At 39.2% G+C, this 68,509-nt stretch overlaps 8 protein-coding genes, 1 long non-coding RNA gene, 1 other non-coding gene and 1 pseudogene across 14 annotated transcripts in view; 9 read left to right on the forward strand and 2 right to left on the reverse strand.

Annotated features, from left to right (window-relative positions):
• Positions 1 to 9,582: 9,582 nt before the first annotated feature.
• LOC133736699 (mitochondrial Rho GTPase 2) lies at positions 9,583 to 14,572 on the reverse strand. Its single transcript, XM_062164293.1, has 15 exons — positions 14,237 to 14,572; positions 14,013 to 14,145; positions 13,773 to 13,922; positions 13,511 to 13,687; positions 13,167 to 13,418; positions 12,987 to 13,055; positions 12,827 to 12,882; positions 12,172 to 12,253; positions 11,803 to 12,014; positions 11,383 to 11,452; positions 11,115 to 11,227; positions 10,687 to 10,840; positions 10,345 to 10,531; positions 10,157 to 10,230; positions 9,583 to 9,866 (listed from the first exon to the last, which is right to left on the reverse strand). Exons 1-14 carry the CDS (start codon positions 14,443 to 14,445, stop codon positions 10,157 to 10,159), a joined length of 1,938 nt encoding a protein of 645 aa, XP_062020277.1. The 5' UTR covers positions 14,446 to 14,572; the 3' UTR covers positions 9,583 to 9,866.
• Positions 14,573 to 14,702: 130 nt separating this feature from the next.
• LOC133736700 (pentatricopeptide repeat-containing protein At4g02820, mitochondrial) lies at positions 14,703 to 16,814 on the forward strand. The gene is made up of 2 exons (XM_062164294.1): positions 14,703 to 15,009; positions 15,339 to 16,814. The coding sequence occupies exons 1-2, from the start codon at positions 14,743 to 14,745 to the stop codon at positions 16,593 to 16,595; spliced, it is 1,524 nt and encodes a 507-aa protein (XP_062020278.1). The 5' UTR covers positions 14,703 to 14,742; the 3' UTR covers positions 16,596 to 16,814.
• A 1,397-nt stretch (positions 16,815 to 18,211) lies between these two features.
• LOC133741162 (uncharacterized) lies at positions 18,212 to 20,333 on the forward strand. The gene is made up of 4 exons (XM_062169110.1): positions 18,212 to 18,405; positions 18,635 to 18,697; positions 19,406 to 19,601; positions 19,807 to 20,333. Exons 1-4 carry the CDS (start codon positions 18,304 to 18,306, stop codon positions 20,061 to 20,063), a joined length of 618 nt encoding a protein of 205 aa, XP_062025094.1. The 5' UTR covers positions 18,212 to 18,303; the 3' UTR covers positions 20,064 to 20,333.
• Positions 20,334 to 21,384: 1,051 nt separating this feature from the next.
• LOC133741562 (small nucleolar RNA Z247) lies at positions 21,385 to 21,521 on the forward strand. The gene has a single exon (XR_009862007.1). It is a non-coding gene; the product is annotated as a small nucleolar RNA Z247 (small nucleolar RNA).
• A 940-nt stretch (positions 21,522 to 22,461) lies between these two features.
• Positions 22,462 to 33,025, forward strand: LOC133735214 (kinesin-like protein KIN-14B). 4 transcript variants are annotated; one of them, XR_009858843.1, is made up of 9 exons: positions 22,462 to 22,824; positions 23,140 to 23,318; positions 23,440 to 23,526; positions 30,766 to 30,891; positions 31,355 to 31,410; positions 31,533 to 31,743; positions 32,065 to 32,256; positions 32,371 to 32,526; positions 32,682 to 33,025. XR_009858843.1 is itself a non-coding variant. In XM_062162620.1 (8 exons), the coding sequence occupies exons 2-8, from the start codon at positions 23,265 to 23,267 to the stop codon at positions 32,458 to 32,460; spliced, it is 816 nt and encodes a 271-aa protein (XP_062018604.1). In that variant the 5' UTR covers positions 22,462 to 22,851; positions 23,140 to 23,264; the 3' UTR covers positions 32,461 to 33,025. The 4 variants fall into 4 exon arrangements, 3 of the variants coding, with proteins under 3 accessions (XP_062018604.1, XP_062018603.1, XP_062018605.1); XM_062162620.1 differs by having other exon boundaries at positions 22,462 to 22,851; positions 32,371 to 33,025; XM_062162619.1 differs by having other exon boundaries at positions 32,371 to 33,025.
• Positions 33,026 to 41,267: 8,242 nt separating this feature from the next.
• On the forward strand, positions 41,268 to 41,613 carry LOC133737796 (small ribosomal subunit protein eS28-like; annotated as a pseudogene).
• Positions 41,614 to 41,644: 31 nt separating this feature from the next.
• Positions 41,645 to 42,997, forward strand: LOC133735255 (uncharacterized). Its single transcript, XR_009858866.1, has 4 exons — positions 41,645 to 41,714; positions 41,950 to 42,008; positions 42,528 to 42,626; positions 42,770 to 42,997. It is a non-coding gene; the product is annotated as an uncharacterized LOC133735255 (long non-coding RNA).
• Positions 42,998 to 44,974: 1,977 nt separating this feature from the next.
• LOC133739241 (preprotein translocase subunit SCY2, chloroplastic) lies at positions 44,975 to 50,852 on the forward strand. Its single transcript, XM_062166987.1, has 14 exons — positions 44,975 to 45,131; positions 45,341 to 45,859; positions 46,031 to 46,119; positions 46,536 to 46,615; positions 46,743 to 46,832; positions 47,157 to 47,248; positions 47,992 to 48,075; positions 48,209 to 48,350; positions 48,637 to 48,753; positions 48,998 to 49,127; positions 49,453 to 49,576; positions 49,670 to 49,776; positions 50,324 to 50,446; positions 50,553 to 50,852. Exons 1-13 carry the CDS (start codon positions 45,068 to 45,070, stop codon positions 50,411 to 50,413), a joined length of 1,728 nt encoding a protein of 575 aa, XP_062022971.1. The 5' UTR covers positions 44,975 to 45,067; the 3' UTR covers positions 50,414 to 50,446; positions 50,553 to 50,852.
• A 129-nt stretch (positions 50,853 to 50,981) lies between these two features.
• On the forward strand, positions 50,982 to 52,494 carry LOC133739242 (uncharacterized). The gene is made up of 5 exons (XM_062166988.1): positions 50,982 to 51,329; positions 51,404 to 51,461; positions 51,544 to 51,996; positions 52,082 to 52,203; positions 52,312 to 52,494. The coding sequence occupies exons 1-5, from the start codon at positions 51,232 to 51,234 to the stop codon at positions 52,370 to 52,372; spliced, it is 792 nt and encodes a 263-aa protein (XP_062022972.1). The 5' UTR covers positions 50,982 to 51,231; the 3' UTR covers positions 52,373 to 52,494.
• Positions 52,495 to 53,306: 812 nt separating this feature from the next.
• On the forward strand, positions 53,307 to 58,428 carry LOC133739780 (general transcription and DNA repair factor IIH helicase subunit XPD). Its single transcript, XM_062167584.1, has 12 exons — positions 53,307 to 53,884; positions 53,974 to 54,254; positions 54,797 to 54,879; positions 54,988 to 55,391; positions 55,757 to 55,950; positions 56,132 to 56,312; positions 56,436 to 56,560; positions 56,760 to 56,849; positions 56,986 to 57,064; positions 57,186 to 57,262; positions 57,387 to 57,495; positions 58,162 to 58,428. The coding sequence occupies exons 1-12, from the start codon at positions 53,351 to 53,353 to the stop codon at positions 58,282 to 58,284; spliced, it is 2,280 nt and encodes a 759-aa protein (XP_062023568.1). The 5' UTR covers positions 53,307 to 53,350; the 3' UTR covers positions 58,285 to 58,428.
• A 7,809-nt stretch (positions 58,429 to 66,237) lies between these two features.
• LOC133736366 (transcription factor BHLH42) overlaps positions 66,238 to 68,509 on the reverse strand; it is a 5,465-nt gene continuing 3,193 nt past the window's right edge. For both annotated transcript variants that reach the window (XM_062163825.1, XM_062163824.1), the window contains exons 4-6: positions 68,007 to 68,509; positions 66,603 to 67,540; positions 66,238 to 66,491 (exon numbers count right to left, since the gene is read on the reverse strand). The exon at positions 68,007 to 68,509 is cut by the window's right edge and continues 134 nt beyond it. In XM_062163825.1, coding sequence (XP_062019809.1) covers positions 66,420 to 66,491; positions 66,603 to 67,540; positions 68,007 to 68,509 — 1,513 coding nt within the window. In that variant the 3' untranslated portion in view covers positions 66,238 to 66,419. The remainder of the gene's footprint in view (positions 66,492 to 66,602; positions 67,541 to 68,006) is intronic.

Below are 68,509 nucleotides of genomic sequence, written 5' to 3' on the forward strand. Positions count from 1 at the left end.
CTCATAGTGTGTTTCTACAAAAACCGTTGGCACAAATATATTTGAAACTTAACAAGGTTCGATTAGCTCTTGGTGCATATAGAGCGTCTGTGACTTTAAATATTGTGCCATTAGGCAGCAAAAATTTGGCAGTTCCTCGCCCTTTTATTACTTGTGATGATCCAATCATCGTAGTCACAGAAGAATTATAGGCTATTAATTCAATTAATAATTGCCTATTCCTTAATATGGTGTGGGTAGTCCCACTATCAACTAAGCACTCAAGTTCTCCTCAATTCATTCCTACAAATAAATGGGAGGTATTGTTAATTAATTTGAAAATATATCTCATATTCTTTAGAGTATTTCTATTTGCGTAGAATGGTATTCTTTTCATTCTAATAATTTTTTTTCTAGATGTATTGCTTTACATCTTTATAGTGCTATTTCGAACCATGTAAATCTGTGTAGTAAATAAAAGTCGAACGACTATTGCTTCAAAATAAAATCCGAAATTTATTAATAAGCCAACGATAATCAAATCAAGATCTTGTTCAGAAATCTAATTTATCAACTCTTTTCTGTTTGACTGAAGGGTTTTTCGGTGCCCTTTGCACCTTGTTTCCATGACCACTAGGGCCAGCACCACCATCTCTGCGCCATACATTAGGAGGGCCTCCATGACCCATACCACGACCCCCACGTCCCTTGCCACGTGGTGCATTTTTGCCACATGGGTAGGGATCAACACGTCCAACCCCCTTTGCATTGGGGTTCTTTCCACCTTTCACTTCGCCATAATTAGCCTCGGGAATTTTCTTTGTCCCAACGGGCCTGGCATTGTTGTTCAAAAGAACCTCATTATGCCTCTCAGCCACTTCCAGTAGGTTGATCAGCTTATTGAATGTTATGATTCTTTTGTTGTCATACTCCAGCCTATACTGGTTCGCTAGTATAAGTGCTGAAGTAGGAAAAGTGAAAAGAGTCTTCTGGATCATATCATCTTCTGTGAGTTCCTTTCCACATAAATTTAGACGTACCTTTAGGCGCAACATGTCCTTGTTGAAGTCATTGACCCTTTTGTAGTTAAGCAAGTGGATTTCATTCCACTAAACGGTCAGTTCTGGGAGTAAAGTGTCATGAATGTTCCCAAAACATCCCTTAAGGGCATCCCACAGTTCTTTGGGTGTCTTCAACTGAAGGTACTCTCAGCGTAAGCTAGTATCAATATGTCGCCTCAGAAACATTAAGGCATTTGGTTTCACCTTGTCAGACGGTCCATTGTCTTTGGGGTCAGTGGGAGTTTTGATGGTGGCAGTGTAGTCTTTTGCCACAAAGGCAGTTTCTACATCGGAAACCCAACGGTGGTACTCAAGTCCTTCTGAGTCCAAAATGTCAAATTCAAATCGAGTTGGATCAGCCATCTACATAAACAAGAGGGAAGAAATAAATTACGCAGTCTTAAAGACATCCACGTGAATTATTTTCCAAAAATATGAATTAGATTTCAAGACCAAGATTCGTAATGGTCACATTTTTTTCTTCGATGCTATGTGAAAATGCTTTATCATGGTAATTATGTATATAATGCGCATGAATTTTCATTATCATGGCAAAACGCAATTTATATGTATCATACTAAATAAGGAATAACTATTGCACATTTAATAATGAATAAAACATAGCATATAAAGGTATGCATCGGAAAAATTATGTAAGCGTAAATGAAATAAAACATGCTCATAAACAATATATAACAAAATATATATGGCATGCTCAAAATAAAATATAAACAATAACATAATATAAAGGCATGCGTAGGCATAATTATATAAGCATAAATAAAATTCACAAAATATGCTCAAAATTTCATGATAAAAACATAAACAATAAAATATTTAAAGCATGCTAAAAAAGATCAATATTATCTAACTAAACATGCTCAAAAGTTCTAATTATAAACAATAATATACCGGAGTATGAAATTAAATAAATAAAAGAGAACATACTTGGTTTCGGGAAAAACAAAACGATCCTAGCGCACGCGCGTGTTGATGCAGGCGTGCGTAGCGATGTTTTTGGGCTTGAGAAAAACTGGGCCGCTTCCTTTCTCTTTTCAGCAGTGGGCCACGGGGCCTTTGTTTCTTTTCTTTTTGTTTTTTCTTGGCCGCAGGGCCTGTTTCCCTTTTTTTTTTGGAAAGAAACTAGAAAATTAGGATTTCTTACTTAGCTATTGGCTCTGAGCGTGATGATAACGTGTAAAAGTAAAATGAAATTGGAATTGGTCTACTCATTTCATTTCATAGCCCCTTTATATAGAGATAGAATTACAATTGAAAACATCGATTAACATCAATTACAATAATGATAGTAAATGCTGATTGTGATGTGATTGCAATTCCTTGATTCCCTCTTCGTCAGTTTCTTTGACGAAGGCACATAATGTGTTTTTCCTTTAACAGTTCAATAGTTTTTTTTTATTTCTGGATCATCTCCAGCAAATTTAAAGGGTGATGCGGTGATGGGTGTTTGTAGGTGATCAATGACTATAGTTTCAACAGGGGGATGACTGGAAGAAATAATGGAGTTAGTGGGTGTTTTCCATTTTGCTTTTGTGAGGGTTTGAATATTTTTTTGGCTTTGCTGGTCAATGAAATCAAGAAAAAATATTTCAGATTGGGTTTCAAGCATAAAAGCTTACCAATTTTTAAATAATTGTTTTCGTTGTTCGATTAAGGGATATTGTTTTCTATAAAGGTTGCGTCTATGAATATTTTTTGCAGATTCAAGATCTTTATCTAATTTTGAATAATTAATTGTAAATGGTCGACTAAGTGTACTTAATTGAGGATGAGGAACGACTTCAAAGTCAATAGCTGTGGGAGATGTTTGTTCCTCATATATATATACCCAGCAAAAATCTCAAAACACCCAGCAGCGAAATTTTTGACTCCAATCTTCCGATACTACCCATTTACTTTAATAAATTGAAGTTTTAGAAAATAATAATTTTTATTCGTTAAAAAAAAACAATTCTACGCCATACAATTCTTCTTCTTCAATCCCTCTTCTTTCTTTCTTCCACTTCCATCTGTTCTTCTTCAACCCCACCCCCACCCCCCTCAAGCTTCATTATCATAATTGTCTATTTAATTAATCCTCTATAACATACTACGACTGATTGGATGATCATGAGGAGGAACCACTTAACCATGGCTTGTTAGAGAGGTTTCTGGTTTTTGTTCTCTTTGAAGGACCGGTTACATCCATATGAAATTTTAATGATCTCATGTATCTAGTAAGAGGATGAATTATATCTATTCATGATTGATGAGTCATTCCTTAAATTGATGAAATAACAACATGGTGGTGGAGGTCCTACGGAACAATTCAATTTGGGATTCTGGGTAAAATGAATTGACATAGAAATCTGAGAAAAAGAAAGAGATTAGGTCATAGAGAGACGAAGAAAAGAGGACCAGGGCAACGTCGAAGTACAGTGTTTATTTAGAATAAAGATATGGGTTTGTGTGATATGTAATTTCGAATTTTTCGTAAAAAAAAAAAATTGTTTATACAAGTTAACGGATAAAAGCAGGTTACCATTATTAAATATTTTAGACCGTTAGATATATTCACATTTTAATTATATCCAACGACCTAAAATATTTAAAAAAGTTAATGTATAAACTAGAATTTTCCTATATAAAGGATACTAGTTGAAGACAATGATACACCGGTGGGGGCAGTAGCACCACCCACGGCTTTGGCTGTCATGCGGGAACAACCTGTACCGAACCCTAATTCTAATAGGGTGGTGATCAATAACCAAACCCTAATATTCAAAGCTTAGGTGCCAAGGAGTATACCAGAAGCTCTTCTTCCTCAATAGGTGATGCATATGCGACGCCACAAGAGGCAGGTACAGATTCGGGAACTGCCTGAACCAAGACTTAATGAGAACCAAATCACCGGACTACGTAGGATTCGGGAAGATGATGAGGTAACAATCTCTCCTAAAAAACTCCGTTTGAGTCTTGCCATTGGAAAGAAAAATCTGGATGCAGTGAACATGGGATTACTAGAGGGACCTTCCAAAATTAACGAACAGCTTAACAGGAAGAGGGGACGCCCAATTGGCAGCGTAAACAAACTACCATATGGGACAGCAGGAAAAGGGAAGAATGCAAGAAAGATGGAGAATCTGACAAGACGAAGAGCAAGAAGACCAACCTGATGCCGAGGTTGTTGGCTGCTGATGAGTCTGAGGTAAGTACTAGCTCTAACCCTAAGGGGCAAGAGCAGGTGCTTGCTTAAGATATCAAAAATTTCAAGTCATTCTGAACTTCAAGCCTTCTCAAGTGGGAGTGATTTCTATATGCTTCTATAAGATGTTTCTAGTTGATATGTGTACCACAATTGAGTGCTGACAGATTAGACTAGATGATTTTGCCTTAGGAAGTGAGATTATTCTTGCTTAGTTTGCTGGCTTGCTGTTTCAGCGAGCGATCATTTAGACTTTAATGAGTTTAGGTGTGACTTAGATAGGACATCCGGTTTATTCCGGCTCTTCTTATATAAGTTCTGTTAGACTCTGGCCTGTTTACTCATGGCTTTGATATTTAATAAAATCAAATCCTTTCAAAAAAAAGTACAACGGTTTTAGTGCTTTGGATAATTTAATATGACAATTACGGAAAAAAAAAAAACTGCATTCATCTAACTACATTAGTGCGCCTCATGATCACGGTCACATGGATTATAAGTACAAGTAACCATATTGAAGGTGCAGAAAAATGTCTTCAGCAATTTTTTTTTTTGAATCGAAGGAGGTCAGCCATTTATTGAAAGTGAAAGATTACAACGATACGATGCCAAAAGACATCAAGAAAGGAATAAAACAGCCCGAAAAGAAAAATACATATGAAATATAAAAACTTAATAACTCAAGGAGCAGCAACGTCGAGACGCAACGCTGATTTTACACTACGGATTGCAGCCGTGTAGTGAATTGAGTAGTCAGTGGTTTGACTACCCATCGAACTCCAACGCACAAATTGACAAAAATCAACTTGGCTTCGGAATGAAGGCACTCTCCCATCTAAAGATCGAAGCTGGCCAAGGGTGTCAGAACATGGCCATGTTGGCAAACGATCTTTCACGAACAAATACCATAGAATTGGGTCCTGGATCCAATACCAATAAGGCACAGGAGCCCCAATCCATTCTAGCAAATCATAAAAAGCCCAACAAAGATTGTGGGCCGTAGGCCAAAACCAAACTCCACCCAGATCCCAGATCCGGATCCTGATGCCAACGAGCTGGACAGCAGCACTGGCGGACTCGTCCCGAGGGCCTGCAATGGAGGATGCCAAACTGCAATAGCAATCGCTGACGAACAGAACACCGCCATCGAAGTCCCAACAAACCGACCCCATCGCTCGGCCATCACCACCAGAACCCCATCCCCTCACCTCGCACCAAAATCCGACGTTCTTCAGCCTAGCGTCGTAGTCCCACGCAGATGAAGATCCAAAGCCACCAGCAGAAGAAGAAACCAGATCCCCTCCGCCCTTATAATACAATATGTCTTCAGCAATATTCAAACTACTCTATTCAACTCACTTGAGAATCTTATTTCTCTTAAGAAAAAAGAAGAAGAAGAATTCTGTAGCTAATTACGTGAGTTGTCGTTAATTGTAAATTAGAACTTGCATGTCCAAACAAGGTCTTTATATCTGCAGTTGTCATTATGATTTGTGCATCATATTGTATTATATTATATATCATTATATGATTAAGCAGGATGTCAAATTCGAAATAATTAAAAGGAAACTAGGAAAGTATTAATTCAAATGGAAGCAGATAATTTTAAGGAACAACCAAATAATATGGCAGTGTAGTCTAGGGAGTAGGGCCCACATATAGAGAGAGAGAGAGAGAGGTGCATTGTGGCTTTGAACCAAACCAATCAAGGCCACCACAGCCCCTTGGTGCTTATGGATGGTATTTGATATTTTCTTTGGTTGGTGGTGTTGTGATAAAAAGTGGTGTTGTGATAAAAAACAGAAAACATTTGTTTCTATAGACATCTTTATCGCCATGCACCAGGCTCTAATTTACATGCATACTCAGCGATTTATTGGATTTTACGACCAGAGACAGAAAAGGGAGAAAGAGCGATGGATGTGTGTGTGGGGGGGGGGGGGGGGGGGGGAGGGAGAGCGATGTCCATTTCCAATTATCAAAAGTACATAAAAGGGAAAACAAATTTCAACCCTTCAATTGAGTAGAAATGCTACACTCCACAAATTAATTAAGCCGAAATTTTATTTTACACTGCATGAACATGAACGTGCTTCATTTGTTCAAATATGATTTACCATCACTCGATCTTACTTTCTAAAATAAAAAAAATAAAAAAAGTTATCGTCTTATCTTAAATTTATATAAATCGTTAAAATTTTGTCATCTTATAAGTTTTCTTTATAGCGGAAAGTTTAGCTACTCAACGACTATTTGGTTATTTGTGATTATGAGGGATGATGCTTGAAGGAGAAACAAAAGAAAACGGTTTTAGTACATAGATAGCAAGTTACTAGTCGTGTTGAGGGTAGCCTACTATCCTTAATTGATGGAAAAGAACATGCATTTCACCTCTGGTAAAAGCAATATTAGTGGTTAATCCGCTAGTGCTCAGTTAGTTAATCACCCTTGATGTATTATACTTTTGAGATGTTGATTTAACTAGCTAGCTACCTTTCTCCTATAAATTTTCAAGTATTTCATATCCATGAGGGTTGCGAAGCCGATCGAGCAAGTGGTTTGTTAATGGTTGGGAAATGATGATTCGGAGCAGAGGATCCAATAAGGAGAGGACCCACGATACGCATTTCGGATTCTGGATATCTTAGATTCTCTCTGCTCTTGGGTATCATTAGATTCTCTGTCTCCTCCCAATTATTCATTTCTCACCCGAAAATAAACCAGAGACGTCACTTTTAACTACATGTGTCGGTCTTTGAGTGGCTGCCCCCCCCCCCCCCCCCACTAAACCCTAACCAGCTAGAAACCCTAACCGATGGATAGTGGGAAATCCTAGCTAGCCGTCCTTGAGTGGACAATGCACAGTACAGATTCAAATCTGGGACTTTTCACCGTTCATGCAATGTACATGTATGTTCATGTTGAGGAAGTCCTCATTCCTCACACGCAGATATTTTTTTAAACATGAGCCAAAGAAAGTAAGGAAAATCCCAAGTCTGTGAATAGATCTGTTTGTTTGTTTCTTTCTCAACGGAATAATGTGGAGACAGGGAGATCTTAGGTAGGTGGATAGAAATATATAGGTAGTCAATGGCGTAGCTACAGTAGGGTGAGAAGGGTTAACCGACTCTTCTCAATTTTTGATACTAAGCTATGATTGGTTAATACATGTGGTACTGACATACATATATTATACTATAATCTCATATTTGACCCTTTTGAGTTTTGACAGGATAGAGAAAAAGTTTGTTTTAAATATTATAATTATCAATTTGGACAGAATTCTTAGACTACTAGTCTCCCACAATCTCTTAATTTTTTTAATGTATTTTCCTAATCAATGATCGATTGTTTTCTCTCATTTATGTCTATATATATTTAGGCTTACGTTCGCCGGTATCTAATTAATTAAGATTTCTGGCTGCGCCAAAGTAGTCCTGCAGGTGTGCGTGAAGAAAACAAAGTCATAAGCATGAAACAGATAAAGGCGATCGACTGGAGATCTTTGTGTGATGGAATAAAATTGCTCCTTCATGTCAGGCAGAGACAGAGGGATAGAGACTTGACCATGAGAGGTGCTTCTTGGGAGTGAAGAAAATCAGTGAAAGAAGATCTTGTTTACCTCCTTCTTGACCAAGGTGATCTTAATCGATCTCCCGCAATCCGATCCTTTCAAATCAGCTTCCCTCTTTTAGTTTTCCTTTTTTTGGAACAATTGAAAATTTGACCTATCAATAGTCGTGACACTGTGGAGAAGAAATAGCGAGTTATTTCTATGAGCATTCTGAATAGTAGGTACTAACCTTGAAGAGTAAGGTTAGGCAGCCTTGAGTAAGACCTAAAATTTCAATCTCATGTGGCATATGTCATTATATACTGACAACTCACAAATTTGTATAACCTTCCTATATTATACAGTACTACCATCTTGACACGCGTTATGCGCTTGCTAATTTGTTTTTTTTTTATTTCCTTTGAATTTTTAAATTAGACTTAAAAGGAATTATAGAAGCAATTTCTATACTAATTGCTATGCAAATATGGGGTTGTTTATTTTTTTTTTAATTTACTTTTTGTTGATAACCAAAAAAACAGATTTTTTTTAATGGTTTACTGATTCTTTATAATATTATATTGAATGAGGTACAAAGTTACAATATGGATTCAAGAGTTGAGTTCCATGATCCATTGACTTCATCGGCATTTTCTTTGGTTGAATTATTCATAAATTTCATGATAGCTTCCTATCTGTACAGGTTGAAACGAAATCAAAATCAAAGTCTGTACTCCCTTGCTTGATCAAACATAGTAATGAGCCAAATAGCCACCAACAGAACTGGAATTCCATATGGGATCAGGTCGACGGGCGCCAATATTGAGCCAGACAAAACTTGTTGCCCAATTTACATCACCACACAGCTATGACCAACAAATTATAAAGACAATATGAGAGACCTCGTGTCAATGCCGACACTCTCAATACATTCAGCACACTAATTGATTCGAAAATCGAAATTATCGCCTCCAGCTAAAGAATAGGCTTAGTGATCACTCTCAAGTGGGATCACCCAACAAGCAGACAACTTTCCAAGCATCAGGCAAAATCCCTCAGCGCTATGGAGTCCCCCACCACAGTTACCACAATTGCTTGTCGTCTCCCTCCACTTCAGGAAAAGAAACAACAGTAGCGGAAATAGCTCCAAGTTCCAAACTTAAGCCATCTCTAGGTTATATAGCCTTATAGGGGGCTAATTCTTATAATTTGGTCCTAATTTCAACTCCAATAAGGGCCCACAAGAGGGCTTAAAGGCTAATTTGAGGGTCAGGTGGCATTCTCTGGTGGAGGGAAAGCAAAGAATGTCACATGACCCTCAAATAGCAGAGAATGCCACGTGCATGTGTTACACAATTTGAAGGCTAAAAATTTATGCTAATCGCATAAGGGATTCAAATTTGCTCACCATTTAATCACCACCCAATTAAAACTTGCCACGTTATGTAGAATTAATTTAATATTTAAAATTTATTTGTTTAACAAAACATAATGATTAACTATAATTATATTTAATATTGAGTGGTGGTATCACTACCAATACCAAAGTATTGGTGGTGAGCAAATTTGAATCCTCACATAAGTAGTGTCATATGAATAATTATAGAGATAATTAAGGTTCAGTAATTATGATTAGTATTGTTCTTAACCGTTGTAATTTTTTTGTCAAAAACTGTTACCTAAAAAAATTGTTTAATATTTTTATCTTATAATTTTACAACAAAACCTCTATACCTTTGTTGAAAAAAATTGTTTTGGTCCCAAAATTAATTGCACTTAGAATATGAATACAATTATAATTAATATTAATAAACATAATTTAAATAACAAAATATTTGAAGGGCAAAAATTTAACTCTTGATTGTTAGAGATGATTTAACAAAATATATTATTTGGAAGGTTAAAATTTAAAACTGAGCCCTCCTTCACTGGAGATGGTGCTCACCAGTCGGATACCAATACAAACCAGCACATAGCCTAAAATAGCCAAAACTAGAATAATGAGATGATCGGTCGAACGAAATTCTAGATAAATGCCCAGCTTCTCCACATCAAATCAAACTTAGGTCTGCAAAAACTCAAATCACTTTGTAAGGCAAAACTAATCATCTTCAAAAGCAAACAATGATGATAACCTTGTGCAACTGTTAAAATTACAAGAAATTATAGTTTAAACTAGCAGAATATCGTTCCTCAGGAAAAAAAAATATTGCAGCCATTTCTATACATGTGTGTTCTGAGAATACCCACTAGGACTATCAGAAAATCTTGGGTTGAGCTACATAGAGCTAACCATAATTTTAAGAAACTACTGCAACAGACAGCAACATCAATTGATTTGAGGGTCAAGTCTTGCACCTAAGCAGAAGCGCTTTTCCTTGCTGCATAGGCACGGTAGGCTACAAGTCCAACTACAGCAGCAGCAGTCCCAACTGTATTTTGATGACAGATATATAGTAAAGAGCATGCACATAAACTAGTGCAATATTAACTTGGAAGTGACGCGTGACCTCAACCTTGAAGGAGAGAGGGCGAGTACAACATACCTGAGACAAAGGTAAGAGATCGATTGAAAAGCTGGCGGTACTTCTTGCGGTTCTTCCTAGTCTCAGTTTCAGGAATGCTCAAATGAGGGTGCTCAGCTGCATATACAATTCTACCAAATACATTATTCAAATTGCTCTGCTTCATGCTCACACGGATAGGTGCCTCTATGCCTAATTCTTGACTAATCTGAACAAAAGAGTGAAAAACATAAATTATCAGCTAAAACTCTCTCGAATAAATACTAGAAAATAAAATTGCAAATTTGTGGAGTGTGTGATTATTCATTGACAAATATGAGCAACTATGTGAATAATGATAGATAAACAATGAAATTTGTATACCCCAAGAGAATCTCGCACTGCCATTGGATATGGATCCAGATCATCCTTGGCAGCAATAAGGAGACAAGGTACAAGATAGTCTTCACTTTCATCTCCTTTCCTAGCAACCTCTGCAAGGAGTTCTTTTGATCTTTTCCATGAACGTTCATCTGAACTGGAATGTGAAAGAAAAACGTCAGAACATGATATTATCAGACACCAACAGAATTTGGAATTCTTCAAGCATATCTAAGTTCAAACAAGTCAGATAGAAAAGTATTGATAAGCTTAATATAAAGCAAAGAAAACCAAGAAGATAACCTTTTTCAAAGTTATAAACATTTAAGGATATAGCATGCCAAATGGTTGACATTTGACAATTATAATTAATGATCTCACAAAACGAAAACATGACAGCGATTTCATCAAACAAAAGAAAATTCAACTACCTGTCATAGACAAAGACAGCTACATCACAGGCTGCCAAAGAGTTCTTTTTGGACAAGAGTTTTTTAACTTCATCTTCTGGTATCTCTCTCAATACAAGAGTCTTCTTATTCCCCTTTAACAGAAATAAAGACAGGAATTAAGAAAGCAGTCAATGCACATAGACAGTCATGTTTGCTATTTATTTTGTTTTTGACATTTAGATTAAATTACTGAACTTGCTATGTTCTCTTCAGAAACATTTAATATGTATATACTGATGACACTTACCCCAATCTCGTCAACAGCATTCACTGCCCAACGCTCACCAGTTGTGGTAGTGCCACTCTTTGAAAAAGGCCTGAAGTTGAAAATGGCAACAATAAAGTAATAAGATAATATAAAGTCACTGACTCACAAGCTTATAAGAATTAGCTCTAGCCGTGGTAGTATGCCTTCAGGACTATAGGCCACCAAGATGTGGTGGTACCAATAAATAACTAATGAAAAATAAATTGTTTTTTCTGTTTTTGTTTTTTCCAATGGGGAGTAATGGATGAAGAAGATTTCAATTGTGCGGGTACTTTATACCAGTTACTTGGGAGTTAAGGGAGGTTATACCCGACAGAAATTTGTGTTTCGCAAACGGTTGAGAAAGATGGGAGATACATTATTAACTAGAATATTTACAGTAATTTGGGAGATCAATACCTTTCTATGAATGAATTGATAATAGCAGACTTTCCTGCATTTTTAGGACCAAAGACAAAGCAATTGAAAACATTTCTTTCAGTCTTTTGCTTTTTACGATCAACTTTTCTTCTTCTAGTAAGATGGAGGGCAGAAGCAGGATCACCGCGGTATCCAATGTATATCAAATTAGCCATACTTTTCTTTGGATCTATTAGTGTCATAAGGGCCCACTGCACCACCCACCATCCATAGTTACGGTTAGTCGCATGTCACCCAAAATGGATAAAGTGGAATACTGAAAACGAATATGAGCAACTACTCCTCAACATGGTAGAAATGAGAGAGGAGATCAACAAAATTTGTTTGGAAAGTGATGAGCATACACACCTCGGATAGAAATCCATTGAGCGTTAAATCACCCAATGCTGTTCTCTCTGCAGCATCCAGATAAGGAATCTCACTCCAAGGACTGAAAATTCAGATATGAAAAGAATGCTAAGAACCTTATTCAGAATAGAAAATATCATGGACAGAATGCTAGTGAAATGTATGTGAAGAAACTCAACATCTAGCTCAGGACACTCTCAGAATCATAACTTATGATATATTCTACTGTATCAGAGAAAAGACAGAGACTGTTAACTGTGTAATATTCTCACTGAAATGTCCTGGCTATACAAACTCCGCGTTTTCAAACTTAATATCATCATGATGTCGTTTCTTTTTTGTTACGAAAATCAAAAGATTGGATTAGAGAGGGCTCCATGTTACACATAACAGCTCATAACGCTGATATGCCAGGATGCCATTTGAACAATCAAGAGATTGGCTGTATTTGAGGAGGGTAAATCTTAATGCTCATTAAACAGGAAATGTACGTATGTGCCCTCTACCAATTATCCATTATCATCTAGCACAAGCTGCATTATATGCTGGTAAACATTCATTGAATTTTTTCGGGGGGTCTGGAAGACAACAGAACTACCTATGAAATCCAACACAATGTATAACACATCAAACTAAGTGTAATTAATGAATTTACCTTTCTGGAGCAGTAGCAAATAGCATATCAAGCTCAGTAGGTCGTACAGCTCCATCCTAGTGTTGTCACAGCATATTCATTAGATCCATAAACAAAGACTGAATATAAATTGCATAATAAAGGCATAAAAGTATGGTTGAGATAAGATATTAGAGCATACATTATCAGTGTCATGTAATCTGAATATCCCCCTCAGGAATTCCAAAGCTTCAGTTGTTAGCTCCACACTCTAATATATGACATGTAAGAGTTAAGTAGTTGGTAATAGAACTGGCAGCCAAAAACAGAGTTAAGTATTACAATGCTAAACTACTTGTGATAGAAAAAAACTGAGCAATACCTGATCCGGAGCCGCCTTGAAAGGAAGTGTGAGAAAATCATCCCTGAGTTTTAAATCATCTTCATATCCAAATTTTCTCATGACAGCCCAAGTTGTCTCAAGACGCCCTTTCTCAATGAAAAGGGCATGGAGAAAAAGGAAACCATCAAGGGTAAGACCATTCTCGTTGACTCCTTCTGGTAATTTCTCCTGTACAACCCTTTGAACTCCTATAATCTCTTCAGGTTGTAGTGGAGCATTAAAACACTTAACCTGTTTGCCACAGTTACAAAAATTATCAAACCTCTAAACACAGGATTAAAAAAACATCTACAAAACCCTCTTCACAATGGGGAAGAAGAAACCTGGAATCCATTCAGCTCTTGATCATTGAGGGCACCATCCATGTCATGATCGCAAAGAGTAAATATCCTTCTCAAAGCACTAACACAACGGGGTTGCAGAGACTGTGTTTCTTGATCAAACAAAGGCAATGTTGGATGAAGAACTGCCTTCTGAGCATAATAGAATGCATCCGGAACCTAAACACAAGCAAATTGTTCTTCAATCTTCAAGCTCTTGCACAAAATCTGAATATAACATAATAGCCCATGCATCTGACTATACCTGCAGAAAAGTAGCAGCAGAACACTCGATGCAAGTCTCGATTTCCCTATACCGCTGCATGATTGGTGTCATCACCGCCTCCATGTTCATCGGATCATGCTCGTCCCTCAAATCTAACTTGCATCCAACCAAAATTACTGGTACATTCACCTAAACCATTTCGAATCACGTTAACTACAAACCTAACCACACCAATTAGGTATCAGCTAAGCAAAACACTTCGAATTTACAAAGCAATACCTCCAACCGACGAAGCTCAGGGAGCCAGTAACTGGAGATACGGCTAAGCGTCATTGGCTGATCACAGGCGTACGTCAGCATCACTACATCAGCTCGCTTCAGTTCTTCGCTGCGCTTCATACTACTCTCCATGCTAACAATTCACACATCCACAAAATCAAACGGAGCTCCGTTTACAGTTGCATAGAGGGATTTACATCAGAAATCGATGAAGAAGAACTAACCTGGATGAGGTGTCGATGACGGTGACGGGAATACGATCGGGATACAAATCGGCGGGGAGGGTGGTGGGGGGAAGCACCGGAGGTAGATTATCGGCGAAGGTTTCCGTGGCCAGTGCAACGATCAAGCTGGACTTGCCGGTGCCGCGGTCGCCGGCGACCACTACCCGGACGCCGGTGCGTCTTCCGCTGTAGGTAGGTTGTACTGACATTTTTGGTTGTGGTTGTTAGGGTAACAGAAAAGAAGGAAAAAAATCGCCTATTGGGTGAGAGAGACGGAGAGTTTTATATGGAAGCCTGCGAATCAGATTTTGACGACGGCGATTGTGCTGCCGTTTTTAGTCTTTTGCGTGGGGAGAAAGCTGCGTTTACAGTAAGTCACTTAAACACTGCTACTCGCTCTTTTTACCACGCCACGTGGAAGAAACCCGAACCCGGCCCATTGGTAATAAAAGCCCAAATTAGCTGGACTACTTCAGAGACAGTGGCGCTGGGGTTTGAATAGTAACATGTTGCTAAGAAACCTGCGAAGCTCCATCGCCGCCGTCCGCCGTTTCTCGGTGGTGGCGAAGGTGGCGAGCACCGGAGCGACGAAGGAATCGGGCGGTGGAAGAGAGACGCTGGGAAGGAGACTTCTGGGCCTGGTGTATGCAAAACGCAGCGCGGCGGTTACTATAGGGAAATGGAAAGAGGAAGGAGGCACAGTGCGGAAGTATGAGCTTAATCGGATTGTTCGTGAGCTTCGTAAGCTCCGGCGTTATAAGCACGCTCTTGAGGTTGGTTGCTCTCAGTAATTTATATGTTTTTTGCTCATTGAATGTTCCAAGTATTAATCTTTTGCTTTGTTTAGCTCTGGGAAGTGGGAAGTGAGGAGAGGTTTTAGGATTGATGAATTTTTGGGTTTAGGGTTTGACCAAGTAGTTTGACTTTATATATGATGAAATAGGGGTGCGATGTGGTAGTTTGAGAAAATGGCTGATGATAGTGTTGATCATGGTAGATAAATTTGTAGATTCTGTTGTGTCTATCCATGACTTATTTAGCTTTTCAGAATATTGATTTCATTTACGATTGGCCTTGTAGTAATGTGACATGGTTTGTGTAGATATGCGAATGGATGACTTTACAGAAAGATATCAAGCTACTGGCAGGTGATTATGCTGTTCAGTTGGATTTGATTGCAAAGGTTCGTGGTATGAATAGCGCAGAGAAGTTTTTCGAGGATCTCCCTGAGCAGATGAGAGACGGCACGACCTGTTCAGCTCTTCTGCATACATATGTCCAGAATAAAGATGCTGCCAAAGCGGAAGCTCTGGTGGAGAAGATGAAAGAGTGTGGTTTCGTGAAGAATCCCCTTCCTTACAACCACATGCTGTCTTTGTATGTGTCCGATGGGCAATTAGACAAGATTCCAGAAGTAATTGGGGAGATGAAGGTTCATACTAAACCGGATGTTGTCACTTACAATCTATGGTTAACAGTTTGTGCTTCGCAAAACAATGTTGATAGTGCAGAAAGAGTGTTTCTTGAATTGAAGAAGGCAAAGGTAAATCCGGACTGGGTGACATTTAGCACGCTAACAAACTTGTACATCAAAAGTTCACTCATTGAAAAAGCAGCAGCTACCTTGAAGGAGATGGAGAAAAGGGCATCTCGGAAGCATCGAGTCGCATATTCATCTCTCCTCAGCCTGCATGCAAACATTGGGGACAAGGCTGGTGTTCAGCGAGTTTGGAAGAAACTAAAATCATGTTTCCCCAAAATGAATGATGCTGAGTATACATGTATGATAGCTTCGCTTGTGAAACTCAAGGAGATTGAAGAAGCTGAGAAACTCTATACTGAGTGGGAGTCTGTTTCTGGGACTCATGATCCTAGGGTCTCAAATATAATTCTTGCAGCTTACATCAACAGAAACCAAATGGATGTGGCTGAAACCTTCTGTAGTCGTATGGTGCAAAATAGCATCACCCCCTGTTACAGTACTTGGGAGCTTCTTACGTGGGGCTATTTGAAACAAAAGTATACGAAAAAAGTGCTAGAGTATTTTAAGAAAGCAGTTGGTAGTGTGAAAAAATGGGATCCCGACCAAAGATTGATTGCAGAAGTATTTGGCCGGCTCAATGAGGAAGGCAGTGTTGAAGAGGCAGAGGAACTAGTGGTTTTCCTTCGGAATGCTGGTCATGTGAGTACTGAGACATATAATTCACTTCTACGAACTTATGCTCAAGCTGGTACAATGCCACTTTTGGTTGAAGAACGGATGAAGAAGGACAATGTTGAATTGAATAAGGAGACTCGCTCGCTTATAAAAAGGATCAGCAAAATTTGTCCGAGTGAAGTTCCTAGCCTATGTTCTTAAACTGCAATTACAAAATGAAATTTTGTTATAATTCAGCTGAGGATTTCAGCATCCAAGTTCTACCTTGTAGCCTTTATCAAAATTTCCAGTTGTTGTCTTTCGCATTTGTATTCTTGAATCAACTGGATCGTCATGCTGTAAATTGTTCTTAACACAGATGACAGATGTATGGTAGTTTCAGGGTCACCTAGGTGAATATAAAATGAAATCCTTAAAAGATTTATTAGGATTTAGGACAAAGTACACTTGCCTCAACCAAAGTTTGGTCTTCCTTGACCTGCCTACCCAACTAAACTGCCAGTCCTGTTGGCCTAAAATGGGTTCAGTTATCATGAGCAGTTACATTTTTTCCCACACTAAACACTGCCACAACACCTTTTTGGGTTTCTATTATATTTTGTGAGTTTGTGGGTTGGAGTTCACCTACCTCTAATCTGGTTCAATTTTAAGCTTTCCAGTTTCAACCAAAATACACTATAATAAGAAGCTGATGTTGCCCCAAACCATAATCTTATAACATCACAAGGATTACCATACGGATTACTTTCTTAAGTAGTTTCTTTCATAAAATTTCCATATGTTCTAATCATTTAGGTATGGTATTCAAATCGTATAAAACAACAGGCATGATGGTCTCACATTCTTTCAACTTTCAACCGTAAACTAGACAAAACAATAATACCTTATAAATACCAAGATTGAGACCCAAATTTCCATTACTCGATCTCAAGATCCATGATGATGGTAGCGTTGGTATGGTGGTTAAGAAAAAGCATGCAGCAGCAGTAGCCCCAGCCTCTACAGAGAGTCAGACCGCCATACGTATATGGCTTATTATCAAAAGGATTTAGACTATTAACTTTTAAGTATGACTGGGTTTGGTCTAAAAATCTTGACCAAAAGAAACTCAAACAATTAAAAAAACAGATAAAACTATAACATCAGAGTGTTCGTGAAGAATAACTGCAACGACCAAAGAGGAGAAAGAGGTTTACCGACGCGGGTCCACTTAAACCCTATGCACCTCAAATTACCCAAATGCCCCTCATTGGCCTGAGTCACCCTATTTTACTTGCAAAATGAACTCTATCTACTGGAGCCTCTGATGAGCTAGACGACACGTGGCGCTTAGAATAGTAAGTGACGTCGGGGACTCGGGGTCCAATCTGCTAGTTGGGTAAATTTTTAGTTGACTAACTTGACTTACTTTTAATTTAGTAAATAATTACTAATTATCTATATGTGGCGCTTAGAATAGGGAAACAATGATTTTGAATTTGAAAAATCTAAGCTCAAATTAAAAAGTAATATGTAGTAACTTACCTGTCATTTTGCAGCTTCAGTTTGTTAGGATCTTTTTTTTTTTTTTTTTGGTCTGACAGTTTGTTAGGATCAGTTGTACCAGTAAACATTGGTCTAGCAAATTCTGAATCACAAACCTTGAGGTCGAATTAGTAATTTGCAGCGGAGGTTTAGGAAGTGGTTTTGCGCGTAATTTCAGTGGAAATTAAGGTCCATTAGCACACTCAACTCTTCAGAGAGTCCGAGAGGCGAGAGTTAGTGATCGATTCGTATATAAATTTAGTTGCGTTGCAGTTTAGAATTAAGTTGGAGCTCCACCGCGTCCCCAACAAGAATACTAGGCCTCTCTATATCTCTCTCTCTCTCTCTCTAGCTCTAGCTCTGTACGTCTCTTTCTGTCTCCTCCATGGCTTCTCCTGAGAAAGGAGGAGGAGAGGTTGGTTTTGATTTTGAAGAAGGAATGTCGTGGCTTCCCTCGCCAGTTGTTCATGAAGCTTTCGACACAAAGGTCTCTTCACTCTCTTACTCTCCACAACCGTATCGGAGTGGACGTCTGTACGTCAGGCCGGTCGACCTAACACGATAGAGTGTGAGACGTCGACCGGCAATCTTCTTAGGTTGACCGGCCTGCTTAGTTTCGATGAAATATACAGTGCCGACGTCCGAGTTTTGAACCCTTATAACCATAATAAGATTTTCTCTATTTTCTATTTGAATTTTTTATTTATTTTGGATAGGCATGTTTGGGACGGGCAGAGCAGCACCTCCACCACAACCAACATAATTACCAAGATCAACTGGTACTTCATCGTCTTCTTCTTCATTTTTATCCCTTTTTTTTTTTTTTTTCCACTGTGAGATATATAATGTGATCATGGAAATATAAATTGATCTAAAATCGTAATATGGATTAGGCTTTATTTGGCTGGCCTGGAATTTGATTATAATTAGTTGCTTGAATTTAGGTAATTCTGGTACCGACATTCTCGATACTGTTTTCAGGGATAAATAGATAGTACTCCACAGACGATCACGATTGTTTATCTGGATTCTCCAGTCATTTCAAGAAATTTAAATATATTAATTTGGGGTATTAGTGATTTCCATTTGTGAAGAAATGAAAGAACTCGATTGAACATTATGAGGCTATATATAGTAAATGAACTAGATTGAACAATGAGGCTGTGTTAGATGATCTTGATTAGTGCCTTAATACAGAATCAAATAGAAAAGTGGAAATTAAGTCAGGTATATAAGGATGATTTTGTGGTTCCATGTTCTATATTAGGTATGCACAGTGCGTGATTTAGAGTATTTATAGGGAAAAATTTATTACTGATGTGAGTACGTGTTCTAGGGGAGTGATCATTAAGAGTTGGTAAGTATAGGTCACTCTGATATTGACCAACATGGGTGTTAGGTTTATAGGTTACTTAAGTAATATCCATGAAATTACAAATCAAATGAAGTCTTACTTAATTAATCAATGTCTCTATTTCAATCTGCAGAATCCAAAATTTTGTAGCTCAAGGTCATCGTTTTCGCCACATTATGTCACTAGACCGAAAGATATAAAGAATTGGGTCTCTGGAGGACATGGAATGCAAGCTGTTTTCCTAGATTCTTCCCATAAATCACGTGGCGGCACGGGCGTTTTTCTCCCACAAAGAGCCGGCACCAACTTCTACTCGAAGAAGAAACCAGGTGCCAATATTTGTCGAAAATTTGACCATATTCCAGGTGTTCATGCTTTAGACTTGACGGTTCTAAAATTTACATTATCATAACTTTGGTGTACGTATGATAAAAGTTCTCGATCTTACCAATCTACAAATATGTCTTGTATATTAATAAAATACTTTAATCGAGATAGATAGGGGTAAATACTAACGATGATGATTTTGTGCAGCTTGTGCTCCGGTTCTGTTGCCCGACCGTGTGATTCAAGCTCTCAATCTGAATGTTCATGCACTTGGCCTGCACATTTCACCCAAAGATCGTCATCGGAAACGATTTAGATCAGGTCACGAAGATGATACTCAAGATTGTATGTCACCTCGAAATAAAATGAGTGGGAGCAAGGTGGATGAACAATGCTACATTATTTCCGAAAATCAAACCAACTCTTCACCGGAGTCATGTCTTCCAAAAGAGTGGACCTACTAGCTTGATAGCTCGTTTAATGAGTGGAAACTAAGTACGTTCTATGTGATTTATACATATCAGAAGAAACTCATAAGGGCAGAAGCTCGATGTCCTGGCTTTTACAATGTATAATGATGTGCTGTTCAAATGACCTAGCTAGATCATGCTTGATATGTCATTTATTGTAATTTACTGAATAATAACAGCACAAGGTTGTTTTCCGTTTCATTTACTGTAATATTTTACCTCTAAATTAGCTATCCTCTGAAGCTATACTATCTCAAATTACATATATACTCAAATGATAAATTATATATTTTGAGAAGGCAAAATAGCTAAATTACCCCCTAACTTTTTCCATGACTACTGATTTACCCCTGACATTTCAATGTTGATTATTTACACCCTCACTAATGACACTATACTCTCACAGCAAGATGATCACCATAGTAGCCTCAGTAATGAGGATGCACATAGGCAATCCTTACCCAAAGGAACTATCTAGAATTCTTCCCCACAGAGGAGACAACTCGTGTTCTGCATCTGTAGTACAAGAAACCAGTTCTTTGTTGTTATATGTCAGCTCCAGACTTCACCCAAACCACACATTCAATTGTACATCAGACAACTCCTTCAGATAGCACATGTGATCTATTGTCTAGTAGTAGCTAGGTCTTCATCAATTGTTGTATAAATAGCATCCTACTGTACATGAACACATCAAGCAATTATACAAGAGTTATTACCTATATCTTCTCTGCTTTTCAAAGTCTTTCTCTTGTCAATTTCTTTCTTGGTATCAGAGCTTCAAGCTCAAAAACCCCAGATCCTCATCATGGTTAATCCTCTCGAAACCAACTCTTCTGCTCCTCCTTCTTCCACTGGGCCTTCTCTTCTTTCTCCAGAAATTGCTCCCAATCATGTTGCTAGCCTTATCCCTCTCAAACTCACCAAAGACAATTATCTTCTTTGGAAGGATATCACCACCTTGGTTCTTCAAAACTACGGCATGTATAGCCTTGTGGATGGATCTGAATCTTCTCCTGCAGTCTTCATTGGCACTCAAGCCAATCCAGCCTACCCTATTTGGTTGAAAAAGGATCGTACCTGCAGACTTTGGCTCACAGCTTCCCTCTCTGAACCCATCCTTCCTTTCACGGTTGGTGCCACCACTGCCCGCTCTCTCTGGCTGATTCTTGAACGCCGTTTTGCTGCTATGACGCGCTCTCATGTGCTTCAACTCAAGCGCCGGATCCAAACAATTCGCAAGGGCTCTCTATCCATCTTCGAATTTCTTCAACAAATCAAAGCTGTTTCTGACGCTCTTGCTGCTGCCGGCGAACTCTTGGAGGATGCTGATCTCGTTGCCCATATCCTTCATGGACTCACACCAGATTATGAGTCATTCACAACCTCTATTCGCGTCAGATCCGAGCCAGTCACTCCTGATGAACTTCATGGACTTTTACTAAGTCAAGAAATAGAGCTGGAATACCAAGCGGCCCAACAACCTCTTGTCCAACCCCTACCACAGGCCCAAGCCTTTGCTGCCACCACCAACAGACCCAGAAATCAGACTCGTGGTCCTTTTACCCATGCTCGCTCAAACACTCGTCCTCGATTCCCAAATCCATCTCCCTTTCGTCATCCTCTCCCCAACTCCAACCCTCCACTTCTTCCTAACCCACCCCTTCCCCACAATGCCACTCTCCACCACAACCCAACTCGCCCAAGGCCTCGCTGCCAAATTTGTGGCATGCTCAACCATACTGCTTTGGATTGCTACAACCGCTGGAATCACTCATATCAAGGTCGTGTCCCACCAGCTCGACTAGCTGCCATGGCCACACCATCTCGTCGTCCACGGCCTACTACACCGTCTCACTTCAATTCTACTTTCACTGACTCCCTCCACACTGAAGATCCCACTGAATCCCTCTGGTACATCGACAGTGGTGCTACAAACCATATTACCTCTGATCTTGCCAATCTCAACATTCACAATGAGTACTCGGGTACTGATCAAGTTTCAGTTGCTAATGGCCAAGGTTTGCCGATTCTTCACACTGGTTCCTCTATTGTCTCTCCACTACTAGAATTATGCCATCAGACATCACCACTATTAAATCGGTCGGAATTGCACGCGATGTAAAAAATACATCCTAACATCGGTTTATGAAATATCGATTTCTATTGTGATTATAAACATCGGTCGTTAAATTAACCGATGTGTAAAGTCTTGTTCAAAAATTTTGAAAAATTTGCGGAGGGACTAAGTTAAAAAATTTAGAAACGCGGGGGGACTAAATTTTCATTCCCTCCATTCCTCCAACACTTTAATTTTTTTTTCACTCTCTGAAACTTTCGAACCGTAATGACTAACTCTCACTCTTTCCAAACCCTACTCTTCCCCCCCCCCCCCCCCCACCGGACTCTCACTCTCTCTCTATGATGAACAAGCTCCGGAATTTGGTCTTTTCCCTTAAACTCTGTTCGATCTCCACCGCAATCCTTTTTCTCTTTCTCTCCGTTCTCGATCTAACTCAACAAATTGAGCACTTGGTGGCCACTGTGTTGATCTAGATCCAGGGCTTATTCTTTTTGGGTATTTCAATTTGGCTCTTTCCAGTCGTTCCTCTTCCTCTCTCGTGCGAGGTCATTCAACTCAGATGCTTTCAATTCAATGGCGAGGTCATTCGTGCGAGTTTCGTTCTGTCCGAGTGCAATTTCGATTCAACTCGGATGCTTTCTCTTCTCTGCTGACGGAGAGTTCGCGTCTTGGGTCAGTTCTCAACCTCTTTTTGCACGAGTTAGTATGGGAATTTGAGTTAGTTTGGATGTTGATTTTGAATTTTTGACATAATATTATATGCAATTTTCATTTGGGATTTCTGTGTTTGTATAAAGATAGTGTCTTTGTACTTTTATTGGGTGATTAAAGTTCATATGATAAAGTGCATGTATGTAACAAAGTCTATAAATTTACTTGTATGAAGCTCTGAATTATGATTATATGGTTGTTTGATATATAAAAATTCAGTTGCTTTTGTAATATGGAATGAGAAATGATGGTGTTGTGCTCATTTGTTGTACATAGGTGGGTTTGCTTTGAAGAAGAAAATTGCAGGACAGTGATTGGAAGAAGAATTCAGTGTTCAGCACAAGCACCACCTCCAGCTTGGCTAGGAAGTGCTTTTCCGGAGCCGGGCCAGAGGACTTGAGATGGTCCAAAAGCCTAGTTCTGTTGTTGGATCTACTGGTTCCATTGGAACCCAGGTATGGCAGAGATCCCTTTCTTTCATTTAATATTTGTTTTGGGATTAAAGATAAAAATGTAAGTGGACATATTATGGAAATTGCATTAGTTGGTTAAAATCACAATTTCCTGTTTCTACAGACATTGGACATTGTTGCAGAGAACCCGAAAAAATTCAGAGTTGTGGCCCTAGTAGCTGGCTCAAATGTGACTCTTCTTGTTGATCAGGTAATCCATCAGATGGATAAAATTTCATAGAATTTGAAATTTTATTTCTTCCGTCATCAAATTCCATTTTATAATTTGAGTGGCAAAACTGGACTTGATTCACTCGGTAAACTCACTGTGTAATCATCCATCATTACTACTAGTACCCTAGTTGTCTTGAGTTTGGAATTGATATATCACTATGCCAAAAAAGCAATCAAACGACAGAGGAGATCTGTCGTCTGATAAAAAAATTTCTGTTGTCTAGTACGGTGCCGTCTCTTGGGGCATCAGACGACAGATTTCCTCTGTCGTCTTATTTATCAGACGACAGAAGGTTTTCAAGTCATCTGTTGTCTGTTAGAGAATTCAGACAACAGTTATCTGTTATTTATAATGACTTACAACAACAGTTTTCTGTTGTTTGTTTCGTATTCTAATAACAATTAACTGTTATTTAAACTACCAACACAAAACAATTATTTGTTGTTGTACATTCATTTAAGATACAATTATATGTTGTTGTTTTTGTCTTGTGTCAACGAAAATTTATATATTTTTGTCGTTGTTTTTATTGTAAGGCCACAGTTTTCTGTTGTTTGAGTGGGAAAATAACTAACAGTTAACTGTTAGTTAAACTACTAACACAAAACAATTATTTGTTGTTGTACATTCATTTAAAATACAATTATATGTCGTTGTTTTTATTTTGAGTCAACAGAAGTTTATATATTTTTGTCTTTGTTTTGATTGTGAGACCACAATTTTCTGTTGTTTGAGTGGGAATATAACAATAGATTTTTCCTAAATTCTGTTGTTCTTAAGTAGCTCCAACAACATATTTTGACTTTGATTTAGTGGTTGCATGGTATTTCAAATGTCACATTTATATTCCTATTAGGCAAAATGCCCGCGCGGTGCTGCGGGTATACTATTGATATGGTTGAATTTACATCGAAATTACGTTATAGATACATTAGATATAGTAAAACTACATTATACATTGTTCTACTTGTCTCAAAAATCTGGTGCCTTTGCCATACGAATCTGGATTAGCAGCGACATCATAAAAGGAATGGATGCTACCACTATCTTGGTTTCCAGCCCAAAACTGGTTTTGGAAGTTGTCCTTTGCTCCAGCAGACATATCCTAGCATGAAATTGAAAAACCATTACCAAAAAATAAAAAATTCAAAGGCACTCAATGAAACACTTTTCTTCTCTCAAGCAAATGCATTTCTTTTGGTTACTTTGTCTAAGCCGGTAGAATGAATCTTCTGGAAAAGCTTTTCACTTTTGGTAGCAAAAGTAGCGAGGGAAATTGTACATTTGATTAAAAAAATGTTGCTCTTTGGTTTATGAAGTGACAAAATGTTCTGTATGCATATATATAGACCAGTACAAAATAATTTACTCTTCACACACTCATTCTCAATTTACACTATTCTAAGTAAACAAAAAGCATTAGTCAAAAAAAGTTCAATGCAATTACATCAGTTCATGGAGATGAGATGAATGACTTAAATAGATACTTTTTTTCACAATGAGAACTAAGATTGATGAAAAGACAAAGCAAGCAATACATTAACTAAAGATAACAGGAAAAGAAACTATCCATACCTTCAGGCTGGGATTGGACACCTGCTTCTGATATCATATATATAGTAGAGTAGTCCTTATGCACCGCAGTCAGCAAACCTGTACACTGCAGTGGAAAAAACTTAAGATGATGTATAATGGGTCTATGGTTCAGAGACTATTGCAGTACATTTGTCTTAATCTATTTTTTTTTTTTTCCTTTTCATCTGATGCACTTGCAAGAAAATTGAAAGGCTGAGAAATAAAAGAATAAAAGGAGTGTTTGACCAGGTTGCAAGACCAAGTAAGGTCATTTTAAATTGCAAGACCGATTTAGTTTAATCAATCCGTTTCAGTGACTCATGAAAAGAAATTCAAACAAATGTAACTAATCACAATACAAAAGCAAATGGCTAAGTCCAAGCAAATGTAACTACTGATTCATCTGCTGATTTATTTATCAAGAAATAGAATTAAAAAAAAAACAAAGGAAATACAATTGATAACTGCATATTGAGAGGGTATATATCCAAAACAGCATTGTAAATTTGTAATCCCAACAAAATGAATTTCAGCCAGATTATGACTGCAGTATCACTGACATTTTGTTTTACATTCCTTATATCACTATATTATCAGTTTATCATATACTTCAATCAAAATTTATGTTCTCTCTTTCATGCTTAAATGCATCTTCATACACAATTTGGAATGAACAACTAATAAAAAAACAAAAAGATCAAATTGCAATTTTGATCAGCTATCTAGTCACTTGGTCACAACTGCCATACAACTAAATTTAAATTCAGACACTGTACTAATTTCAAATTCAGACTACATAGCTACATAGTAAGTCATGATCATTAGTCTTTGATAACCACACAACTTGGGCAAGTTCAAACTAAATTGCTCAATGACGTAGACCCAAACTCAATTAGAACGAAACCTTGTGGTTTTCTAAACTCACCCCATCATTAACCAGAGCACTCTGCCGCATTCTTTCCATATGGTTTTGAATCGAACGGTTCAAAACGCAAGCCCTTCTGTTCTACCCATGCACCCAATTCATAACCAAATCAGAACCAAAACACATCCAATACCCAAAAGCCAAAACTCAAATCCAAATCTCACCAAAAACAGAGCAAGTAAACTCAATGTCCACATATTCTTAATTCTTCATTGAATGGTGCATGACAGGCCTAGAGCCATATGGGGCCGAGCAACTATCAACTTATTTAACTCTAAGAAATGCTTAAAGCCACAGAGCTCAGCTCTCGTTCATTTGTACTGGAAAACAACATTTTTCATTAGTTAAGATAGACTTCGGTCCCGTTTGAAATTGTTTTCGCTTTTAAAAAAATATATTTTTGTCTAAAACTTTAAAGGGGCTTGATATCATTAGTGAATGAAGAAGTTTTGAAACAAAAGAGACATAACTCAATAACTGCCACCCCTATTGATGAATGCAGAGATCAGTTGTACCGAGAGTTTCACAGGTTATAAACAAAGAGTCGTATAAAAAACATTTTAGCGTATAAACAAAGTCATAGACCTCAATAAGTTGAAGGAGAGTGACATTCACACAATTCCTGACCCTCATCCAGCTTAATATGCAGATTGACAAAGATATTAAGAAAATGAAATAAAGCTTACCTTCTTTCAGCCAAATTGGAGGACACCACTGGCATCAGACCAATGTCTTCATATCATCTGCAAGAGCATAAAAAACTGAAGTATAAAAGCCAGCACATAACCCCCCAAACTCAATATAAATCAGAGATGATAAATTCTTCCACATGAAGGTAGAGAAATTGTAAGTATCCAAGTAGTTCCTATGGAAGAAAACAGCTTTGGAAAGAAGCTTAGAGAACATATTGAAACTCAGGTGTTAAAGTGTGGCCCGATATAACATATTGAAACTCAGGTGTTAATATGTATGTACTCAGTTAGACTCTTTAGCTTCTAGATCATGTAACGCAGATATTGTACCATCTTCCTCATCATCTGTTCAGAAGTAAATAGCATATAAATGTATTATGGTGATTTTCTTTATCTGTAATCACATGACTCATACTAAAGAAGAATAAAATTGAAGGACGTAATAAAAAACCAAACTATATTACTTGCAGTAAGACACAATAATCAAGAAAACATTTTGACAACTGCAATGGGAATATGGAATAAGGTTAACATATATAACATACCTTTCTTCAAACAGTCCAGCATATCAAGCTTGAACTGCATTATATGAAAGAATGAAAGATCAAAGACCATGTTTAGATCTCAAGTTCTCAACTTGAATCCATCTGTTACCAAAATATAGGGATTTCATGTTCATGTTTACCAACCTACGATCAATAACTATATTAAGACTAAAATCAGATTGTGGAAGAATATATATAGAAGAGGCAATAACAAATATATTTACCTGGCCGGTAATTTTACTTTCTGGAGATCAAACCGGTCAATATCAAGTTCGAGACCCTGTAAACATGCAATTGTACATAAGACTATAAAAAAGTTTTCGTATTTTGTAATTTTCACTTCTCAGCACCCAAGTAGCATACAATATAGCTTCATATATACCTGATAAATTTTAAGCCCCTGAAAACTTCACTAGCAAGCCAATAGACACCAAGCTTATATGCTCAAACCTGAATTGCAAAGCCCCATGATAAACTGAGTTCGTCACTCCTGAGACATGTCCAACCTAAAGAGTAAATAATTCCAAGTACAGGTTAAGAACTCCTTTGAATCAATAATTCCAAGTATAGGTCAGTAACAACTAACAACAACACATGACAGCGTCCAAATTGAATTCATAGAATTGAGGTAAGAATGCACAAAAGAATAAGAATGCTTTGTCTTTTGGCTCTCTCAAGCTACTGCCTAGATGGCACATAAGAGGGTCTGTGCTGCATTTATATATAATGCCAGTGCTTCTGGAACATTGCCTAAAGTTAATGCATGTTGTTTTATTATCTGCAGCTACATGATTGCTTTATGCAAGTAAAAGATTACAAAGAAAGACTTAAAAGAAGTGAAGATAAACTTTGGGTTGGTGATTTTGTTCCTCTTGAGATTAATGTACAGGAAAATATCAATTTGAGAGGGGGAAAAAAAAAGGTATCATTTTAGAAAATGTAATGGTGAAGAATAATAATAATTTTTTTTTTTTACAAATATCCACAAGCTGAAGTAAAAACTATCTAGAATTTTGGTCAACTTCTTTTGAACCGGCCGGTTTTGAATATCAAGTTCTTTTGTACCTTAAAATGAATGCGGAGATCGCTGCCTCTGGCTTTGCAGGCTGATTCATCTTTGCAAAACAATAAAAACCATTAGATTTTCAAAAACACTCAAACTCATACTAATAAGCCCACGAAACAAACACATTGGTTAAACTACAAATTACTTACACTTGGTATCGTTGTCCGGCTCTTGCGAATACTTCACCTACAAAAACCCAGTAACCCAATCTCATAAGAATTTGAACCCACCAACACAAAACCATAGATTCAATGACCCATACATTTTGATTTCGGACTAAAAACATATAAAACATGCTTCATTTTCACTGCTTCTGAAACCCAGAAAACCAAAACTATCTAAAATTTTGGTCAACTTCTGAGTCAAAGAAGCTATCAAATTCCTGTTTCAGTAATAGAACAACTAGAGTTTATATTTGGTCATTTGGATGCCTAAAACACAAACATGCTATCAGATTGGTATCAATTATGCTATCCTAATTATGCTATCAGATTCACAGCAAAACACAAGCATCCTATCCTAATTGCAAACGGCATTAAATCCTAATTGCAATTATATCATTTTGAGTCTTTTGATTGTCTGCAATTATACCATCAACATCAAATGCAAATCCGAAATCGAACCCATTACCCATTACCCATTACCCATTTCAAGTTTTCAACTATACCATTATGGCATTACCTTAGTTAAAAACCAACAAGAATACAAGATCAAATGGAAATCGATTATTTACTGATTGGAAATTGATTATTTACAAGAATACAAGATTAGAAATCGATTATTTACAGATCTAGAGGAGGATCGGAGGAGCCTTCGGCCGTCACAGAGGAGGAGAAGAAAACGGAGAGGGAGAGAGAGATGGTGAGATACCTGGAGGCGGAGCCGCGGAGACGGGTTGCTGGTGGGGATTGAAAGACTGGAGGCGGTGGCCAGTGGGGCTTGAAAGGCTGGAGGCCCAGATCGGAGGCTGGAGATGGGTTGCCGAGTCGGGAGAACTCCAAGTCTCCAATCGAGTTAGCGAGTTCAGCGATGGGGGAGCAGAGATGTGTCGCTGCCCGTTAAATGGAAATCGATTATTTACTGATTGGAAATTGATTATTTACAAGAATACAAGATTAGAAATCGATTATTTACAGATCAAAAGGAGGATCGGAGGAGCCTTCGGCCGTCACAGAGGAGGAGAAGAAAACGAAGAGGGAGAGAGATGGTGAGATACCTGGAGGCGGAGCCGCGGAGACGGGTTGCTGGTGGGGATTGAAAGACTGGAGGCGGTGGCCAGTGGGGCTTGAAAGGCTGGAGGCCCAGATCGGAGGCTGGAGATGGGTTGCCGAGTCGGGAGAACTCCAAGTCTCCAATCGAGTTAGCGAGTTCAGCGATGGGGGAGCAGAGATGTGTCGCTGCCCGTTAAATGGAAATCGATTATTTACTGATTGGAAATTGATTATTTACAAGAATACAAGATTAGAAATCGATTATTTACAGATCAAAAGGAGGATCGGAGGAGCCTTCGGCTGTCACAGAGGAGGAGAAGAAAACGAAGAGGGAGAGAGATGGTGAGATACCTGGAGGCGGAGCCGCAAAGACGGGTTGCTGGTGGGGATTGAAAGACTGGAGGCGGTGGCCAGTGGGGCTTGAAAGGCTGGAGGCCCAGATCGGAGGTCGGAGATGGGTTGCTGGTTCTAGCCTTGCACTCTTGCAGGTTGCCGAGTCGGGAGAACTCCAAGTCTCCAATCGAGTTGGCGAGGTCAGCGATGGGGGAGCAGAGATGTGTCGCTGCCCGTCATGCAACCGCCGTCGATCATCGATTCGTCAAGGAGATTAGGAGAGAAATCTGGGTGAGAGAGGACTGGGTTTCAGAAATTAGATTTGATTTGAGAGATAGCCGATTTTTGAGAGGTATAGAGTTTCTGGTTGGTAAGAGAGTTTAGACAGAGAGGTAATGTTTGTGGGAATATTGAAAAACACGAAGCAGCTAGGTTTTGTGTTATGTCAAAACAGACTTCAAATAAAAAAAGTCAAACTCACCTTATTCAAACAACAGAATTTCTTAGCTCTGTTGTCTGAATAGTTTTACATTCACTGGTCACCGATAGGGTTTGGGCATTTAGGAGGGAAAAGACTTATTCTTGTTGGAGGGAAATCTAAACTTTTTGCTAAGAAAATTTTCATCTTTTCAGACGACATTTAAGTGTCGTCTGAGTCTGACCATATCTTCAAAATGAAACAAGCATGGTTTCTCATTGTATTCAGACAACACATTTAATTTATGTGTCGTCTGAGTTTAGTCTGAAACACTCAGACGACAGAAAATGACTATTCTGTCGTCTGAACTCTGTTGTCTGATAGCTTTTTTGGCATAGTGTATGTTACATATTTAGCCTGATGCTGAAAATCCTAATTTGTATTGCACAGGTGAAAAGGTTCAAACCCAAATTAGTTGCAGTTAGAAATGAATCATTAGTTAATGAACTTAAAGAGGCTCTATCTGGTCTAGAAGACAAGCCTGAGATCACTCCTAGGGAGCAAGGAGTCATTGAGGTAGCCTAGCATCTAATTGTTTGTCAAATCATCTGATGTCCTTATTGTTGCATTCATAGAGTTCCTTATTGTTGCATTCATAGAGTTTCTTGATTCATTGATTCATGGGAACTAGAGTCTCTGACTCCATGATAGCTATTTCATGTATTAATGTGTTTCTTTATGCCATTTGGATAACTGAAAGGTGTGGGTGAATTCCAACTATGAAAAGTTTTGAATAGCACAAGTGTGATGTCATGTGATGGTATGAACTACAAGGACAATTTTCATTATCTCTGATGTGAGGTTGTATAGAAACTATGTTCACATTCGTTTTTTTCCCTGATCTCTGATGCCATGTTGATCAGATAAACTATATTCACTTTATTTTCCCTTTGGATGTGAGATTTAGGTAATTCAACTTCTGTGCTTTGCTTTGGGGAATGTTCTAGAATTCTGATGTTTATGTATTTTCCTTTTTCAGTTGTCAAGTCCACTATCCAAGGGGCAGCTAAATGTTCAGTCTCAGGACCTTGTGAGGTAATACTTTAGTCACAGTTTATGATTCATGTCATTTTTGTCTTATATTCTACTTTTCAACAGTTTGTATCTCCTAGAAAGAAGTTTCTTACTAAAGGTTCTTTTTCATTACTTTAAAACAGGAATGATAGTAGAGGGCTGGATGTTCCTTCATCACTAGCTGTGACTGCAGATAAAACTGATGGTACAGTTGCTCTGGTGAAATCAGGTCCTGAGAAAGTTAAAACTACCCATGCAGGAGAATATCTTACTTCTGCCTTGAATGATTTTGACCCTGAACAACATGACAGTCTTGCTGCCATTTCAGATGGTGCAAACAAACTTTTGATGCTGGTAGGGTTGGTCATTGGCTTTATGTGTTTCATTGATGATAATGTGCAATGATAATGGATGTGGTGTCATAATGAATTTGTTTTTTAAATGAGTTATTACTGGTTCACTTTCATCATATATACCCTTCATTTACCAAAAAGAAAGAAAGAAAAAACATATGATTCATTAACCAAAAAAACGTTACCGCCAAGTTGAGTTGGCTCATCCTCCTTTTTTATTTTTAATTATTTCTGCGGACACAGTGCATCCAGTTCTCATATTGGTAATTTATTTATTATTCTTTCAATTAAGTCTGACGTGCACACATAATCTTTCTTACAGGTTCTGGCTGCAGTAATTAAAGCTGGGGCTTCTAGGGAGCATGAAATACTTGCTGAAATAAGAGATGCTGTTTTCTCTTTTATTCGTAAAATGGAACCGCAGAGGGTAATGGACACCATGCTTGTATCCCGTGTTAGAATTTTGTATATTACATCTTTGCTTGCTAGATCACCAGAGCTGCAGTCCATCAAGGTAATGAAATAAGACAGACGTGAAATTTCAGTTTGTTGCTATGCTTTATTGTTTTTCCCTTTCTCCCTGTATATGATTTAGTGTTCTACCATTTTTCTATCTTTTTATTTATAGGTTTCTCCCGTTGAGAATTTTCTAGAGAAGGTAATACTGGACGTAGTAGAAGCTCCAGTCGGGGTAGCAGCCCTGGAAGAAGTCCTGTGAGCATATGTGGAGAAACACGAGTTTGTTTCTGATGTAGTGCTGAATGAGGAAGTGTTTAATGATAAGGTTTATACATATATATTTGCATATATTTTGCAATTAAACTTGGAGTAGAAACAAGAATTTGAAATCATGTATATACATTAGTGGCATTCAGAATATTGGTCTTTAATATGTTTAAGGTTACTTATCAACTGTTGTCATTCTGTACTAATATGTAGGCTTTATGCTCAACTTGGAGGGATGATGGGGCGACTGTCTTCTCTTGAGGCTGTGACAAGCAAGCTAAGATGTGGTCCTTGGCTACAAACCAACAATGATTGTTGCTCTGCATGAAGCCCCCATTAAAGACATGGCCGGGATCCCCCATTAAAGAAATTATTGTGGTCCTGTTGTTTGCAGTATTTTCCTACTACTGCTTCTTATGTGGACTCCTATTTTAATTTTTTTGCTTTATGTACTTGAAAAAGGAAAACAAAAGACATATACTTTGTTTAGTTAGTTAATTTGGTAACTAAATGCTCATTTCTTTATGCAGTCGTTTCTGTGGTAAACATTGCAGTTATTTTCCAAATTAGCCATATTGTCATCCGGTTTGTACGTAGTAGGTTAATTAGGGTTTTATTTTGCCTATTTTGTGAAGTGTCAAGGATAATGATTTATAGTAGCAGCTATATATTTTGTTGATATATCCTCATCTAAAGAACATGATGTCTGTACATAAAGTTTAGATCAGTTATAACCATAAAGACTGATGTCCATTGAGAGAAATACATCAGTCTCAAAATGAAAATCGATGTCTCATTAACCACAAGAGATCGAATTATTATGCTGGAACCGATGTGCCACAAACTAGTGCACATCGTGTTTTAGATAGAGATCGATGTCCAGTATAGGTATTGTCATTGATGAAGACTAGAAAACCGATGTGTGAAACAGTATCAGTCATCGTTTTTAAATGAATAACGATGTTAAAATGCATAGTTGCGCTGTATGATATATATTTCTTTAAGCATTAAAGGCAATAAAATGGGGATTTAACAATATTTAAACATACAAATTTTTTATTTTTAAACGTATTTACATCGATTTATAATGAGTAACCGATGTGTATAGTGATACTAGACATCGGCTAAAAACCGATGTTTGGATTTTCCGGACCTTTCTCATCACCCACTAAGACATCGGTCGGGATTCTTTTTCTCATCGATTTTTGGCCGATGTCTGAGGGCATTTTTCTAGTAGTGTTCCTCTTATGTCTACATCTCAATTTCGTCTAAATAATGTCTTACATGTTCCTCAAATTTCTCACAATCTATTGTCAGCTCATCGTTTTCTTTCTGATAATGATTGCAAACTAATTCTAACTCCTACTTCTTGTACTGTCAAGGATCTTCCGTCGGGGAAAGTTCTCTTTCACGGGACATGTAATGGTAGTCTCTTCCCGATCCGCCTCAAGAAGTCTTTGTCTTTACCTCAGTCGTCAACCTCGTCGTCCACTCCATCAGTTTTCTTCACGTCCGCATCCTCCACCACTTGGCACAAGCGTCTCGGTCATCCCTCCCCTCAAGCTCTTCGTCGTCTCGTATCTCATCATCAGTTAAATGTTTTAGGTTCTAGTAGTCCCCCACTTTTGTGTTCAGATTGTCAATTAGGCAGGCGCACCAAACTTCCTTTTGTGAAATCATCTTGTACTATAACTGCACCTTTGCAGATCATCCATTCTGATGTTTGGGGTCCTGCCTCCATTTTCTCTGTTAGTGGATTTAAGTATTATGTCATCTTTGTTGACGACTGGTCTCGCTTTACTTGGCTATTTCCTTTACACTGCAAATCTGAAGTTTTTCACTCATTTCAAAAATTTAAAATGCTTGTTGAAAATCAATTTGATACAAAAATCAAAACTTTAAGGTGTGACATTGGTGGTGAATACACCAGTGCTGCTTTTCAATCCTTTTTGTCTAACAATGGCATTGCACAACAATTCTTCTGCCCACACACCCCAGAACAAAATGGGATGGCAGAGAGAAAACACCGACATTTAATTGAACTAACTCGAACTCTATTTGCGCAGTCTTCGCTGCCATTCAAATAATGGGTTGAGATTGTTCAAACATCGGTCTATTTAATCAATCAGTTGCCTTCCTCCTCCTTAAATTTCATATCCCCATTTGAACAATTATTCAACACCGCACCAGATTATAATTTTTTACGAGCATATGGGTGTTTGTGTTTTCCTTGGTTAAAACCATATGCTGCTCATAAACTTGATTTTCGGAGCCGCAAGTGTGTTTTCCTTGGTTATAGTCTTTATCAAAAAGGCTATAGGTACTTAGACCCCACAAGTGGAAGAGTTTATGTGTCTCGACATGTCACATTTGATGAAAACACTTTCCCATTCAAAGACAAACTCTCTACCCCACAACCTGCCAACCCACCTCCAATCCCATCCTATCCCATCCTTTTACCTTTGCCTCCCCCTCCTTCGGCGCCCACACCTAATATCATTCAACCAACTACTCCGAATGATCCTACTTCATCTATCTCTCTGCCATCTTCACCCTCCCCCACACAAACACATCCAACTACACAACTCACTCCACCGCCAAACCCTCCTCGTACCACGAAATCAAGGCATCGTCCTCCACCTGGTCCTCCCTCACACAACATGCAAACTCGATCCAAAAATAATATATTTAAGCCTAAAGCCTTTTCTACTAAACACCCATTCACTAGTGCTCTCCTCGCCACTCATTCCAAACTACCCAATACTTATCTACAAGCCTCAAAGAATCCAAAGTGGGTTGCTGCAATGTGTGATGAGATTTCTGCTCTTCACCGATCTGGTACATGGGTATTAGTCCCTCCCCATCCCTCCCAAAATGTTGTTGGTTGCAGGTGGATTTTTCGAATCAAATATCGGGCTGATGGTTCCATTGATCGATATAAAGCCCGTTTGGTAGCCAAAGGCTTTACTCAACAAGCTGGTTTAGACTACTCTGAGACATTTAGCCCGGTTGCCAAGCCTGCCACAATTCGGGTTGTTTTATCATTAGCTGTCCAAAATGATTGGTCCATTTCTCAGCTTGATGTCTCTAACGCGTTCTTGCATGGGCATCTTACAGAAGACGTCTTCATGGCCCAGCCACCTGGTTTCGTGGATTCTACTAAGCCAAAGTATGTTTGTCAATTGAAGAAATCCCTTTATGGGTTGAAGCAGGCTCCTCGGGCCTGGTACGAAGCACTTTCTCAATGTCTTCTTACTTTGGGCTTCTCTGCTTCTCTTGCTGACCCATCGCTATTTGTCAAGCATGACCAACACACCACATTTCTTTTGGTCTACGTAGATGACATTGTGCTCACCGGAAGTTGTCCATCTTATTGTCAATCTCTCATCCAGCAACTAAGTCACCGTTTTGCAATTAAAGACCTAGGAGCCTTGCACTACTTTTTGGGATTAGAAGTTCAGCGCAGCAGTGATTCTCTCTACTTGTGTCAATCCAAATATACACATGATCTGCTCTCCAAATTCAACATGCTTGGTGTCAAGCCCACTGCTTCTCCTGAAAGTTCATCCAAAATTGACAGTGTCTCTGGTGAGCCACTTTCTGATCCTTCTACTTATCGGTCTATGGTGGGTGCTCTTCAATATTTGACATGGACGCGACCGGACATTGCTCATGCGGTTAATCAGGTTTGCCAGCATATGCACAACCCTCGTACTCCATATCTTATTGCTATCAAACGCATCTTTCGGTATCTCAAAGGGACCCCTGATCAAGGTCTCCGCTTTACTAAAGGTCCCTCAGCTCTCACTATTTTTTCGGATGCGGATTGGGCTGGGTGCCCCATTGATCGTCGCTCAACTACTGGTTACTGTGTGTTTCTGGGCAACAACTTAATCTCATGGAGTGCTAAGAAGCAATCCTCTGTTTCTCGCTCCTCCACCGAAGCGGAGTATCGGGCTCTAGCCTTGTCAGTCGCTGAAGTTCTATGGTTGTGTTTTCTCTTTCGTGATCTCAAGGTGTTTCTTGGCCAACCCCCATTGTTCTACTGCGACAATGTCTCTGCCATTGCATTGGCTGCAAACCCTGTTTTTCACAATCGAACGAAGCATGTAGATGTGGATTATCACTTCATCAGAGAACCTCTAGCTAACAAATCAATGCAGCTTCACCACGTTTCATTAGCTGCAAACATTGCGGATATCTTCACTAAGAGTCTCCCTAAACATAGGTTCTTTGATCTCAGTTCCAAGCTGATTGTGCGCATCCCGCTCATCAGCTTGCGGGGGCGTAATGACACTATACTCTCACAGCAAGATGATCACCATAGTAGCCTCAGTAATGAGGATGCACATAGGCAATCCTTACCCAAAGGAACTATCTAGAATTCTTCCCCACAGAGGAGACAACTCGTGTTCTGCATCTGTAGTACAAGAAACCAGTTCTTTGTTATTATATGTCAGCTCCAGACTTCACCCAAACCACACATTCAATTGTACATCAGACAACTCCTTCAGATAGCACATGTGATCTATTGTCTAGTAGTAGCTAGGTCTTCATCAATTGTTGTATAAATAGCATCCTACTGTACATGAGCACATCAAGCAATTATACAAGAGTTATTACCTATATCTTCTCTGCTTTTCAAAGTCTTTCTCTTGTCAATTTCTTTCTCTCACTTTTCTAAATGTTGCCGATTCACACCCTCACACCCTATAGTTAAATTTTAAACTTTTCATCCAATTTTTCCGTTAACTTGATTAGCACGTGAGGGGGCTTTTCGTCTTTGTAATTGTCACCCAAAGTACCCGACAAAAATCTTAGTACACTAGCCAACTATAAATTTTTTGCCTCTAATCTTCCAATATTACCCTCATATATTAATAAATCAAGAAAAAAAATACAAAATTACTTTGTTAATCTTCTAATCTTCCACAACTTTTTTTTTCCCTCATTCTCTCATCTTCTTCTCTTTCTATCTCTCAATTATCTTCTTCTCAACATGCCCTCTTCCTCTATGTTCCTTTTATTGAGATCAATATAACACAATCCCAACTTGAATCAATCAAGATGACCTTCACATGCTTGTTGTAATTTTAATTTTCATATTCCATACATAAAAATATTTTAGTTTGTTCAATGGCTCCTCAACCTTTTGCACAATTCAAACCTCCAACTGGAATCATGGAATACCAAGTTCTCATATAAATATTTGAAATATAATGACCAGTCCGACCTTTAAAGAAAAAGAAAACCAGAAACTTCAATGATCAAAGATGGTTTCTCCTTCAGTGATATGATCATCGATCCAATCATTTGATGTGACTAGGAAATATTAATTAAGTGATCATTGCAAGCTAACGACCAATCTTAAAATAAAGGGGAGTGAAGAAGAAGGGATTGACAAGGAAGAAGCGACAAAGGGCAAGTGTTTTTTTTTTTTTTTAAATAGAGCCAGTACGGCTGCCCTTAAGCCTTGACTATTAATGAAACCTCATAATACATGGGGGGACATGATACCTGAACCTCAAATTACAATAAGCATAAGGAGAACATCCCGAGATAATAACGAGAGTCTCTACAAAAAAGATGTATTCTACCATGCACCAATTAACGAATAATAGTTTTATATTTTTTATTTATTTCTTTAATGAAGTGTTGGTTTGTTTAATTTTTTTTTTTTGGGTGATAGTTGAAAAGACAAAAAAGCCCCTCGTGTGCTAACCAAGTTAACCGAAAATTGGATGGAAAGTCTACAAAATAACTGTAGGATGTAAATTGACAACAATTAGAAAAGTGAGGGTGTAGATAATCAAAATTGAAATGTCAGGGAATAAATCGGCAGCCATGGAAAAAATCAGGGGTAATTTGGCTATTTTGCCTTTTGAGAATTTTTGCTAAGCTTCAAAATATGTAATGTTCGTTTTAGTCAAATTCTGATAAGAAATATATTCCAAGGTGCAGTGTTACTTCTGATTGTGTATATCTTCTCATCAGACCTGGCCGTCTCTCTCTGCTAGAGTTACTCGACAGCTGCGGTTGTCGAGAATATTATCTAAAATGGCCCTTAGTGGCGAATCTCCGACTAGAAAGGTGGGGTTTTTCCCTATTATCTTATATGCTCGGATTGAAGGTAGCGGCGACAGAGTTTCTCTCCGTCGTGATCATGGGTTTGTGGTTTTCTGCCTCCTCCTTGTTTTGGCGGTGGTGGGATCTGGAGATAAAGCGTTTGAGAGAAAAGGGGAGTCTCTGGCTTGTGAGAGGTTTCCAAGTTTGACTTTGGGGATGGGACTGGTGAGTCTTTCCATGGCTGCAGCAGTGGAGCGGCGAGGTTTCGACTGAAATCCTTTCTTGGGATTGCGGCGATTCAATGGCGGTGGCGAGGCATTGGAGGATATGGCGTCGTCGTTATTCTGGGTTCGAGTTCAGGGAGTTGGACAGGGTACTGACGCTGCTAATGGTGGTGGTGACGCGTTTGGTGGCGGTGGCCAGAAGCTGGTGATGGAGGAGGATCGAGGGAGACCTGGTCGGGGTGTCTTTATTCCCATATGGTGCCGGACTTGGTCGGCGGTGGCGGGAGTCGTTGACTTCGGCGATCTACAATCTTTTGGCTGCGGTGGGGTGCCCTTCATAATTGCCATGTGGGCTGAAGCTTTGTGATCTGGTGTTCACTGGTGGGCCTGCTGGGTTTGCCTAACTTTGGAGGGGATGGAAGGTGACTTGTCATCTTCCATTCCTAGTTTTTAATTTTTTTATTAGGTCGCAAAAGATCATATTCTCTAAGGATTCATTTTACTATTTGCTTAAGAGGATTTTGATCTTTGTTTGGAATAAAGGTGCGTTAATTTCTTAAAAGGTGGGTGTACTGGGTCTTATTCTTGTTCTAGAATAGGTGTTTAGGGTTCCCTAATGAACGATTCTTTCTGTCGACTCCATAGTGGTGTTTCGTTTTTGTACTGCTTGCTGAATCTATATAATGGGCTGACCTCTTTTCATCAAAAAAAAAAAAAATGTAATGTTCGTTTTTGTATATCATTTATATAAAGTTAAGAGTTCCAACTAAAGTTTAGAGTGAAAGCCCAAAATTGGGTCATCGTGGTTCAGAAGAATTGAGAGAACATGTGGAATCATCATATAGACAAGGAAGATGTGGTTAACCTTACCATCCTCTTCGATCTGGAAGGAGATTGATAAAAGTCTGAATTTGAGATTCAGAATACCAGATACATGCTTTCCTTTTATTGTGCTCAATTGATCCATTTTTCTTCAGATCGAAAAGTCATATGTTGAGGATTATAGAGATGAAACAAATCTATTAGCTATCTTGTTGTTGTTGTTTTTTTTTTCTTTCTTTACAATCCAGAAGCTATGGACATGGGCGAAGTTTTCAAAGAAGGAAGCTAACACTACTAGAAAAACAGGTCCTTTCACACGGAAAGTGTTGTCACAGAGGTTCACACGGACAATTATCTGTGTATAAAGTGCTATAGTACACACGGAAATCCGTGTGTATATATTTTCCACACAGACTATCGTGACCACATAAGGTTCAAACTGGGACCCAATATTTTTCAATCCAATTTACACACGGAGTCCGTGTAAAATAAAGTACAATTAAGATAATCCTGTAAATTTGTCGGAGGGTAAAATAAAAATTCACACTGTTTTCCATGTGAAGAGATTTTCACACGGATATCTGTGTAAAAATATGAATAATAAGATTCCAGCACCAGCTTTTAGTCATGTCAAATAAGTGTAAATTTAATTTACCCACTGTATTCCGTGTGAATATGTAAAAACATAAGATTCTAATATCAGCGTTTAGTCTTATCAAAATTTTCTTTTCAGTTTACACACAGACTACCGTGTATAGGTTACAATAATTTTTCTTCAGCATCCTCTATAAATTCAGCATCACATTTCCTTCTTCTCAAAAAAATATCATCATCTTTTGTTAACTTTGCCTTCGAATTGAGTTCTGAAGTTCAGTCTTTGCATTGTTAGTCTTTCAGTTAATTTTGTCAATGTCTTCTAAGCGTCCAAATAGGAGTCGTAATCATGGACGAAGTCGTATTCGCTCTACATCTCCTCCAAATGATAATTATCTTTGTAACTCCAGTATAGATGTTGGTGCACAAATGCCTCCAGTTAACTCAAATCTTGGTTTGAGTTATATCAATGGTGTTCAACCTGCTGCACCTCCATTGCCTGCTATACAGGTTAACCCTTTACATTCAGGAGTTGTTAATTGTCCGGGAGGCCGAGTTTTACCAGCTTCGTTTTATCCCGGGACAGACCCTCGTTACCCTATTAATCTCAGTAATGATGATCTTGAAGTAAAGCCTCGTGTTTCCCATACTCGGGTAAAGATTGAGAAACCACCGGCCAGTGTGAAATATTAGTTCACACAGATATCTGTGTAAAAAAATAAATAAATATTATAATACCCACTTAATTTCACACGGATATCTGTGTAAAAATATAAATAAATATTATAATACCCACTTAATTTCACACGGATATCTGTATAAAAAAATATAAATAATAAAATTTTAATACCACCTTAATATTTCACACAGATATTTGTGTAAAAATATAAATAATAAAATTCTAATTCTGCATCTCCGATCGAAAGGGTAAAGACTCTATTCTCTCCATCTCCCTCATTCTCATCTATCTCCGATTTTCTCTCTCAAGTACCCAGACACCTAGTCAAGCCGCCTCCAACCTCCAACCTCCAACCTCCAAGCCAAGCCGCCTCCTCCTCCTCCAGACCCTCGTCTCGAGCTCCCAAATCTGAGCATGGAATCGACTGTGAAGCACACCCTGGTGGTAAAGGTGATGGGCCGGACCGGATCTAGAGGTCAGGTGACCCAAGTCTGAGTCAAGTTTCTCGACGACCAGAACCGGTTCATCCTGAGAAACGTCAAGCGTCCTGTCCGGGAGGGCGACATCCTCACCCTGCTCGAGTCCGATAGAGAAGCAAGAAGGCAACCGATCTCCAGTCTCCGAGCTCCGCCTCCAGCCTTTCAAGCCCCACCGGCCACCGCCACTAGATCCAACAAAGTCATGGCCGGCACCATCGCAAGTCCAACTGCAATTTTTCTTTTGGTCGAAATCGACTCAGATCCAGAATCTCTTCGCATAAGAGTGGATCTTGCTATCGATCTGAACGGTGTCTTCAGTCAAGCCGACATGTCGTCAGTCTCCGTCTCATGTATTGCATGGCGATGCAACTGATTTGTTAAGGTTCATAACTTCTATCTCTCCTTCCTTTAATACATCTATGTTTCTTATTTAGATGGGTTGTTTCTTTCCTTGATGTCCATGTGGGTTTCAGAAAGAAATTGTCTTTCCTTGAATTCAATTTTAGATTTATAAGTTTCGATTGTTTTTAGGTCAAATTGAATTTGTTCTCAATGTTTCTGATTATACTACTCCCAATAATTGTTAATTTTTAATTTCACATGCCTAACTTCTGCAGTTCATTGGAAGGTATAATTGGGATGGTCTACTAGATGGACATGAATTGGACATTGGAAGGTGGTTTTCTATAGTCCTTATTCTTATTTGCTTCTTGTGATTTGACCCGAGATGATAGTATGCTTTATACTTAAACCATTGAAACGCTTTCAACTGTGTAACATCGGTGACTTCTAAATATCAGTCAAGCAATATATAAGTTCAAGATTAAGGCATAATACTTTGATATCACACAGTAACTGGCATGCCTCTTGGACCGCTGTGCTGCAACTGACCTAACCTCTTGCTAGTTAAAGATGGTGATTTAGCTAGTTATCTGAGATTTACATTGTGTCTCTACAATACTAGTTTTTCGAAGTTCTTGTGATTTTGAGAATTTTAGTTGTGTGCTTTACTAGAGTAGTTATCTCCAAGGTAGTGTTTGTACTTGAAAAAGCTAATCATCTACTCCTAGATTCTTTATAATTGTATAACCTTTGTTTGATATCCTTGTAATTTTTCTTCTTTCTTCCTGTGTGCCTTTTGGATAAACGTTTTGGTATTTAACTAGTTATTTCTAAATTGTTTATGATTTCTCAGGTTTACACATTCATTGGAAGCAACAGCTGATGATTCTTATCACTTTGAAATTTTGAAATGGTAGAAGAGGTGATAACAAATGGTAGCAGCCCTTCAGAGGTACTACTTGATTCTTGCTCTGCTAGTAGAAGATATGACATGGCCTCACTTGCAGACCCATCTGCAAATACTTTTTGCAGTTTAGAGTCAGACATGCTTTCTTTAATTAGCAAGTTACCTGATTTAGACTTGCTTCTATTCAGGGTGATAACAAATGTGTCATGCTCTTCTTAATCCTATTCCTGGTGATAACAAATGTGTCATAGAATTGAAGGTACTTTACTTCCATTTCTTCAAGTCATTTTACATATAATTTGCAAGGACCTGTAAGATCCTTTCCGGCTTCCATGTCAGTCAATAGTTGTATATTTCCGACTAATTAGCTTAAATGGATTTAGGTTCTATACAGCACCTGTGAATCAACATACTTCTGGAATAGTACACATGCTTTGTGCATAAATAAAGTAAATAAAAGCTATCCTAGTGTTTATGTCTTATCTCAGCAATGAAAGCTTCCCCTGAAACAATAGTCTAATGTTTAGTTTATTTTATTTATGCATGATCATCTTACAATGGTTGAATATGCAATATTTGATCATCTTACAATGGTTGGTTACTTCACTTGTCCACATCGAAACTGAAGGTGGAAGCTCATTCTAATGGTTTTAGACATTTTATCATTCGAAGTTTCCTGTTCTAATATAACCTGTGAATTGTGCAGGTGCAGGCAAATGGTATGGCAGCATACTTTGTGACATTGACTACATATCTTGGCCTTTGGTGTGGCAGAATATTACTTGCTTGACATCCTTTCTCCACCAAATGGTATGGCAGAATATTACTTTGCTTGACAGTTTCTTCTGGATATCAGACATATATAAGGTAATCATATACCCATTTCCATTGAAATTACTTTGACTACAATTATTTGCATTATAATTGAAATTGGTGTAGCTTAATATGATTGTTTGTGTTCAATGGTTGTAGCTTATCTTTGAACAAAAAGAAGCAGAGAAGGCTAACCAAAACATAGAAATAACCCCTAAGGTTGTAGAAGATATATATGCTGACGTGTTTGGTGTTGAGAGGAGGAACCGAGTTAGAGGAATGGGAACGGGATATAAATGGGCTGATGTGCCTTTTATCCATACAGAAAACAAAGGGATTTCAAAAGAGGTGGAGGAACTAAGGGCTGCTGTGGAGGAACAAAAAAGTGTGTTTGCAAGAGCATTGATGGAGGTTGAAAGATTGAGAATTGAATCTGCAAGGGAAAGGAATGAAGTCGCTGAGAGAGAAAAACAACGTGAGGCAGAGTTGGATAAGATAAGAGTTGATCAACTACAGATGATGGAGAACATGAAAAAAATGCAAGACTTGATGGAAATGCCAAGGACATGATTGCTCAGCCATGTTTGCTGCTCTTAACTTCATCATGATGTTTGTTGCTCAGCCATGTTTTTGTTGTTTTGATCCTGGTTTAATGACTTCTAGATTCTGTATGTTTTTGTCCAAAATTTCTAGGAGTTATTAATCTAGTGTGGCATTTGCCATTGTATATATTGAAGAATATAATTAATCTTTTATATTTGGGTTATATCTTTAAACTTCCTTCTGTATAATTTTATTTAATAGAATTTTTTTTTTAAATTTTTTTGGAAAGACAGCCACAGTTATATCATCTGTGTGTAGGATGTTGTCTGTGTGGAACATTGATGCTACAGTGCAATTAAATGTTTGTAAATTTGGAAGTTAATATAATTGGGATTCATACGGGACCCACCTAATATAGCTCACACGGACAAGCTTTCCGTGTGAAAATGATCTAGCAACGCTCGCAACACATACAAATTATGAATCCGTGACTGTACTGTGTGAAATTGCCTATACACACAGATTTCCGTGTGTATTTCAATGTATTCACACAGAATCCATCCGTGTGAAAGGACCTGTTTTTCTAGTAGTGTAAAAGAACAGAGGGAAAAAAAACTGACAGGAGAGATGAAAAGGTAGGAAGAACGATGAGTCTAGACGAAAACAGAAGAGAACATTAACGTCGTTAGCCTTGAAAAAACCCAAATTTTGAGTCATCAAGTGTTATTTGTTGATGTGGCTCATTAATGACCCTTAGATATTGAATCAATAACTATAATTAAAAGTCAAGGATAAACAAGGACCAACAACAACCAAGGAGAGGATCCGGATCCGGAATCCCGAAGACAGACAAAATTTGTTGAAATTGGCGAAAATGGTGAAGATGGACGATATTTAACAAAGCCTTCAAGGCATTCGGTTGAAAAGAATTTCCCATGTTAAAAGCTTGCCCAACCACATCGTGCCGCGTGGCACCGACTGCTAGAAACAGACCAATCAAAAGAGAGAGCAACAAAGAAAAAAATGATGAGACACGTAGAAGATCCCTACCATTAAAGATGAGCCTCTTTCTTTTTCTTTCTTAAAAAGAACCAAAAACACAGTCCCGCAGTTTGCTTCCAAGTCCCGCCATGGAAGCCACTCTTCTCAGCTCTCAACGCTTCCAGCCCCAACTCTTCCCCTCTAAATTTCGAGGTCAGTCCATCTTTTAATCTCCAAAAAACTCACTAAATAGAAAAAAGAATCTAAAATCCTGACTATTTTAGGTTTTCTTAATTTTGGTAATTCATAATCTAGAATCTTCCTTCCATAAGGGCTTTACAGTTCATTTTGGATTGAGTGGATGCTCTAGCTTCAGATGAGAATTGTGTCTGTTCTGATAGGGCTTTTGTGTTCAATTTCAGGTTCTGATACTCCAATTTGTTGCCCACCCTTAGTTAGAATCAAAGCCAACTTTGTTTCCCTCAAGACCAATCCTTCACAATTATGCAGCACAAATTCAATTTTGCCAAACAGGTCTTTATTCTCCAGAGTAAGCACAAGAGTGTCTGCTAAGTTTTCGAACCAATTCCGAAATGAATATACCGATGTTGAGGCCACAGCTGCAGAATCTCTAAATCTTGAAGTTGCTCCGCCGAGGCCGAATGGCGGGAGAGGTGTTGTTACGCCGGATGAGATTGGCGACTCCAGTGGTGCGGAGGCGAAACCTGTAATGTTTAGGAACAGGTTTCTGGATTTTGTGAGGATAAGTTCAGTGATTAATAATGCTGCTGAGTCGTTTTTCAAAAGTGAGATTCGGAGGAGGTTGTTTGTGACGGCAGTGCTGATTGTGATCAGTCGTGTTGGTTATTTCATTCCTCTGCCTGGGTTTGATAGAAGGTTGATACCTCAGGATTATCTCAGCTTTGTCTCGGGATCAGTTGGTGAGTAATTACTATGAGCATATAGTTGGAATTTGATTTTTGATATCTTATATTCATACATGTTTACTCTACTTCTTATTGCTAAGTTATTCCTTCTGTCCCTTTCATAAGAGTGAGTTGGGTTTGATGTTAAGTCTGTTATGGGGCCATCCGTGTTGTTTATTTTTGCAGATGAGCTCGGCGATTTTACAGCAGAGCTTAAAATGTCCTTGTTCCAGCTTGGAATCAGTCCTCAAATTATAGCATCGATTATCATGCAGGTTTACTTCAGCTAGTTAACTTTAATTTCTGCTAACTAAGCGAATATCTTTTACAGCTTCCCTGTAGATTGGATATACACCTTTTTGCAACTAACAAAAGTAAATGATTATTTGTATTTGTTTCAATCTTTGATATTGAGAGTACAAGCATGTACAATGTGTTTCGCTATTCTGTTGTGACTTTATCTCGTCAGCTCAAAATGAAGTAGTTTTCCCTCTTCTTCTCTAGATATATTTATTATTGTTAGATTTCCTGGTCATAGATAGATGCTTGTTTTATATGCTCTCTTATTTACCTTAGGCACTGTGGATGACTTCAGTTTATTTCCTCAATTTCACTCAAACTAATGAAACTATGAAAGATACAAAGGTATTTATTTTTTTGAGATATTGAAATTACAAAACTTGATGTACAGGTACTCTGTTATGTCGTCCCCTCCCTAGTAAAGCTGCGGAAAGAAGGCTTAGATGGTCAAGAGAAGATTAAGAGTTATATGTGTGTCTAGTTTTTATCTCAAGCAGTGAGCCAAGTTCTTTTTTACATAGTTTTACAATAAACTACTTTATATCAGTATTTAAAGCAAGATTTTGAACCCTGCGAGTGTTGTTTCTGTCTATTCAAGATGGTGGATGTCTCTTGGCTTTGCAATTGTGGAGGCTGTGATACTTGCTTGTTATTCACTTCCCTATTCAATCTATGTAGCTAGCCACAGGTAATGTAGTATATACATCTTATTTAATTGTACTTTCAAATATACTATGTGAATTTTAAGTCATTCTGAAAATTTTGAAATAAAAAGTTTTTATGTGTAGCTGCCTAGGCTATCTTTTCCACCATGTACTTAGCATGGATTTGTTACTTTTAATTATTTTAATTTGATGGTCTTATTACATTTTACTGCATTCAACATATCTGATCCTCAACTTACAGATTTTTTGTACCTGCTAAGAAGCTGGTAGGTTATATTTGTTAGGTAGCTAGTCTTGCCAAGGTGATGTTATGTATTGAAGATGTTTGTATTTCTGGGATATTGCAGGGTCAAGCATGTGATGCTGACAAGTATGTTATTGGTCTGTGGTGCAATGACAATGACGTGGATATGTGATACCATTACAGAATCTGGATTCGGTATTATACTTGACCTTTTGGTTACTTGGTCGGCAGCAAAATAGTCTTGCTCATATTTCCTGGAAATTTATAAACTTGCCATCTTGAGGCCTCATTTTGTTTCTCCAAAAGCAGTATATTACTTTTCATAGTCATGAGTCACCCTGTCAAGTTTTGTTTACCATTCCTGCATATTGTGCTTACACTAGTATTGTCTTTTACCTAGTTCTTTTCTTTTCTTTAAATCTTTTTAGCAGAAATCTGTTGAATAGTTAAATTGTTACAGAAACGTGACCATCCTTACTTATCCCTGCCTTACAATTGCGGCTTTGACCCGATAAGTTTCAAAACCATGGTTCTTTAGCTGTGGATTAATAAGGGATGCTTTTAGCATAGTTATATGGATACCTTTTGATGGCGTTTGAATGGTTGTCCTTCTCTTTCTTAAGTATGAGTCAGAATACTTGCTTTTTTACCGTGGTGACTGTTAGCTTACCATTTTATCGAATTATCAATTAGATATTGTTTCTGTTTATTTTCTATCATCCTATGATTGTGAAGGCTCACATAATGGTATACATGGTTTGTTTACCCTCATCTGATCTGATTCCTTCTGTCCACAAATATTTATTAGTGATGTAGAATGAAGCTTGAGTTGCCATATCTTTTTGGGTTTTAAAAGAAATAAGAAAGTTTGATTGCTCTTTTTTTTATCATACGTGATTATATTCTCTATCTTCTCTAACTGGTAGTGCACATTTCAGGCCAAGGTTCATCTTTAATAATATGTGTGCAAATATTGATTGGCTACACAGAGACATTATACAAAATGTTGACCCAGCTTTCAGGTATGTGATTCAGTGAACACCATTGATTTACCCTTTATTGGACTTGTAGGTTTTATCTTGTAACTCTATTTTCTTTTTCATTAGTATTTTGTCAAATGTCATTTGACTCCATGCTTTTTATGTACTATTGTAGGAAGTTCTGTTAGTTGGTGGCCATACTTATTTGGAGTATTGGGCGTTTTCACTATAGTCACTATGTGGGCAGTTGTGGTAACTGAAGGATGTAGGAAGATAAAGCTTCAGTACTACGGTTTTAAGCTGGCTTCTGCTGCAAGGTAAAACATTTTCCATTATTTTGATATGTGATGATCATTTCTAGTGATGGAAACTATGCAATACATAGGTTATCTCTAGCATGGAGCTTCTAGTCCCTATTAATGTTTCGTTCTGATTGGTTTTGATGATGATTATTCTATATACTAGTATTCGATGTGTGTAAACTTGCAGCCTAGTAGTCGCCATTTGCATCATACATCATAGCATCTAGAAGACCATTATAAAAGCCTATTTTGGTTATCTTTTTCACTGACACTATCTTCTGGTTGTTTGTACTTTGAACAGGGATGACTCACCTATTACTGAAGTGGAGCCCTATATACCTTTTACTATTAATCCAGCAGGAATGCAGCCTGTTCTCACAACTACTTATCTCTTGGCATTTCCCAGCATTCTTGCAAGGTCATTGTTTATTATTTAGCAGCATCGTTGCATATTTAAGATGAGAAACCATTGTCAGTTGAGCTGCTGTTGAGCTGCTGTTGTCAGTTGGTTGATTTTATAATGCTTTGATGAAGTCAACGAGTTTCTCCTTTCTCATTTTTCAGCTGATTCTAAATGTGTTCCTTGAGATTGTAACTAATGCTTTCTTTCTTCTCATCAAAGTTTACTATTGCTACCTTTTGATATTCTGATCTGTTGGCAGTCTTCTTGGTTCGTCTTTCTGGGAGCATGTTAAGGAGATATTGAACCCTGATACTTCTATTGGTGCAGCGCCTTGGGTGTACTACACAGTATATGCGTTTTTTGTCTTTTTATTCAATATATTTGACATAGTAAGTTTCTCCCTTACTTCATATAGTTACTCTAGTCTCTTTCCCCTCATCAAGCTCCTAAGCTACTAAATCTGTTGAGAATATCTCATTTTCGATATTCAAAATGATTTATTGGTAGGATGCTTATTTATCTGTCATGATGTTTGTCTCCTGCTGTGTTCATCAAATTTTTTATGCTGTGTCTGTTACGAGTTTCAATTTTCTTTTGTGGTCAAAAACTCTATTGAAATGAATTGTGAAGTGACTTAGTGTTTGATGTGGAGCCAACCTCTGTTTCTTAATTTGCTACTTGCTAGTGATTTTTAATCAATAATGACTTGTCCAGGCCAACTTGCCCAAGGAAATTGCTGACTACTTAAATAAGATGGGTGCAAGGATACCAAATATAAAACCTGGAAAGGCTACGATTGAATATCTCACAAAGATTCAGGCATCGACACGTTTTTGGGGTATAGTTCTCTCTTGGTTTTCTCTCAATATAACCTAATTCCTTTTCAACCACCCACATTGATATTTTTTGCTTGCTTTTTACTGGCCTGCAGGTGGTGTATTGTTAAGCATCTTAGCAACAACATCAAGCATACTTGATCACTATTTACGTAACATCAATGCGGGATTTTCAATCGGGTTGACATCAGTCTTAATAATAGTAAGTGCAATACTAACTATGGGTTCTGAATTACGCTCACCTGACCACATTTTCTAGAATATCCAATGCTATGGAAAGCTTTTGTTGTTTGTGTGCGTCTGTAATTTTGGTTGATAGTTAACTGATTTTGTTGTGAAAATTGGTTTGCCTGTTGATTGCATCAATACTTGGACGTTGAATCTCTATAGTAATTTTATTTATTTACTATATATGTGCTATCCCCAGCTTTGGTAAACTTATTAATTTACCATGATCAAGTACAGTTTGATCGATTAATGTTGTTTCTCTCTTAAATACTCCTGATCGTCATCTATTGTTGCTACTTGCTAGCCTTTACTAAAGTGTTTTTCTCTTTCTTTTCCTGATTTCTGTGACCCTACATATGTGAGTCGAATGCTTTGATAGTCTTGGCAAATATCTTTGCTTGAAGTGCACTTACCTTGGATATAAACACTTCAATAGAAATGTTAAGGGATCTGCTGGATCTAAATTTTTGGCTTCACATTTACTCAACTCCTGCAAGCACTTCTAACTTCTACTTGTGCAGGTGGGTTCGATTATTGAACTTAGAAGATCATATCAAGCATATAATGTGATGCCAAGTTTAAGTAAAGCCTTAAGACGGTACGGTGTGTAGCTTCCAGGCAATCTTGTGCCTTCTAGTCCTAAGGTGATGCTGCATTTACCCACTTACTCAAAAACTGATGAAAGAAGTTCTGCATGTGTGGTCATGCTAACTTCAAAGAAGCGTTTTCTGCCTTTCTTTTATTTGACAGTGCTGGAATTCTCAGACCGATGAAACACCTGCAGCAGAAAGGGTTCTTACATTACGATCTGGTTTAAGGGGTCTGTACCGGTGGTTTTGAGCAGCAGCTAATACCAAGGTCATCGGAAAATACATACACAAGACTCATCGCCAGCATGGTTTCTGTATCTTATGGAAACGATTATGTTTCCATTAGTTCATCAAAGCAACCCTAATTTTGTAACCCTAAGTTTGTCATGTCTACAGATAGGAATTTCATATAGATGTTAAATTAGTTGCAATGCAAAAGTATAGTTGGTTATTTTTGTAACACAGTATCTCTCTGCATCATTGCATTCACAACTCACAAGCATCAAGAACAAGTTTTCTTTATATAATTTGGATTACATAATGCACGAACTCAAGTTTTTAAGTTGAACTCACGACTTTTCAGTTATACAGGAGCGATTTATTTCACTAGACTAAATGATACTGACGATGAACTAATAATATAACTTAAACGATCAAATATTAAAACGCAGAACCCTTTTTTGGCAATATAACACATTTCTGCTTAACGACAGTAAATATTGCCACATTATTTTTACCGTAGCGATAAAAGGCCGGGCCAGTTGAGCCGTAGATATATCCGTTTGAAATTTGAATTCTCAGATAGTTCTCTCGGGACGAAGAAGATAGAGTCATCGGAGATGGAGTTCACGGCCAACTCACTGGACGGCTCCGTCATCTTCCACGCCATTAACGAAATCTCAAGTTTCCTACTCTTCATGCACCAGCAAATCCCCGCGTAAGTTTTCCCCAATTCTCTCTTCTCCATCATCAAACACCTCCGGCAATCGAATCTAACGATTTCATACACAGAGTGTTGCAGGACATCACCGCGGAATTCGATTCCCGCTGCGACGAGTACAAGACCTTGGTAAGCGCTTTTGAGCTAAGCAGAGGCGTTTTCCTTCTTTAATGGATTCGAATTTTGACCTAATTCGATCTGCGAGTTTCAGGAATCGGCTCTGAGAGAAGACCAGGTGAAGCCGGCGCTGCGGAGAAAGCACGCCGGCGAAATGAGGGAAGCCAAGCGAGGGATTCGAAGGTTCCAGAAGCTGATGCACGGCGTTTCGAATTTCCAAACGGCGCTGAAGACGATCATCAGCGGAACTCCTCGGTTCCGAACAGCGCTTCTGATTCTCGGAGGGAATCCAATGCGGCCTCAACACGTGTACGAATTGAGCTTCTCCGGAAATTTAATTCCTCCCGGTGGCGAAGAAATTGATTTTGCGAAAAGCAGAGCGGCGGAAGTGCTTTGTAGAAAAGCGATTCGGGGGTTGGTCTCGGAGAATGTTGGGTCTGTTTCGTATCCGGGTCCTTGGAAGCTGTTCCTGTTGGTTAAAGCTCCCTCTTCTTTCAATCAGCCTCTGCATTTTCTTCCCAAGCGAGATTTTAAATACAGCAACAAGGTAATTGCAACTGCATTGGATTAATCCGAGTCTCTCGTTTCGCAATTGGCTTACAACTCTGGTTGATGCATTTTTGTTGTTGCAGATTTTGCCTATGAGGCTAAGCTTCAAATGCAAAAACCAGGACCAGAACATTGATCAGTTTTCGCAAACCGGCAGCTCTGATGGGTTGGTTGAGTCTGCTCCGGATGGTGATGATTTTATATGGTATGTCGAATTGGTTTGGTTCTGAATTCCATTTGCTGTTTGCCTTGCATTTCCATTTGAATGTGGTTGTATGTGTTTTTTTAGGTGATATCTGGTTTGATGATGCAGGTTTCAATGTCGACATGTAATCAAGGGAATAGCATTTAACACAGTACCTCAAGGAGAATAGCTCAACATTGTTTCATAGTTGGGACTGTAAGCAGGCTTTACTTGTAACATTTTACCTGTATGCATATGAACTTTGTTCTAGTAACAATTTTGACTCTCTTAGTTCCCTTGGTCGAAATATTCTGGACTTGCTTTATATCTGGCTATTTTGTTTATTGCTCTCTCAATTACCAAAACCTTACAATTTACTTTTTGTGATTTCATATTACAATATGAGATCCGTCACATTTATCTTAAATAATTACATTCCTGTCAAATAGTACGGTGTAATGTTTTGCCACTATACATCCCAAGCAAGCAAGTTTTGTCATAATACTCATAACGATCAAATTTATTAGGTATTCGGATACTCCTAGCATTGCTCTCGTAAACTTCAAGTTATTGTAATGTCTTCCCATTCGACTTTGGTCATGTTTTCTTTTAAATATTGCGTTTATATGCTTTCCACTTCAAGAGTAACATTGAGTTGATAAACAATTCCACTATATGTTACAATACACACACTAAATGATCCTCCACCCAAACATGAAATTTAGGGCACACAACCGCACAAGATAGTAGGTGTATTGCTGTATTACAACATGGACTATGTAAACATGTAACAACATATCCATTGCTTAGTTACAAGGATCTAACACCACATCCATCTCCAATATTAAGTGTGAGAAACCCTAGCTTCTCCATCTCTGTTCAGGAATATAATAAGGGGAGTGATATTGTGAAATCTAAAAAGAAAATATAGAGTGTGGATTGTAAAATAAAAATAGTGTGAATTTCATTCTCCTATAATAATTGACATTTTTCGAAAGTCTTATATCTTAATTTTAATTTTAAACTCATTTTCAATAATTGTTTGTCTCAAAAGTCAAAACAAACTGAGCCCAAAGAATAGGCCCAAATGTCTTCTCCTCGTCCATCCCCATAAATAAAAACACCCACGTCTACAATATCGCGAAACACTCCCGCCTCTCCGGCCACCATGAAGTTCCAAATGGACGACGTCACCGTGTACTTCCCGTACGACCACATCTACCCGGAGCAATACGCCTACATGCTGGAACTCAAACGCGCCCTGGACGCCCGAGGCCACTGCCTCCTCGAAATGCCCACCGGCACCGGAAAAACCATCGCCCTCCTCTCCCTCATCACCAGCTACACTCTCTCCAAGCCCTACAACCCCGTCAAGCTCATCTACTGCACCCGCACCGTCCACGAGATGGAGAAGACGCTCGCCGAGCTCAAGCTCCTCCATAAATACCAGGTCCAGCATCTCGGAAAACAGGCGGAGATCCTCGCCATCGGGCTCTCTAGTCGCAAGAACCTCTGCGTTAACCCTGATGTGCTTGCCGCTGAGAATCGCGACTCCGTGGACGCCGCTTGCCGCAAATTGACCGCCAGCTGGGTCCGCGCCGCCGCGATCGGGAACCCTAATGTGCCGAGCTGTGAGTTTTTTGAGCAGTTTGAGAGGGCCCGGGAAGGTACCGTCTTGCCTCCTGGGGTTTACACCTTGCAGGTACATATATCACTCTCACTCTGAATAATTCTTTTGATTGCTTTTAGAAATGTGAGTAATTTCGATACTGGATTACAATGTTGATGAAGGATTTGAGGGCGTTTGGGAAGGCCCAAGGGTGGTGCCCTTACTTTTTGGCGAGGAGAATGGTCGAGGCGGCCAATGTGGTGGTTTATAGTTATCAGTATTTGCTTGATCCCAAAGTGGCTGGGATTATATCCAAGGAGTTGCAGAAGGAGTCTGTTGTGGTGTTCGATGAGGCTCACAATATTGACAATGTGTGTATCGAAGCGCTTAGTGTTAGTGTGAGGAGGCAGACGCTTGAGGGGGCTAGAAGGAATCTCAGTAAGATGCAGCAGGAAATTGAAAGGTAGGAGCTGTTTTTTTTTTTTGCGTTTCTTTTCGTTTGTGTAATTTGGTAGTTTGTTATGTTCTAATGATATATGGTCCGTCTAGATATGAGCAATGGTTGGTTTTTGTTGTATTTGAGCTGTGTTGATGGCTCTCAGTCTTACTCATTGAGACATTTGTCTTTGTATTAATTTATATTATATCACAACGTGTTTAGAATAATGGTTGCATTATGTTTTAGATAGGTTTGTTTTCATATTTCTTTGATTCTCGCCCTCATCTTTAGTACAGAGTTCAGATAGGTTCAAGTAATTTTGTAGTTGACTTTGTTTTACTGATATATGGTCCAAACTAGAGATGAGCAATGGTTGGTTGTGTTGACGTTGAGCTACATTGAAGGTTCTCAGTCATACTCATTAAGACACTTGTCTTCCTGTGTATATCACAATGCATTTAGAATAATTGCTTCATTATTTGTTAGATAGGTTTGGTTTCATATTGCTTTGATTCCTGCTCTCGTGTAATACAGATTTTCATCTATTTGCTTGACATGGTAGGTAGGTTCAAGGCCACAGACGCAGGAAGATTGCGACAAGAATACAACCGGCTTGTTGAGGGTTTGGCACAAGGAGGAAACCTACCCCGTATGTTGAATGCTCATCCTCACATCCTTTTACACCATTGAGACTTCAGAATCTTGTTTTGACAATGTCCTGAGTTCTAATAACTTGTTCTCTTCTCTTTATATGCAGTCACGGATGCTTGGCTTCAGAACCCTGCCCTACCTGACGATATTCTGAAGGAGGCTGTGCCCGGAAATATTCGCAAAGCGGACCATTTTCTGCATGTCTTACGAAGATTGGTCCAGTATCTCGAAGGGCGTCTTGAAACCGAGAACGTTGAGAAGGAGCTTCCTGTTGGCTTTGTTAACTCTATTAATACCCAAGCTGGAATTGACCAGAAAACTCTCAAGTTCTGCTATGATCGTCTACAGTCACTCATGATGACATTAGAAATTACCGACACAGACGAGTTCTTACACATCCAAACTATATGCGACTTTGCGACGCTTGTGGGAACATATGCCCGTGGTTTCTCTATCATAATTGAGCCATTTGACGAGAGAATGCCACACATTCCTGATCCTGTTTTGCAGGTTGGTTTAGTTTATTTATTTCATTTCCTCAAATTACTTTCTATAGATATAAATGGTATATGGGAAATGTTTTCACTTTATGAAAAATCTATATTTTCTCTAGCAAGTGGAAACCCTGTGTGAAATGATTTTATTTAATTAAAACAATTGAACCACTTTAAATTTTAACAAATCCTTCAAAATGTCTGTTAGTAGTAATGAAACTATCAGTTCGGTGGTTATGGTCTTTTTTTCTCTCACTTGCATAATATTTTTGTTTCAATTGTTTATTGGACTCGTCTTACATTACTTTATCTGCTACTTCGGTGGTGGATGGACTAAAGCTATTCTGTTCTGATCAAGTCTTTTCTTATTTGTCATTCCAGCTTAGTTGTCATGATGCTTCTCTTGCTATAAAGCCTGTATTTGATCGATTTCAATCGGTTGTGATTACATCTGGAACCTTGAGCCCGATTGATCTCTACCCCCGTCTTCTCAATTTTAACCCTGTTGTGAGTCGAAGCTTTACAATGTCACTAACGAGAGAATGCATATGCCCAATGGTTCTCACCCGGGGAAGGTATAACATTTTTCTCTCTCAATTATTTCTGTTAAATAAGCTGTAAATTCTATTATATAATATTTGTCAGTGGATTACCTATAGCATTATAATCTCATCATTTCTTAGTTTATATGATATCAATCCCATTTAACTTGAGGAACTTTACTCTGAATTCAATATTCTTTGTATACTATTTCAGTGATCAGCTTCCTGTAAGTACAAAATTTGATATGAGAAGTGATCTCGGAGTGGTAAGGAATTATGGGAGGCTGCTGCTGGAGATGGTTTCTGTTGTTCCAGATGGGGTCGTATGTTTTTTCGTCAGCTACTCATATATGGACGGTATAGTGAACAGTTGGAATGAAAGCGGAATATTAAAGGTAACTTCACTATTTGTGTCTATTGCTGTTCCTGCGCTTCTATGGCCCTTTGCTTTTTCCCACTTGTTTGAGTTTTATATAAAGTTAGGTTTTCATAAGTACTCGGTGCTTCTGTTGTCACAGGAAATAATGCAGCATAAGCTCGTGTTCATTGAGACCCAAGATGTGGTAGAGACAACTTTGGCTTTGGACAACTACCGCAAAGCTTGCGATTGTGGGAGAGGTGCTGTCTTCTTTTCTGTAGCCAGGTATTTGACCAGTTCTTGGGATATTTAAAGTTTCTTATTTTTATCGCATGATGGAATAAGCAATTGTATTGTGCGTGGGATCAAATTATAAAAGGATGATGCATTATCTTTTACTATCTGTAACCTGGAGCATAACCTTTAATATTAAATTGATGATCAACACAGTTCTCTCTATGACGGTATATCTGTCCTTTCATAGGGGAAAAGTAGCTGAAGGAATAGACTTCGATCGTCATTATGGACGATTGGTCATCATGTACGGTGTTCCATTTCAGTACACGTTAAGCAAGTGAGTTCTATTTTATTTATTCTGTTTATTTTTGAAGTAAAAAAGAGAAATGTGTTGTTGGTTAATGTTATCTTTGCTAATCAAGTTCTTGAACTATGTTGTCTATGGCTTGACATAGGATTACATTGTTTTGTAGGATTTTGCTTGCACGGCTTGAGTACTTGAGGGAGACCTTTCAGATAAAGGAAGGAGATTTCTTGACCTTTGACGCTTTGGTATATTTGCATTATCTTTCTTATCATCCAAGCAATACTTTTGATTGATTTTTTTCATATTTTTTTTTGGTTATGAGTTTATATATTTTATGATATGCTTTAGTTTTCTTGACTGGTGCAGAGACAAGCTGCCCAATGTGTCGGCCGGGTTATCCGGTCAAAAGCGGACTACGGCATGATGATTTTCGCGGATAAAAGGTTTGTATTCTTGTGGTACCTTTTATTTGTATCAATTAAATTTTCAAATTCTTGGATTCCATGATGAAACTTCTATTGTTAGACTTTAGTGACTTGATAATTGGGTGTTTAACTTCAAAATCAGGTATAGCCGTCATGACAAGCGGTCTAAGCTGCCAGGATGGATCCTCTCCCATCTGAGGGATGCTCACCTCAACTTGAGCACTGATATGGCTCTCCATATAGCACGAGAGGTTTGTCCTCTTTGATGATCTTCTGTGTTTTTACTACGATACTATCTCACTATAGCTCAACCTGAAATGCACTAAACAGATCAATCGAACTCATGTGATTTCTGCTAGGAATAGTTATAGGTGTCTGTTTCTTTTCGTATTAAAAGCAACAGATATTTCTTTGTCTATGATTTGCCTTGTGAGTTATGCATTATCTGTTTCACCAGTCTCGGTAATGGCCTAGTAAATAATAATAGTTTTGTAACAGTTAAACATTAGACTCTAGGTTGTATTCTCATATCTTTGGGACCCAAATAGAAGCACATCTTCTTTGCACCAATTTGTGTCATAGTTCTAATATTCTAGCATGTCAGTTACCAACAAGGATTCAGTGTTCAGCCCCATGGTATGCTCCCATGTGGTCTGGGGTTCGTACACCCTCAAGGTACCGCCTAGTGTCCTGCCTTCTAAAACCTGTATAGCTATTTGCTAGAGTTTCCTCCTGCCTAAAACCTGTATAGCTATTTGCTAGAGTTTCCTCCTGCCTTCTAAAACCTTTAGGGTTCAGCAGGAGGCCTCAATTTTGAGCTCGGGTCCGCAAAGCTAGTTTGGGGGAATTCTGGTTATATATTTCAGATAGATGTATACAAATTTTTGCATGTCAATTTTGTTTTATCTTGGATGCAGTTCCTCAGAAAGATGGCCCAGCCATATGACAGGACTGGTGGCAGCAGCGGCAGGAAGACACTCCTATCCCAGGACGACTTGGAGAGGATGGGCCAAGGAATCACTTATGAAATGTTGTTTTAGTTGTACAAATTCCTAGGTGTGTATATTTTTGCTTCTTCTAATCACCTATAGTTATTGCATAGTTGTACTCATCAGTTTTGACTAACATTTTGTTTAGAACGAGTTTATTGAAGTTCTATCTAATGATCTGCATTTTGTTTCCGACGCTGATTTGTTTCCCATGGAATTTGAGGGCCTCTTTTCTTTTCTTTTTGGGAAATTGGTCCAAATGGTACCTGAACTATTGCTCCTTATAAATTTCAGTACCTTAAGTTTTGAAAATATCAGAACGGTACCTGGTACCTGAGAGATTCTAACTCCGACCGAACTTTGGTGCCTAGAACTGTTAGCTCCGTTACAAAGTCTGTCAACTGACAATTTTTTTTCGTATCTTAATTAACTTGTTTTTTTCTCTATGCATTCCCCCCCCCCCCCCCCTTCTCTCCCCGCCTTTTCTCTTTTCCTATGCCTCTCTCTCTTCAACATATAACTCGAATTAATATCGCAGTTGCGAGGTTTTCATCCATTACCGAAGGAGTACGAGATTGACCTCAAGGAGTGCGGCCCTAATTTCTCTTCAGTCAAAATTTTTCTTTTGCATTCACTGTCCAAAAAAAAAAAGCCTTTCAATTATCTGAAGAAGAACAACTTGGGAAAAAGGGTAAATTGGTCATTTTAAGTTTAAAATTGCCAGCTGGCAAACTCCGTAACTGAGCTAACGGCTTTAGATACCAAAGTTCGGTTGGGGTTGGAATCTCAGGTACCATTCTTATATTTTCAAAACTTGAGGAACCGAAATTTATAAGGAGCAATAGTTCAGGTACCATTTGGACCAATTTCCCTTTTTTTTTGTTTTCTTCTTTGTATTTACATATAATTGTATGATTTGTTGATGGATCCTACGTTATCAAATGAAGGAATTCGACCTTAAATTCATAGTTTACTTCCAAGAATAAGGAAGTTGCAGTTTGGGAATAAAGTTTAGGGTTTTAGAACAAAATTATGGGTTAAAGACTAAATTTGGAGTTGGAAATCATAATGTAATTCTCTATATTTTGTGCTTCATGTTGAAGGAAAATCGACTTAGTGTGCCTTATCAAACTAGGAGTAGTAATAGGAGAGAAGGTTCTAGAATTCCTAATCCTACTCAGATTGGTATTAACATTAGAACATGTACTTTGTAATCCCTATATATAGGGCTTCTATTCTCAATAATATGATTACAATTCTCCCATCAATTCTCTCTCGAATCTATTTTACTTAAACACGTTATCAGCACGAGCCCTAACCACAAAACAGAAAACCAAAACCAAAACCCAAAAATCTTCTTTCACCACCGCAGCCCCTAGCCCGAGCCAGCCGAGCCTTCCCTGCAGCCTGCCTTCGCGCGCCCCGCGCTACACTCCCCTGCGCTCCTTCGCTGCAACCTGCGCGCCCGTGCGCTTGCAGCACTGTATCGCTGCCGCTGCAGCCTCACACTAGCCCCTGCTGCCTTGCGCCCTGCAGCCTTGCCGCAAGCCTACTGCCCCTGCAGCCCCGTTTCAGCCATCTGTTTACGACCAGGATTGCAAACTGTCTGCAATCCTAGCTTAGGATCGACTCGCATCTGCAATCCTTCACGGTTTCAAAGCTTCAAATAACCAAGTAAGTATTTACATTAAAGTTCTCGCTTTCCGAATTTAATTTCCTCCTTCTTTTCTTCGGGGATTTGCAACCTCCCTTCTTATTCATCCCACCTTTCTTATAACGTGGGTTTGATCATTGAAAAGCGGAATCGTGGGGATTCACACAATTAAACGAACTAAGAGCGTTCGTAAGACTTCAGATTAAGAGCGTCCGCAAGCATCGAGTGATGACCTTATAAACATCATTGTTTCGGTCTAATCCAATCATTCTTGGAAATTGATTTCTCGGTAGCATAGCTCGGAAATCTTATTATCTATTAGTTGTCGTGGAAGTTTTTACTCCGAGACTAATATATTTCTTCTTCTTATTTCAGGATGTCAAGACTTGACTTTCCTATCCTTGACTCAACTGGCTCGGAATATCATAGTTGGGTCACAGATGTTGAGAACCATCTCACTTCAAAAGGGATCCTACCTGTAATTCAGGCACCAAATCCAGATCTTCTATTCGAGCGTACGGCTACGAATAATGCCACTGCCCTTATCTTGATAAGACGCCACATGGATAAATCACTCCGATTGGAGTACATGGCAATCAAGGATGCTAGAGAATTATGGGTTGCGCTAGAAGAGCGTTTTGGTAATGTAAAGGATACCCTCCTCCCTGACTGGAAAGTTCAATGGAGCAATCTACGATTTGCTGACTTCAAGTCTGTAGCTGAATATAATTTAGAAGTTCTACGCCTCAAAACTATGTTGGGGTTCTGTGGACAGCCTGTCACAGAGCAAGAGCTAATTGAGAAAACTCTCTCCACCTTCCCCGTCTCAGCAATTTCGCTATCGAAGCAATATCGAACCGAATACAATACTGGATGGCTCACGAGGTTTCATCAGCTAATTAATATTATGTCTGTAGCTGAAAAACATGATAATATCCTCGTGAAGAATTATAATTCAAGGCCCATCGGAACTAAGAGCGTTCATAAGGTGAATTATAATAATGCACCCAAAGGAGGGCACAAGGAGCGGAACCCTAAGAATATGGGACACAACGGACGTTCTGGTCCATATAACCGCCCTACAAAGGAAGGTAATCGTCAGAATGAAGGACGAACACATGGCAATACATGGCAACGTGGGAGAGGAGGCCGTGGAGGAGCCACCCAAGGCCGTGGGAATGGCGCCAGCTCCTTTAGGGGACGCCACCCAAGTGCAAACAATGCACCTCAATTAAGGGGAGGAAATCACAATGACATGTGTCATCGATGTGGATCAAGTGAGCATTGGTTCAAGCAATGCAATGCAAGCAAGCAATTAGCTGCACATTACAAGGCATATAGAGACTTTAGAGAGCATGAAGTCTATTTTGCCGAAGAAGAAAAAGAAGATGGTGATGATGCCAACGTCAATCTCACCATAGCGGACTTCAAATCTGACAAAGAATTGCACAAGTATGCTGCAGATTTTGATTAGTGTAGTCCTTTATTTTTCCAAGAATTATGTAATGACAATTATGCCTTAAATCAATAAAAAGACTTTTTGTATTAACTATTTCCCTCTAGGCGTACTCAAGAGTAATTGTGATGTCTAGGCAAGGTTTGATCTGAGAGAACGGTTTTAGAAGTGAGCAACGCTCCACTAAAATCTCGCCTTACCTTACCTGGTCACAACTAAATTGAAATTCCCGAACGGATTGAGTGACTACGATTTGTCTACGGTTTGATTTTTATATTGGATTAGATTTTGGTCAAGAAACTTTGATGTAATCATTGGCTATTATTAATAAAGTCTCGATTTATTTTTATTCAATGTCTTGGACATGTTTTAATTTCGAACTTTATTATTTTTCAGTATGTTTCCCGGAGAGCTAGAATGTCTCATGGATAGTGCAACTACACATACTATCCTTCGAAATAGGCAGCTATTTCTATGGATGACACCATCTCGATCTTCCGTGACTACGATGGCTGGATCATCTCAATTGATTCATGGTCGAGGACCAGCCCAATTTATGTTGCCAAATGGCACAACATTAAATGTCACTGAAGCTCTTTATGCTCCTAGGGCAGGAAGAACCCTATTGAGCTTCAAAGATATAAGAGCCAATGGTTTTCATGTGGAAACACATTGTGAGAATAGACAAGAGTTCCTTTGCATCACCTCTAATGACTACGGACATAAACGAGTATTAGAGAAACTTATGTGTCGCTCTAGTTGGTTGTATGCAACCACTATTCGAGTCATTGAATCCAATCATGTTATGAGAGATGATTTATGGGATTCTGACACATATAGGCATTGGCACGACCGTTTGGGACATCTAGGTCGTGATATGATGATCCGTATATTAAAGACTTCGCACGGACATCCATTTTTTCCAACGAAAAGAAGTAAAACTCGGTTTTTGGACACCGAAGGAGCCCCTGCGCCTCACAGTGCCTTTCACCCCCAAATCCGGCCATCTTTGGCCGGCGCCGCCATCCCCCTGCGGCCTCAGGGTGGCATTGACGCCACCAAGGCTCCTTTGTCTCCAAATTTTACTTCTAAAGTCACTTGTGACTTTGTGGCTCAACCAAAATCCTCATTGGTTGTTTCTAAAGCCCATCATTAGTTCTGCAAAGCCTGCTCTTTAGCAAAATTAGGATCGAGACCATCCTATGCAAAGGACACTAAAGAAACATACCATTCTTACAACGAATCCAAGGTGATATTTGTGGACCTATTCAACCACCATGCGGACCATTTAGGTATTTTATGGTGTTGGTTGATGCATCGACATGCTGGTCACATGTCATGCTATTGTCCACAAGGAACGCTGCATTTGCTAAACTCCTAGCACAAATAATTAAGTTAAGGGCTCACCACCCTGATCATTCTATTAAGTCTATAAGATTAGACAACGCTGGGGAGTTTACATCAAAGACTTTTGATGATTATTTCATGTCCATTGGGATTGATGTTGAACATCTAGTTCCTCATGTTCACACCCAAAATGGTCTCGCAGAAGCCGCCATTAAACGACTACAAATGGTCGCTAGGGCATTGGTAATGCGCACCAATCTCCCTATTTCTGCTTGGGGCTATGCAATATTGCATGCAGCTGTGCTTATTCGTCTGAGGCTCACTACCACTCAACCCTTTTCTGTGTCCCAAATGGTGACTGGGTATGAGCCTAATGTCTCACACTTACGCATTTTTGGGTGTGCAGTATATGTGCCTATTGCGCCGCCACAGCGCACCAAAATGGGTCCTCAACGACGATTGGGCATTTATGTTGGATATGATTCTCCAACGATTATCCGCTACATAGAACCCTTGACAGGCGATCTCTTTACTGCTAGATTTGAGGATTGTCACTTCGATGAGACAGTCTTCCCGTCGTTAGGGGGAGATAAGAACATCAATGTTCAACAGGAACGACATGAATTGTCGTGGTCTGTCCCCACTCTGTCTCATCTTAATCCCCGAACCGCACAGTCCAAAATTGAAGTGCGGAGAATTCTATCTTCAGAACGTAGCAGAATCGATGCCTGATGGGTTTTCTGATATCGCTAAAGTGACAAGATCACACATACCTGCTGCAAACGTGCCTGCAAGGATTGATGTCCCTAAAATTAGAGGACATGACGCCATCTCAAGGACAAATGAGCATGGCGCCAACGTCCCCTCTCACAGTGATGGTGACGTTGTGGCTAGGCCCATGGCTCCTGCCAGGAAGCGCGGGAGTGCCATAGGTTCGATGGATTCTCGCCCAAGAAAGAAAGCGAGTTTGACACAAAATAATCCATTAATCATCGATGTAAACAATCCATCTCATGAGAATATTCCAGATTATGGTTATGTCCAAGAAACATCATTGGGGGACGCTTCAATGTCAGAACCAACTCCAGAGAATAGAGAGATCTCTATGAATTACACTAGTGTACATGAGATGATGGATAGAAATTCTATGGTGATTGATGATGCATTTGCATATCATATTGCAAAAGGAATTATAGAATATGATGATATCAAACCTCGCTCTGTTGAAGAATGTCAACGAAGAGCAGACTGGCCTAAATGGAAAGATGCGATCCAGGCTGAATTGGATTCACTAACAAAGAGACAGGTGTTTGGACCTATAATGCAGACACCCCCAAATGTAAAACTTGTTGGCCATAAATGGGTCTTTGTTAGAAAGCGTAATGAGAAAAATGAGGTGGTAAGATATAAAGCCCGCCTTGTGGCGCAAGGTTTCTCACAACGCCCTGGAATTAACTACGAGGAGACGTATTCTCCCGTAATGGACGTTATAACGTTCCGCTACCTTGTCAGTTTGGTAGTTTCCGAAAAACTTGACATGCAGCTTATGGATGTGGTTACAACATATCTCTATGGGGATCTAGATTCAGAGATATATATGAAGGTTCCAGATCAAGTGACTCTAAACCACGGAACGCGTTTTCAATAAGATTAAAACACTCACTATATGGATTAAAACAATCCGGACGGATGTGGTATAACCGTCTAAGTGACTACTTGATTGGGTAGGGATATATTAACAATGAAATATGCCCATGCATGTTCATTAAAAGAACAAGTTCCGGATTTGCAATCGTAGCAGTTTATGTCGATGACATGAACCTAATTGGAACTCTAGAAGAGTTAAAGGAAACTGCTAAATACTTGAAATCCGAATTTGAGATGAAAGATCTTGGGAAAACACAGTTTTGTCTCGGTTTAGAACTCGAGCACCGTAGTGATGGGATTTTGATCCATCAGTCTGCATATACTCAGAAAATTCTAAGGCACTTTCATGAGGATAAAGCAAAGCCTATGAGTACTCCCATGATTGGTCGTAGTCTTGAGCCTGGAAAAGATCCGTTTCGTCCAAAGGATGAGGAAGAAGAACCATTAGAGGCCGAAGTGCCCTATTTAAGTGCAATAGGCGCATTATTGTACTTAGCTCAATGCACAAGACCAGACATCTCCTTCGCAGTGAACTTGTTAGCTAGACATAGCTCTGCGCCAACACGCCACCATTGGATTGGTGTAAAGACAATCTTTCGATACCTACGAGGTACGATTGATATGGGCCTATTCTATCCCTATAGAGAGAAAATATATGACGGAAATTTGCGATCGGACCCCAAGAGTCAAAGAGCCACCGTCCAAGAAGTAGTCGCTGGCCATGTTGCCGCCGCCAGCGCTGCCGCCCTTCCATGGTGGCCGGCCTCACCCTACTCCACTCCATCAAAACGACAATGATGTTTTGATGAGTTTTGCTGATGCAGGGTACCTCTCTGACCCTCACAAAGGTCGCCCCCAAACGGGTTATGTCTTTACCATGGGAAGCACTGCGATATCTTGGAGGTCTACAAAACAGACCCTTGTTGCTACTTCCTTAAATCATGCAGAGATTATTGCTCTACATGAAGCTGTGCGTGAATGCATATGGCTAAGGTCTATAATTAGACATATTCAAGGAAGTTGTGGTTTGAAGTCTACCACGGATGAACCTACATGCATTTATGAGGATAATGCAGCTTGTATTGAACAAATGAAGTTAGGTTTCATCAAGGGCGACAACACCAAGCATATATCGCCTAAGTTCTTTTATAATCAGCAACAACAATCACTTCTAAAGATTGAAGTGAATCAAATCAGATCAGAGGATAATGTAGCGGACTTATTCACTAAGTCGTTACCTAAATCCACATTCGAGAAACATGTGAAGAGCATCGGATTGAGAAAGTTATCCGAACTCCCATGATTGTAGCAATCAGGGGGAGATATCGACATCAAGGGGAGTTATGATGTCTACATGTTCGATCTCGAAGAGTAGAGGACGTGTTGTACTCTTTTTCTCCTCCTCGAGCGTATTTTTGTCCCACAAGATTTTTCACTCGAGCAAGGTTTTTAATGAGGCAACGGATGAAGCGTCACCACCAAGTTTGAGCGGCACAAGGGGGAGTGTTGAAGGAAAATCGATTTAGTGTGTCTTATCAAACTAGGAGTAGTAATAGGAGAGAATGTTCTAGAATTCCTAATCCTACTCGGATTGGTATTCCTTGTAACATTAGAACATGTACTTTGTAATCCCTATATATAGGGCTCCTATTCTCAATAATATGATTACAATTCTCCCATCAATTCTCTCGCGAATCTATTTTACTTAAACACTTCAAACCACTTTTAGCATGATTCTGGCGCTGGTTAAATTTTATATGGGTTGGATCCAACTTGGCTTCTTGCATTATATATTGAGTCTCAAGTCTCAACAGGTCATCAGACTAATCTATAACCTTTTTTGTTCGAAAATGTTTATAGAGACGAAACACTGCTTAAAAAATGTTACGGCGTTAGAACATGAAATAAAGGTATTTTGATTTGCAGTTCTTGTTTAACACTGCTGAATTTCACAGCCAATACAGTTTTGTTAGATTACATGGAGAGACAATAATAAACAGCAACCGTTCTTATATTGTACAATGAAAATACTAAGCTATTCCCCTAGAGGCCAAACTCTAACATAATACTAATTACGTATTGTTAAGAGTCAGATTGGGGTATCACTTGATTTACTGCCCTCTTCACTTCTGTAATGGTTGTTTTCTTGCCCACCTGAAAATTCCAATTCGAGTGTCAAATCACGAATGTTACTCGATTAAACAATATGTTGCTACATTAATGCAGGGCTATGGTTAAAGGCGGTAAAAAAGTAAATTGTATTACCTTGGCCCTTAGCTCAGCTACGAAGGTGCCACTATTCAACGAGGATTGCACAACCGTGGTCTCAATTCGGAGATCTCGTAGGGTTTGCATGACATCAAGTAACAACCCTTCTCTGTACGGGCATTGGAGCTCCAACAATCCATCGCTCTCTATTATCGACACCTCTAGAGACGTCCCCGTCAACATGGGTGTTGGCGGGGCCGGTTCCGGTTCCGGTGCCAATGGTGGCGGAGGTGGTGTCGGTTCCTCTATCAGTTTAGGCTTAGCGATCGCCGCTCCGCCACTCCCCTCCACAATCCTCAACTTCCTCTTGTCCGACCCGGGCGGGCCCACGCGGGAGCGCTCCGTCACCGTGAGCCCGCTTCGCAGCTCTTTCATGCTACTCGACCGTTGCATCTCCCCCGCCGATCTCGTCCGTTGATCGTCCTCCAAATGCACGTTACGTGCCTCGAGATCCTGAATCTTCTTACGCAGTTGCTTCACGTACTCGATCGTATCCCCCAAAATCGAGGCCTTGTCCATTTTTGTCACAAAAGGCACCAAAGACCTCAATATAATAAACCTCTCATTAAGCTTCTCTCTACGACGCCGCTCCGCTAACACATGGTTAGCACTTAGCTCGTCTTGTGACGTCCCCTTCCTCAACCGGCTCGAGCCGTCGACGTCGTGAGACTTGGGGGAATTCTCGTCCCGATATTTCGTATGTAGGAACGGTACACTAAACAAAATGTACTTTAGGAGCCACTGGGATGTGCCCTCGACCGGAACCAAGAGCTGGTGGTCAGCCCGGCTCGTCCACTTGGCGAAAGCTGATTGGGTGGAGTAGGTGACGTAGTCATTGGACGACGAATCGGTCCACCTGGTGGTTTGAAGTATGGTCGACACTGTTTCCGAATAGTGTGTGTCGTCGTGGGTCAATTCCTCCAATGCCAGCGGTCCTGCATAAAAAAAATATATAAATAAATAAATAAAATGATTAGGTTAAAAAGGGTATTAAAGCAACGTTTGGGGTCAAAGAAGCACGTTTTTCAACTAAACCAATCAGTCCCCAGATTTGTCACGTGCCACTGTACATTTTGAACGGGGTTCTTTCTATGTCCTTTTCGGACCAAAAGGTTCAATCCCGAGAAGCAGAGGAGGCTAAAACATAAAATAGTTTTCCGTTTTGAAATTTCGTGTGCCGGAAGGAGGACGTTTTGACATTTCTGCACCGTCGAGGTGGGGCCCCCACGTATGTAGGATCATAGTCTAGTAGACCTAACCACTTGTTTTTTCAGACTGGGATAGAAGAAAGAGAAAAGAATGCCTTGTCGTACCAAAATAATTAATACACAAGAGTCCGTTTCAGGGAAGTATTGATAACTGTAAGTCAATGAGTTAGGTGAAGTAGCGAGGGTGTGGTACCTGAGGGAGGTGGTTGGACAGCGGTCATTGGCGGTTGGACCGGAGGCCACCGCCGGGTCGACTCGGCGCGATACGAGTCTGCTTGGCGCTGCTGATTGGCGGCGTTGGCGGACTGGCTGACGGTCAGCATGTGGAAGTCCGAGTCCAAATTGTTGGAGGCGTCGTCGGGGGAGCCGAGGCGGATGTCTTCGGACATTTCGAGCTGCATTAGCTCGCTCGGCTCGGCTGCGGGAACGTTGGGTCCCGCTGCAGCAGCGAGAGGACGACCGTTACGGCCGGTTTCGGCTTCGGAGTCGGACTCTCCTTCTTCTTCCTGGTCGTCTTCTTCCTCGTCCTCGTCCTCTTCGTCTTCTTGGGCGGCTGCGTGGAGGGGCTGGGCGTTGTTTGCGGCAGCGTTGTTGCGGATGGCGGTGAGATGTGGAGAGTGGAAACGGGGGTGGTGGTCGGAGGAGGTGGCGGGGTTGGAGGTGGAGTGCTCCGAGAGGGCGGGCTTTGGTGGTGGA

The sequence above is a fragment of the Rosa rugosa genome, chromosome 3 (assembly GCF_958449725.1).
Source record: "Rosa rugosa chromosome 3, drRosRugo1.1, whole genome shotgun sequence".
NCBI lineage: Eukaryota > Viridiplantae > Streptophyta > Magnoliopsida > Rosales > Rosaceae > Rosa > Rosa rugosa.

Bases quoted from the DNA above. Each gene is read 5' to 3' on its own strand.
- LOC133735214 (XM_062162620.1), top strand. From the start codon at position 23,265: ATGGTCCAAAAGCCTAGTTCTGTTGTTGGATCTACTGGTTCCATTGGA. The intron at 30,892-31,354 runs GTAGCCTAGCAT...TTCCTTTTTCAG, and splicing joins GGGAGCAAGGAGTCATTGAG to TTGTCAAGTCCACTATCCAA. The intron at 32,257-32,370 runs GTAATGAAATAA...TTTTATTTATAG, and splicing joins CAGAGCTGCAGTCCATCAAG to GTTTCTCCCGTTGAGAATTT.
- LOC133739780 (XM_062167584.1), top strand. From the start codon at position 53,351: ATGAAGTTCCAAATGGACGACGTCACCGTGTACTTCCCGTACGACCAC. The intron at 54,255-54,796 runs GTAGGAGCTGTT...CATGGTAGGTAG, and splicing joins ATGCAGCAGGAAATTGAAAG to GTTCAAGGCCACAGACGCAG. The intron at 57,263-57,386 runs GTTTGTATTCTT...CTTCAAAATCAG, and splicing joins ATGATTTTCGCGGATAAAAG to GTATAGCCGTCATGACAAGC.
- LOC133736700 (XM_062164294.1), top strand. From the start codon at position 14,743: ATGTTGCTAAGAAACCTGCGAAGCTCCATCGCCGCCGTCCGCCGTTTC. The intron at 15,010-15,338 runs GTTGGTTGCTCT...TGGTTTGTGTAG, and splicing joins GTTATAAGCACGCTCTTGAG to ATATGCGAATGGATGACTTT.
- LOC133736699 (XM_062164293.1), bottom strand. From the start codon at position 14,445: ATGTCAGTACAACCTACCTACAGCGGAAGACGCACCGGCGTCCGGGTA. The intron at 13,688-13,772 runs GTATAGTCAGAT...GCTTGTGTTTAG, and splicing joins CTGCTGCTACTTTTCTGCAG to GTTCCGGATGCATTCTATTA. The intron at 12,254-12,826 runs GTAAATTCATTA...CTGAATTTTCAG, and splicing joins TTTGCTACTGCTCCAGAAAG to TCCTTGGAGTGAGATTCCTT.
- LOC133741162 (XM_062169110.1), top strand. From the start codon at position 18,304: ATGGCTTCTCCTGAGAAAGGAGGAGGAGAGGTTGGTTTTGATTTTGAA. The intron at 18,698-19,405 runs GTACTTCATCGT...TTCAATCTGCAG, and splicing joins ATAATTACCAAGATCAACTG to AATCCAAAATTTTGTAGCTC. The intron at 19,602-19,806 runs GTGCCAATATTT...GATTTTGTGCAG, and splicing joins CTACTCGAAGAAGAAACCAG to CTTGTGCTCCGGTTCTGTTG.
- LOC133739242 (XM_062166988.1), top strand. From the start codon at position 51,232: ATGGAGTTCACGGCCAACTCACTGGACGGCTCCGTCATCTTCCACGCC. The intron at 51,462-51,543 runs GTAAGCGCTTTT...TGCGAGTTTCAG, and splicing joins GCGACGAGTACAAGACCTTG to GAATCGGCTCTGAGAGAAGA. The intron at 52,204-52,311 runs GTATGTCGAATT...TTGATGATGCAG, and splicing joins GATGGTGATGATTTTATATG to GTTTCAATGTCGACATGTAA.
- LOC133739241 (XM_062166987.1), top strand. From the start codon at position 45,068: ATGGAAGCCACTCTTCTCAGCTCTCAACGCTTCCAGCCCCAACTCTTC. The intron at 46,833-47,156 runs GTAATGTAGTAT...GGGATATTGCAG, and splicing joins ATCTATGTAGCTAGCCACAG to GGTCAAGCATGTGATGCTGA. The intron at 49,577-49,669 runs GTATAGTTCTCT...ACTGGCCTGCAG, and splicing joins GGCATCGACACGTTTTTGGG to GTGGTGTATTGTTAAGCATC.